Source organism: Oncorhynchus mykiss, chromosome 12, assembly GCF_013265735.2.
Source record: "Oncorhynchus mykiss isolate Arlee chromosome 12, USDA_OmykA_1.1, whole genome shotgun sequence".
Taxonomy (NCBI): domain Eukaryota; kingdom Metazoa; phylum Chordata; class Actinopteri; order Salmoniformes; family Salmonidae; genus Oncorhynchus; species Oncorhynchus mykiss.
Window position 1 is genome coordinate 54,301,917 of NC_048576.1, and position 72,089 is coordinate 54,374,005.

Sequence of the window (72,089 nt, forward strand, 5' to 3'; positions counted from 1 at the left end):
ATGCGTCAGTGTCAATCATACAATTAAACTAATAGCCTACACAAATAAAACAATTGAAGCAAATTGTGGTTTCTAAAAGTTTTTAAAATTATTTTTATATTAAAATCAATAGTATATTTAGACTATTATGGTTACAAGCAAAACTGGGTTGTGGCTAGATGGAATACAGCTACAGACCAAAAGTGACATGTTCGAGTCGCAATGGGGACAACTGTAGCATTTTCGCTAACCCTTACCGAATTCTCCTTACCTGCTACGTAACGTCACTTCTGTCCATAGCTGTACTCTAACATAAACCGCAAAACTGTGGTACAAACTCTGAGCAGAGTTGGTACCTGTGAGAAAAATGATTTTTTTTAAAGAGGCACAATTACACAAGCAGACCCATTATCCAATCAATTTTATTGTTTTTAAACTAGGCAAGTCAGTTAAAAACATTCTTATTTACAATGACGGCCTCCTGGGGATCACTGCCTTGTTCAGGGGCAGAACAGATTTTTTTACCTTGTCAGCTCTGCGATTCGATCCAGCAACCTTTCGGTTACTGGCAATCTTTCGGTTACTAGGCTACCCTGCCAGTCCACAACTGAACTTAGCCAAAATCACATCTGTACATTTTCAAGGCTTATTATCCATAACAGTTCTCCAACTATTTGTGCCTCCAAAAAAAATAAAAAAATAAGAGTACGACAAAAGTATAAACCCAGCACAACATTTAAACCATATATGACAACGGTCAAGATAATGTATTTGAACTACAAATATACATTGCTAATAGGATCAAGTTACTGTTAGTTTCAGCAAGATATACTTCTGCAGATTTTCTTATGAATCTTACCAAGAGATCTATTACAGAGAATTTAGCAATGACATACAGCCTTCCTACTGTGACAAATATTCTACACTTGGGGAGTACACACACTACTACATGCTAAATTATCAATTTAAATACCATACAACATCAGAAGCATTACATCAAGGGCAGGAATTGTGTCGTTTTTAGAAGGGTTTTAAATAGAACCCAGAGAGTTGTAAGGATTTTCAAAAATAATTTGGAGTTAACCTTACAAAAACCACAAATAAATGTTAGGTACATTTCCCTCTCACTCCATGCATTTGGCAAGTTTGGAAGGAAATGTATATCATTGCAGTGTGAATATGATGTGTTTATGGTGTTTGGAAAGAGGGTTATACCCATTTTCTCAGCGGCATTGGTAATCATTGAATTGGTCTGCATGCGTCACATGCAGGAGTACATACCTCAACACTTCAGTGCAGGGATGAGAGATCTCTGCCCAGCAGCCCTAGCGACTCTAACCGATCTCTATGCCTTTCCTGAAGTAAAAATAATCCTATTAAAAAGCACCACCACCGGCCAATCCACTTCAATCAAATTCAAACATGGTCGTCGGTGACCATTACTGAGGACAAGGCCTTATTGGCACTGATACCTCAGTGGCTAGTGCAGGTCTTAAAGCAAATCAGTCACTGTCCAGAGAAGTTCTCTGGGAACTGGTAAAGAGTTGCAACGCTCCCAAGCAGGCATGGCAACAGGAGCCGAGAGGCAGCTCTCGAGTGAGCTCAAGTACGTCTGAGATTCAGCACCATGGCTGGTGAGTGGTGACAACCTATCAGCTGTTTGCATTGTTTGTTTAAAACTCACTCTCCAATTAGTGCTCCCTTCAACCTTCGGTGATATAAAAGGGAACTGTGCGGTGGCACCACTTTGGAGAAATCAAGGAAACTGATTATGTGCAGAGGCCCACCACTTCAAGATTATCATCGCTTTAAGTGTTATACAGGGGTTGCCATGTTTAAAACCTTGCCTACCTTGGTCTCTAGTGAAAAATATTTATGCAGTTTCCTGGAGCTCCATGGTTAATATAGATCTAAAGTTGAACAATGCAAACCTCGGTGTGTCATTAAGAGTTATTTCAAACCGCATTTGTTCATTGAAGAACGGCTGCTAAAGGCCACCTGCTTGTATGCGCCACTGCTCCAGGTAAAGTGCAACCCAGCCGTTTGTGGAACAGTATAAAATTATGAACAAAGAGGCACAATTATCTTGATCATTTGTGGAGGGGACACAATAGGTTAGAAAAGGTTGGACATCGTCTTTGCAAAGCAGATCTACCGGTTCTATATAAAAAAATAAATTGTTGGTGGACACTCTGGGTCTGCTAAATGTATTTCAGCAAGAATGTATAGCTCGCTGCAGTATCATGAATATCTAAAATAATTTCTGTAGGTAAAGTAATTTCTTTAGGTTAAAAGTAAATATAATAAAATAAATGGTATGGCAAGTCGGAAAGTACAAAAGGCACCAAAAAAAAAAAAAAAGAATCTACAAATTCAAACATGTGCAACAACTTACAGATTTAAAGCATAAATACCAAAGAAATAATAAAAGGTTCACAGATATAAGGACTACAAAGTTCCTTCGACTCATGATTGCAGCACTCTTTGGATAGTCTCTCTCACCCAGTGTTACACTAGGATATTTTGGAGTATGAACACATCCGTATATTGAATTGAATCCCTCGAAGGAAGACTACATTCAACTTATAAGAAAACTGTCTGAGGCAAAGCAGCAACAATTTTCATAAGTACATGAGATCACCACTCTACACTGTTAAAACACCAGACAGCGTAAATGTCAGAATTCTTAGCATCGTGGGCAGAAAGATAGTAAATCTTGTATCCATACAAAACTTCCAAGACTTTGAAGGGTGTAGATCAAGTTTGGATTATTTTATTTTTTTGTAAGGCACCTGGTTTAGCAGGCATTGTATTAAAAATAATGTTTGACATTTTGTAAAACCAAGTGCAATGTGGGTATGCTTCTGTTTGTACTATTTGTTGTCATAACAGTGGGTAAGCAACGGAAAATAGTTTGGTCTAAATATATTGATCAACGTCCAAAACAAAATCTCTTTGCGCTCATTCTTTTATGTTGAAATATCTCCAATAAAGTCCTTGAGACATACAAAATCCTTAAACTCAGGGTGAAGATGCACCCATTGCTAATAAATTAGTAAATGTTTTACCAATAAACAAATACATTAGATGAGTGAGATTTTCATGCACGATGCTCATTCCCTATGAAATATTCGCTGCATGTATTTATCAAACAATATATTACACAAAAATGGTTATACTACATATAAAGCATAGAACCTTGGAGTATGAGGATTTCTACAAGCAATAGGGGAAGTTGAGCAAGTTATGACATGAAATGAGGCTTTTCAAAATGCTTCTGCAATGCTTAAGCATTGAAGAAAAATTCAAATACAGCCCACGACAATTTGCTAGATAAAAAAAAAGTGGTGCATTTCTATAGACACTGTGGGTGTAGGGGGAAAAGGTATATGTAATGGCAGAATGCATTTTACAGGGTCCTTTAAAATGACAGATTAAAACAAAAACACAAAAGCATTCCACTGGTTAGATAAGATGGAAAGAAGAACATGTCAATTTAGCAGTGTTCGACGAGACGGGACCGTTCTCCGTTACACACGTCTGGCTCCTCCATTTCAGAGGGAATACCTCCACTCAACCCCCCCCCCCACCACCTGCCTTTCACCACTAGGAACAACTCCATGGGGTTATGGAGACAGAGTAAATGTCTTTGTAGAACGTCAAATAAAATGCTCTGCTCAGACACGAGACAGCTGAAAACTAAAGAAACACCGTCTTACGAGTAAGACCTGCATAGTGCACCATTTTAAGAACATTGTCATCACACACACTTCAAACACCACTACATACAGAAAGCAAGCCAAAATCATATCAGGAATTTAACAACAAAAAAAAAGGAGAAAAAAAAAGGGGACAAGACACGCTTGCCGCCTCCTCTCTAGTCTACTGTAGCCATTTGGAACAAATTGAGTACGGTCACTTTCGCATTGTGATCTAACTGTTGGGTAACGCTGCCATTAGACATCTATAGACTTAGCAGAAGGTCTAAGACTATAGTATAAGGTTGACTCAAATGTGATCCTTTGTTAGCAAATAAAAATGTCTATGTAATGTATCATAAACGATAATATTTTTCATACATTAAACATTTAGGAATTACCAACCATAGATGACCAGCAGCATGGTAAAACCCAGGTTGGATCAAAACTATAAAGCAAAATGATTTCCCTTTTGAAAAATACATTTTTGTATGTTTACACATGTTAAGAGTATAAAGAAATGCAAATCTAGGAAAAATATTTCTACTTACAAGTCCATTGGCCGTTGACTATTCTTATCCATCGCACCATTTTGTTTTACACTGACTCTCCATTAACGCACACAATATTATTGAACTGCAGAAATAAATCGCAACAATTTGGATTACATAAATATATTTTCCTTTGATTGAATATTTCGTTACATATATTTCTGATAGAATGGTCGTTATCCTGATTCGCAGCAGAAAAGACCATAATGGATTCAATTATCAGACGAGAGTAGCACATAATTACACTATCTATTAGCTTAATATCTGTTTATTTATGTTTGATGTCAATAGAGCAGAAGGAATATTTACTGGCTTTGAATGACAACCACTTCCTTGACTGTTAAAATGCCACAGAGTCTCCTGGCTAGAATGTAAAGTTGCACAGCTTGCGCCCATCATGTTAAATGTGAAAACCTGCGTGGAAACACACCTGACGCTAGAATCAGCTACTCACAGCACTCTTTCTAGATAATATGTTTTACTAGCATCTTACATAACATCAATTCCCCTAGCTCAACCTCACTTGCCATCAATGATCCCAATGGAGAGGCCATTGTTGAGTTGAGCATATATCACCAGGTTGGAGTTCTTGGTTGTAGACTGTACAATATTGGCTGATATCGGTTTCCACAGCAACACTGCCGTGCAATTGAACCAACTATTGGCCATCTTACGTGAATGGATGGGTGTTTGAAAAGGCAAAAAGTATCCGGATTACATTTCCACCACAAATTACTTGCCATACAGTACATTGATAGTTTTCCTTCTGAGGCACTCACAAAAGGACATGGGCCTTTGTGAGTACCTCAGTCTCCCCCTCCCCATTAAGTTACAAGTACAAATTACTAAAAAAATTATAACAATATAACTGGCAAATGCCTAGAAGAAATGCGTCTACACTGTACATCAACCTGAAGAAAAACCCAAAGCAGAATTTGTTTTTCCATAGGAAATCTCTACTGAAGGCAAATTAATTCATGACGTTAGACTCAGTCATTCAAAACATAGGGGCCTTATAACCAAAATGTTGATTGCCCTCTTAAGACCTCCCCAACACACTGTCCTGATCAGGTTACAGAAGTCAAGCACACACTGCAGCATTCAAACAAGGTCGGTTTAGCAGCAAATGGAAGGAATTTTTTTAAACTTTGTTTGTATTTTCCTTTTTTTCTTTTAACAAAGTGCTTTCTTTTTCCATACACGCAATATATAATATACTATACAAATATAATATTTAGAAGATACATTTCAGCTTAATCTATTTACAAAATGAAACACTACAAAAACAAACCATGGATGGTATATAGAGAATCTTGACTACACTAACAAAGTAGAATAAGATATTTTATTAGAAACATAAAGTATCATTCTAGTTTCAGAGAAAGTATATTTTCTCCCCTTCTAATTAAAATCATGAGTTAATCAGTCTATGGCGTGCAGTGTGGGAGACCTGCTTTGCAGAACAATAACATTGTCCCTCTACAGCAAACGAAAGGCATGTTCAGATAATGTAAGAACTCAAATAAGATGCTCACTGGATAAAATAACATATTCAATTAAAACATGCCTTTTTTTCAGCATAGGGACAATGGTACTGTTCCGCAGGGAGGGTTTGCAGCTGTGCCAATTTGATTAAATTTAGCCTTAAATCACCACATTCTCTTGGAATTAGAAAACCTAGTCCTTCAAATTGAGAAGATCGACAAGTTGCAGCAGCAAAGAGAGATGCTCGAGCTAAAAGCATTCTCTCTAAAAGCTGCGCGTCTCATTTCGTCTGGGCTGAGATCGTAACAGGTTAAGACTACAATTGCAAGTACTCAATTGAGAATCCTCATCCATACATTTTCTACCAATCTTCCCCATGACAGTGCAATGGAGCAGCTTTGTGTCAAGAACTGAGGCTGAGGGCACAAAGAAACCATAACGATATCCATGATATTCAACCACTTACTTTCAGTACGCCTAAAAAACTCTACCGTCTTCACAAAAAACAGAGGAACCCTTCCTTATCTTATGCAGAGTCACACTCCAGAAATGTATCTCTCTCAAATGAAATACCTGCACACCAACAGAAAAAGGTCGAGGCAAATATTACAAAAATATTTTCTTTGTCACCCCCTCTCCAAAGTTTCTCTGAATGTGAGGATAGACCTTAGAAATGTGTCATGCTTATTAAAACGTATCAATTTGAAAAAGTGGCAATTCATAATAGATAGATATACGTGTACTGTATGCATGAATGGACAGTACTGTAAATACACAACATAAATCACGTCATGTCAATGATGTATGTGTATCCATCTCACCTACATAAATGATACAAGTTATATACCTTTTGGTTATTTGTGATTGACGTTTTGACAGGCAAAATAAAATAAAAAAAATCATCCAAATTGCGCTCCATCCCTTTTCTACTTTGTGCCAAAGCACAATAAAAAGAGCTGGGAGTAGTAACTTCAGGAATCTATCAAAATGTTTCCAAGTAATCTACTTGAGAAGCCAACTGACAGAGCAAGCCTTTTAGAAAATGTTAATGAATGCTTCTTTCAGGACATAATTGGACCCAAGCGAATTTCACAGTTCAATGAAAATCCCTGACCCTACCACATTTCCTACATTCAATACGGTGTCAGGTAAGCTGTGCAAAACCTTACTTTATCTGGCTAGTCACCGTTTTTGTTGCATGTGTCTTTGGTACAAAAAAAAAACGAATCAAAATATAGTGTGCAAATATTTTGAAATTCTAGACGAATTTTTTTTTTTTTTAAACCCTCCCATTCCCAAAGTCCAAGTACCGATAACCAAAGTAAATGTTTGTCAGAGCCATCTTATAATACAATGCACAGACTCTGTGGCATATATCTACATGTTCCATGTTCATATGTACATTCAGAATAATTTTAAAGAGCAGAAATACATTACAAACCCACACCGTGACGTTCCCTGCACCATGTTCTGCTCTCCCTCATTGTAAAATGGTCCACTACCCTTCAACCTCTGGGAGTTTTTGTAATCATCTCACTTTAAATACAAGGCACAATGAATAGTACTCTGATCAAATACAAATACGAACACCCCAAACTAAGGAATTCTGAACTTTTAGCGCTCTCATCCCTACTTCGCAAGAAGCCAATGGCATTTTCATTTGAAGACACGTCAAACAAAGTGTATATAGAAAGAGAAAATTGATTGTTGTAATCACGTCATCTAGCTTATAGTCGAGACGACTTAGGATCTTAGCCTTCTGCTCAAGTCCATTTGAAATATCTTCTCAACTGCAGAAACACAGGAACAGAAACAATCAGGCTAAATCGCAAACCAACCTTCCTCACTGCATTCATGTCCTAAATGTGTAACCCCCAAACATTTACTTTTTTTTTTTAAAGAATCATTCCCTCAAAATATACTATTTATTTTCTTAATATTAGTAGTATTTCAGGTGCTTCTGTGTTTTTGTTGCCTTATGATGTGGTTTGCAGGTTGACATGTATAGGGTTACATTTTCTCCTCCTATGTAAATACCGTGGTACAAGAATGGGAAAACAGACAACTGGCATCAATAGGTATTAGGGTGTTCCTAACAGTATACACTATGGAATACACAGTGGCTGTTCTTCACTGGGAACACAGTTCAGTAAGGTGGCATAATAACAAGGCAGCTGATTAAAAGGACATGGGCTTGACAGGAGAATATTTATATTGAATATCTCCTGTCGGCTCACTCTAAATAGAACTGCATCCTGTGTTGGCGTTCCCACTCTGGTACGCAGACATGAAACGGGTCGTTTGAACGCTACAGGAAATGGCTACAGCAAGAACTGATGATCATTCTGTTTTGCTTCACTTCTCAACATAAAACATTTCAGGAGTTATCGTTTCATATATTGGCTTTGAATTCGCAAACACTGTGGCTCGTGAAGGTCACTAGCCACTTGCAACAAATGGCAAGTAACAGACTACTAAGTGCAGAGATAGCTACTAGTTTCATTTCTGTACATGCGCATTGTGTGAATACATACATGTGAAGCTATGGTATATGTATGTCTTCCCACTCAGCATTGGGAATGTGTTTCCGGATGGAATGGACATGCAGAGGGTGTGCCCGTTACAGTGTGGGACAAGAATGGTGCGGGATGGCTTGGAGTGTGCCATCACCAGGCTTCTCTACAGGGCCTGTCTACACTCTAGATGTGGGTACACGCAGCCCGACCAGACCTCCGGTGGGATCCCCCTTGCCAGTGTTCTCCAGGATCTGGTTCACAAAGTCTGAAGTCTCCCCGGCAACTGGGGACTTCACTGCAGAAAGAAACGTTTATAGTGTGCTGGTTATTTAGCTGCTTTTAACAGCCATTGTTAAAACTGTGTTTGGGCTCAAAACTCTCTGCAATCTTGATCAAATGCTGACTCCCCAAAATATACTCAATAGGCTCAGGTTAGCTAAGGACGAGAGAGTGTCTGCCTCATTTCATGGCCATTTCCTGAAGACAACCTACTGCACACTATATTTCTGTTGCTACTTACGAAATACAAATCATCCTCATCTTACCAAGGGTTTCTTCGATGAGTTTGTCCAACGTTTCAGTCATGCTTGTTTCCTTGTCGCAGATATCCTGCACTCTGTTCACCATCTCTTCCTTTATGGTGTTGATGACAAACAGAAGCCGATCTGGAGACAAAAAAAAAAACAGCAATTACATTTTTCAGTTTTTAAAGAGAGGTTGGCAAAAAGCCTTCCTTCCCTAAACCTCAAGGACATATTCCAGCCTACCAATCACACAATGTACAAAACTGAAGAGGGAAATTGACAGTGAGTGTGTTATTCAACATAACTGGTAAACCTATAAGGCGTTCACTCACTGCTCTAGAATTGAGTGAAAAGCTGGTCAATTCAAGAGGGTGCGACTAAATTAAATGTCTAAACCTAATTTTCTTTAGCCTATATCATTGTGTCACACAATTAATCATTAGATATTTCCCTACAATATTACAACCTTAATAGGCTTGTACTTAACAGGGTTGATTAAACAAGAAAGTTTGTTCATTGTGACCATTGCTAATTTAGACGGCGCAGCTCTTGGTTTTATCTCCTCTATATTTTGGCGTTGGGCGGTGGTAAAATTAGGATGCGTTTCTGCGCTTTGGACCAATCAAAATCAACTTGATACTATAGTAGTTTCATCTCCAGATCCGTGGATTTCTATTCCTCTGACTCTGGTCAATCAATGTTGAGAGGGGTCGTTTTTATGGTAATTAACAAAGGGAAATTGTCAGAAATTCACAATGAACCTCAACTGGCCTGTACCCCCACACACTGACTCGGTACCAGTGCCCCCTGTATATAGCCTCGTTAATGTTATTCTTGTGTTACTTTTTATTTTAGTCTACTTGGTAAATCTTTTCTTCTTCTTGAACTGCACTGTTGGTTAAGGGCGTGTAAGTAAGCATTTCACAGTAAAGTCTACACATGTTGTATGTGACAAATAACGTTTGATTTGAAAATCTGGATCAGATTTTTTCACGAGGGTAGGTATTGAAATTCAGTCTGTTAGCTTTGTTTATTTGTAGATATATAATACCAGTCCAAAGTTTGGACACACCTACTCAATCAAGGGTTTTTATTATCTTTATTCTACATTGTAGAATAATAGTGAAGACATCAAAACTATGAAATAACATATGGAATCACGTAGTAACAAACAAAAAAAAGTGTTAAACAAATCAAAATATATTTAACATTTGACATTCTTCAAAGTAGATACCCTTTGCCTTAATGAAAGCTTTGCATTCTCTCAACCAGCTACATTAGATGGCCACCTGGAATTCATTTAAATTAACAGGTGTGCCTGGTTAAAAGTTAAGTTGTGGAATTTCTTTCCTTCTTGATGCGTTTGAGCCTATCAGTTGTGTTGTGAAAAGGTAGGGGTGGTATACAGAAGATATCCCTATTTGGTAAAAGACCAAGTCCATATTATGGCAAGAACAGCTCAAATAAACAAAGAGAAATGACAGTTCATCATTACTTTAAGACATGAAGGTCAGTCAATCCGGAAAATGTCAAGAACGTTGAAAGTTTCTTCAAGTGCAGTCGCAAAAACCATCAAGCGCTATGATGAAACAAACTGGCTCTCATGAGGACCGCCACAGGAAAGGAAGACCCAGAGTTACCTCTGCTGTACAGGATAAGCTCATTAGAGTTACCAGCCTCAGAAATTGCAGCCCAAAATAGACCTAAAATTGCAGCCCAAGAGTTCAAGTAACAGACATTTCAACATCAACAATTCAGACTGCGTGAATCAGGCCTTCATGGTCAAATTGCTGCAAAGAAACCACTACTAAATGACACCAATAAGAATAAGAGACTTCCTTGGGCCAAGAAACATGAACAATGGACAATAGACCAGTGGAAATCAGTCCTTTGGTCTGATGAGTCCAAATTTTAGATTTTTGGTTCCAACCATGTCTTTGTGAGACGCAGAGTAGGTGAATGGATGATCTCTGCATGTGTAGTTACCACTGTGAAGCATTGAGGTGGTGTGATAATATGGGGGTGCTTTGCTGGTGACACTGATTTATTTAGAATTAAAAAGGCACAGTTAACCAGCATGGCTATCACAGCATTCTTCAGCGAAACACCATCCCAACTGGTTTGTGCTTAATGAGATGATAATTTGTTTTTCAACTGACCCAACACACCTCCAGGCTGTGTAAGGGATATTTGACCGGGAAGGGAGAGTGCTGGAGTGTTGCATCAGATGACCTGGCATCCACAATCACCCGACCTCAACCCAATTGAGATGGTTTGGGAGGAGCTGGACCGCTGAGTAAAGGAAAAGCAGCTAACAAGTGCTCAGCATATGTGGGAACTCCTTCAAGACTGTTGGAAAAGCATTCCAGGTGAAGCTGGTTGAGAGAATGCCAAGAGTATGCAAAGCTGTCATCAAGGAAAAGAGTGGCTACATTTAGTTTTGTTTAACACATTTTTTGGTTACTACATGTTCCCATGTGTTTTTTCATAGTTTAAGTCTTCACTAGTATTCTACATTGTAGAAAATAGTAAAAATAAAGAAAAACCCATGAATGAGTGGGTGTGTCCAAACTTGACTGGTACTGTACACACACAGCAGTCAGAATGTATTCCGACCCCTTCCCTTTTTACACATTGCTACGTTACAGCCTAATCCTAAAATGGATGTAATAAAAAAAATGAAATCCTCAAATCTACACACAATACCCCATAATGAAAAATTGAAAACAAGTTTAGACATTTTAGCCATTTTATTCAAAATAAAACAGAAATCACTTATTTATACATGTAATCAGACCCTTTGCTATGAGACTCAAAATTGATTTCCAAGAATCATCCTTGAGATGTTTCTACAACTTGATTGGACATGATTTGGAAAGGCACACACCTGTCTATATTAAGGTCCCACAGTTGACAGTGCATGTCAGAGCAAAAACCAAGCACGAGGTCGAATTTCTGCAGCATTGAAGGTCCCCAAGAACACATCATTCTTAAATGGAAGAAGTTTGGAACCACCAAGACGCCTGGCCAAACTGAGCTATCAGGGGAGAAGTGCCTTGGTCAGGAAGGTGACCAAGAACCCGATTGGATCTCTGTCAGAGCTCCAGAGTTGCTCTGTGGAGATGGGAGAAACTTCCAGAAGGACAACCATCTCTGCAGCACTCCACCAATCAGGACTTTATGGTAGAGTGGTCCAGACAGAAGCCACTCCTCATAGAAAGGCACAGGACAGCCCGTTTGGAGTTTGCCAAAGGGTTTTAAAGGACTCTCAGACCATGAGAAATAAGATTCTCTGGTCTGATGAAACCAAGATTGAACTCTTTGGCCTGAACACCAAGCGTCACGTCTGGAAGAAACCTGGCACCATCCCTACGTGCGAAGCATGGTGGTGGCAGCATCATCATGCTGTGGGGAGGTTTTTCAGCGGCAGGGACTGGGAGAATAGTCAGAATAGTCCTTGATTAAATCCTGCTCCAGAGTGCTCAGGATCTCAGACTGGGGCGAAGGTTCACCTTCCAACAGGACAATGACCCTAAGCACAAGTCTCAATGTCCTGGAGTGGCCCAGCCAGAGCCCGGACTTGAACCCGATTGAACATCTCTGGAGAGACCGGAAAATAGCTGTGCAGCAACGCTCCCCATACAACCGGACAAAGTTTGAGAGGATCTGCAGAGACTGGGGGAAACTCCGCAAATACAAGTGTGCTACGCTTGTAGGGGCATACCCAAGATGACTCTAGGCTGTAATCACTGCATAAGACGCTTCAACAAAGTACTGAGTAAAGGGTCTAAATACTTATGAAAATGTGATACTTCAGTTTTTTTTATTCATATAAATTTGCAAACATTTTTAAAAACTATTTTTTTCCCTCCTTTGTGAGTATGGGGTAACTTTCCAAACACACTCACTATCTATCAGTGTAATTTTGTTTTGCATTTCAATTAGAAAAAGGCCATGTTATCACACACAAATCTGCAGCCACTAGATCGAATGTCAACTGACAAGCTAAATTAGCGCTGTTCTTCCCAAAAGCAGTGACCGAGTTCTATTTAGCAGTAACCACTTTTTGGCCGTAATTACATTCTATTCACTCTAATCGCGTTAAATTCTCTGAGTAAATAGTCCAAGTTTTGAGAAATATATAAGTCCAAACCTTGTGTCTCTACTATTTATATATAGTAGAGATACAGGGTTTGGACTATCGTTTTCTGATGCAATTCTTTACTGAATTGCATTTTCATAAACATTGAATTAAATAATAATTTTATGGACAAACACCCTAAAACATACCATATTCTGTGCCCAGACCCCACAGCTTGACTTTATTGGCCTCATACTGAGCCTTCTTCTTCAGCCGACAGGCCCTGAAAAGAGAGAAAAACAAGTGGTTTAAAGGCGTAGTAGCATTAGTGGTGGTGGTGGTGGTGGTGGTGGTAGTAGTGGTAGTGCTGGTAGTTGTGTGTAAAGTTAACAAAGCAGAAAGGGACGGTTCTTGAGAGGGACCATTGAACATATATAGTGGAGTCCGAAATTACTGATACCCTTGATAGAGATTAGCAAAAATGACTGTACATAAAAAAATATTAAAATACTGATATTGTATGTTAAAACAATTGGGAAATGATTTTATACTTAATAGAATTGCTCCAAAAAAATATATTTTTTAACAAGTAATAATTGACTTTCTCAAAGTTAGACACCCCTTAATTCAATACCTACACCTTATGAGAATAACGGCACTGAGCCTTTTAAATATATGTTTTATGAGTTGGAAAACACATTGGCAGTGATCTTAGACCATTCCTCCATACAGAATCTTTCCAGATCCTTGATGGCACATCATGTGTTCGCTAACATCTGACTTCCATCTGCTCAGAGATTGGACAATACAGATTCTTTGAAATGGAAACTGACAGTAAAAACACACATTTCTCAACACAGAGGCTGAAACATTCATAACCGATGAACACAACATACGAATTGATTTGCAATCTCGTTAGAAAATAGAACGTCTAGGTTGCACAGTAATATCGCTAATCGCTAATATTTGATATCACCACTGGGTTTCAAGGATTGAGAATCCACCTCAGGAAGCCCCTGTTGCAGCCCTATTGCAAAACGTTGATGTTATGGCAAATTAAACATTTCTTGATGTGCACTTGGGGTTATGGTCTTGCTGGACGATCCACTTGTGGCAAAGTTTCAGCCTCCTTTACCATGCACCAGGATATTTTAGCCGAAAACCTGCTTGCCTCTGCCAGGAGGCAAACACTTGGCCGCAATCGGTTCTTCCAGCAAGACAACTCCAAGCACAATCAAAATCCACAAAGAAATGGCTAATAGGTGACAAAAATCAACATTTTGCGATGGCCATCTCAGTCTCCGGAGTTGAACCCCATTGAAAACCTGTGGTTTGAATAGAAGAGGGAAGTCTATAAGCGCAAACAAAGCATATCAAGGATCTGGAAAGAATCTGTATGGAGCAATGGTCTAAGATCCCTCCCAATGTGTTCTCCAACTCATAAAACATTATGCTCGCGAGGTGAGGTATTGAAAACAGGTGTCAATTTTTACCCTTACCTTTGAGGAAAAAAAACTAATAGCGTACCTATTAAACTAATTCTCTTTGTCTAAGCAATTGTATTAGTATAAAATAATAGAATTTCCGCCCCAAAAATGTACATACAATATAGCTCGGTAGTTGAATGTTTTATTTTATACAGACATTTTTTGCTCATCTTCATCAAGGGTGTCAAAATGTCAGACCCAGCTGTAACTACTGAGTGTTGAACATATGGAGGTTGAAAAGGTGAGAATCCAGTACCTGGAGGCCAGTTTGTTCTTCTCCTTGCGGGAGCGAGGGCGGGCTGTGATGGGCAGCTCGCTGACCGGGGTCAGGTCACTGATCACCTTGTTGAGCTTACGCAACTCGTTACCGATCTGCAGCAGCTTCCGAGGGTTAGGGGTTAGGTCCTCCACGTCCGTCCGTCGAGACTTCTTCAGATTGTACTTCCCTGTTCACACAGCCAAATCACCGAGCCGGTTAACCACTGAGACGTTTCCCCTTTGTCAGCAGCGACAGTCAGATGCATTTGTATCCAAATGGATTCATCCAAAACCCATGAATGCACATCATGAATAACGGAACAGCCATGTTACATGTATAACCTGTGATCTACTGTAATTAATTAACTATGAAGCATGTGGCTTTGATCAGGTACAACTGTAAGTGTGAGAATTCATACTTCAATAGGTAGTTTGTGGTGTGTGCTTCTATACTGAACCAAAATATAAGCGCAACATGTAAAGTGTTTGGAGCGATGTTTCATGAACTGAAATAAACAGCATGATTATTACACAGGTGCACCTTGTGCTGTGGACAATAAAGGCCACTAAAATGTGCAGTTGTCACACAACACAATGCCACAGACATCTCAAGTTCTGAGGGAGCGTGAAATTGGCATACTGACTGCAGGAATGTCCACTAGAGCTGTTGCCAGATAATTGAATGTTCATTTCTCTGCCATAGGCTGCCTCCAACATTATTTTAGAGAATTTGGCAGTATGTCCAACTGGCCTCACAACTGCAGACCACTTGTAACCATGCCAGCCCAGGACCTCCACATCCGGCTTCTTCACCTGCGGGATGGTCTGAGACCAGCCACCCTGACAGCTGATGAAACTGTGGGTTTGCACAAGCAAAGAACTTCTGCACAAACGGTCAGTAACCGTCTCAGGGAAGCACATCTGCATGCTCGTCGTCCTCACCAGAGTCTTGACCCAACTGCAGTTCAGCGTCGTAACCAACTTCAGTGGGCAAATGCTCACCTTCGATGGCCACTGGCACACAGAAGTGCGCTTCATGCCAATAGGCTGAAAAAAGGCCTGAATTATATAAAAATCTGTGAAACTCAGCCTTCATTAAAGGAAGGAGTATTCATAACCATATACGATTAGTTTGAGATATTATAGATTACAGTGAGTTCATAGAAGATGATGGCTTTATATTGTATTTAGATTTTTTTTAAAGGCTTTTGACACTTTAGAGCACAACTTTGTATTTAGAACTCACTCTACTTTTGGGTTCAGGGAGAATTTCTGTAAAGTGATAAGGATGATTGATATATAATGACATTAGCAGTTCGCTAGCTATGAGTAATGGAACCTCCCCTCGTTTCTCTATTGCTAGAGGAATTAGACAGAGTTGTACAATATCCCCTCTTATTTATTTTAGCCAGATTTACTAGCCATATTTCTTAACAAATCTGAGAATTTAAAAGGGATCCGCAGTGTTTTTTTGAGGTGCAGAGTAGGTGAACGGATGATCTCCGCATGTGTGGTTCCCACCGTGAAACATGGAGAGGGTGGTGTGATGGTGCTTTGCTGGTGACACTCTCAGTGGTTTAGTTAGAATTCAAGGCACACTTAACCAGCATGGCTACCACAGCATTCTGCGGCTATACGCCAACCCATCTGGTTCTCTCTTAGTGGGAAAATAATTTCTTTAGGACAATGAGCCAACACACCTCCAGGCTGTGTAAGGGCTATTTGACCAAGAAAGAGTGATGGAGTGCTACATCAGATGACCTGGCATCCACAATCACCTGACCTCAACCCAATTAAGATGGTTTGGGATGAGTTGGACCACTGAGTGAAGGAAAAGCAGCCAACGAGTGCTCAACATATGTGGGAACTCCTTCAAGACTGTTGGAAAAGCATTCCAGGGTGTGCAAAGCTGTCATCAAGGCAAAGGGTGGCTACTTTGAAGAATCTTAAATATATTTTGATTTGTTTATTTGTTCAACACTTTTTTGGTTACTACATGATTCCATAGTTTAAGTTTTCACTATTATTCTACAATGTAGAAAATAGTAAAAATAAAGAAAAACCCCTTGAATGAGTGGGTGTGTCCAAACTTTTGACTGGTACTGTAAGTTTCACCAGCAAAATTTACTTTTCTGGAAAAACATTGATTTGGAATAATAGTTATTAAAATTAATAGGAAATCAATTTTCAAAGGCCTTTGGTTTGACAAGGGTTTTCATTTTGTATGTGATTTGTTAGACAACACTGGGGAGTTCCTGCCGTTTGAGGAGTTAATTGGTAAATTTCAGGTTAATATTACTCAGAGAGAATATATGGACTAGAGGTTTGCAAAGCAATTCCACTTCCTTTACTTGGACTTATTAAGAACACTTTGTTATATTAATGAGGTTGTTCCTACTTTTCCAAGTTTACAAATTCATGACTTGAACCTTTTGAAGAAAAAGAAACGTAAAGAATAAGTGGATACGATTGGCAGTTAAGTCATTTTTGGTGATTATAATTCAATATATTGCTATAGAAATTACCAACCCATGCTGTGGTCAAAAGTGACTACCTTTTACCTTAATTGACCAGTTATCCCAAAAGTTAGACACTCATTTTAAAATATAACGTTAATGATTTCTAGCCATAAGCTACGGACAACAAACACAATTTTATCAATGGCAATTTGAATGCACAAAGATACCATGACGAGATCCTGAGGTCCATTTTCGTGCCATTCGTCACCTCATGTTTCAGCATGATAATGCATGGCCCCATGTCGCAAGGATCTGTACAGAATTCCTAGAAGCTGAAAATGTCACAGCTCTTCCGTGGCCTGCATACTCACCAGACATGTCACCCATTGAGCATGTTTGGGATGCTCTGGTGTGAAGTGTACATCAGTGTGTTCCAGTTCCCAACAATATCCAGCAACTTCACACAGCCATTGAAGAGGAGTGGAACAACATTCCACAATCAACAGCCTGATCAACTCTACTCAAAAGAGGAGTGTTGCGCTGCATCTGGTCACACCAGATACTGACTGGTTTTCTGATTCACACCCCTTTCCTTATATGAACTGTAACTTTGTCAAATCTTTGAAATTGGTGCATGTTGCATTTATATATATTTTTTCAGTGCACACATAACCACTGACCAGTATGAGTGTGTGTGTTTGAGAGAGATAAAGTTGTGTGTCTCACCGTGGTGTGGGCCGTTCCTCTGGTAGAGGTTGCTGGGCAGGGTCTGTCTGTCCCACTCGGAGGGCTTGAGCATGCGCTCCTGCTTAGAGGGGGTGAGCTGCTCGCTGTACTCCCAGAAGTAGCGGCGTTTGCCCCTCTTCCTGGAGATCCCTGCTGTCAGGCCCTTCACGTCCCCCACCGTGTCATTGTCACATCCTGATCACAACAGACAGGACAGGGATGAGGGAGAGAGAGGCGAGGGAACAACAAGAAAGAAAGAAAAGATTAGAGGGAGATATGGGTGAGGAGAAGAGATGAGGATAGGGAGTGAGCATGAGAAAAGTGCATAGAGGTTCAGTTGATCAGAGACGACCCCCCACTTATAAAATAGTATAAATAAACCATTGAGCCTGATGATCATACTGTCCCAATCACATAGGCGGGAATTCCGACTCGAGCAAGCATGCACTTTTCTTTCTCTGCATATTCTGACCCTGAACTTAAGCAGGAGAATAGCATGATATTCACCTGCTATACGTTTTGGGGTGGAGATCAAAGAAATGAAGGTGTGTCTACAAATACACCGTATTCTGACCTCGACTTCATGCCTACATAATTCCACCACCTTTACGCACAATGAAATTATGAACTTGTAGGTTGTCTCTTCTCCCCCCCGATAGAAATAACTGTGATTTACAAATTGATAAGCACTTTTGCTAAGAGCTAGGTAAATGAGCAAGCCATTTGGATAATGGGATTGTGAATATACAGTAAATTACAATTGTTTTAGATCTAATTCACCTTATGGCACCAATGGAAGAAAACTGAAGCATATCAACATATTACCTTTTCCACAGTGAAGTTAATGAAATGCTGGCTTTATAATTTGCAGGGATGAAATTTGGAGACCCAAGCTATAGGCTTCTGTAGCCATACGCAAATGACAGTATAGCGGCAAGCATACCGAGTTGATTGCTAGAATGTTTTATTAAATGCCCGGACCTTTCACTATATTTTTTATAATTTGTATCATGTTAAATATCAGCCACTATCGGTAGCCACCGTCAGTTATACCCACATATATTTATAATTGGCACTTCATTGTTAGTTTCCTTACATTTAGTATCATTACATAGTTTACCTTTCTTTCCTGTCACGTTTGTGTGGTTGTTCCTGAGGATCGCTAGCAATGGTGGATCATATTAGGCTAACGTATTACAAGTTGTGCAATAATTTGGGACATGTAGCCTATTTGAATCGTTATGGAAGGCAGACCATACAGAGCCGTTTAAACCTGGAGAATGGCACACAGTTGACGAGGACTGGACCGTTGTCGTCGCAGTTCCATGATTAGTGAGGATTATTAGGGTTGATTTATAGACTACTATATAGACTACTGTTCAACCCCTATTGTACACTTTTTCACCGTACAATATTCCATGGATTGAACAATTGAATATGGGAACATTCAAGATGAATCAAACCGCTATTTTTGATTCACAAATATATTTAGTGTGTAAAGGCTCTCCAAACCTGTGTTTTTATTATTCACAAATACTTTCCTAACCCTAAATAATATTACAAGATCAGATTATTTTTTTTATCTGATGAAAAGGAGAGGAATATGAGTGTATTTACATGGCTTTCTTTCATTGATCCCTTATATTCTGAACCGTTCTCTCCATATATTCTAGGGAGTCTGTTGACAAAAGTCTAATTAAAGAAGGTGCACCAAATTTAAAGAGAACTGCTGGCAAGCTTCCTTGACTTGGACAATTTTGCCAACACATGGCTAACCTTTGTTTAACCAGCGAAATAGCAGCTCATACCGAAAATGTGTTTAAGTCACCCTTCTAGCTAAAAGGCTGTTAGATTTTACACTTCCTCTTCCAATTTTAATGTGGGGAGGTCAAAATAATGAAAAACTATCTGCCAAATCTATTCATTTAAAAATGTTGATTACTTCTCCTTGCCATTTTCATTCACAAGACATGTGAAGAAAGAAAAAAAATAAGTTTGCTAACGTACGATGGGGGTCCCTAGGTCGCCAGTTTGCCTGGGGGGGGTCCCTGGACAAGAAAAGGTTGAAATTCTTCCTTTACAATACAGAATGACTCACTGTAACACAATGGGCCCGATCAAGGATTTCCAACAGGGAACAAGTGAACCTATCACAAATGTTATTTTAATTAAATTTTTCCGTCCTTCAGCTACAAAGAGACTCCCATCTAGACATATAGGTGATGTTTTCTTTACAGGTACCAGACATTAGTAATATACCCGCCGTTCTGAAGTGGGCACCTTCAGCGACTAACTTTACTTCACATGAAAAACAAAAAATGGTTACTATAATTCAAGGTGCATGGACATTGAAATGACTACCTGATACATGGCTACCTGGCTCGGAGAAGGTGTCACTCATGTCGTCATCTTTATCGCCCTCATAATCATCATCCTCCTCCTCATCATCATCATCCTCCTCCTCCTCATCATCATCGTTCTCAGAGAGCTCATGCTCACTGCCGAAACCCTCATCATGATCTTCATCCAGCTCCACCCCCTCAGCATCTTCCTCATCCTCCATCTCCCCCACCTCTTCTTCTTCCTCCTCCTCCTCATCCATCTCAGTGAGGGTTTTCCCAGCCAGCCTGGCTCGGGTTAGGAACAGGGAGTAGTTGTGCTCCTCTTCCTTCTTTTTGTCAGAGACTGGGTCATGTCCCAGGACACTCCCACTGGCAGTCAGCAGAGTCTCGCTGGCCTTGGCCCCAGCCACAGGGTAGTGGAGGATGGGGGGCACAGCTCCAGATGTGCCCACTGAGGCGGGGGGCATCACCCGGCAAGGCAGCTCTTCTCTCTTCTCATACGCCAGGATGCTGGCAGATGCAGAGGCTGCAGTAGCAGGAGCAGCCACAGGGGCAGCACAGCCAGACGTGGTGGCCACCTCAGGGGGCTTGCTGGGGTACGGGGAGTGGTCTTCAGACTCAATCTGATGGGAGGCCATGGGCATGTCGACTAGGGGCCGGCGAGGCATGCTGACGCGAACCGTGGCCTTGCGCACATAGTCGTTGCAGTGGTGGCCCAGAGCAGCCATCTTGCTGGGACCCTGGGCCTTGGACATAGTCTCTGTGGTGGAGGGGACAGGCCAAGTGGCGCTCAGGGAACCCTCTGCAAAGTCACCCAGGGGGTCCCTGACCAGGTTGGAGCAGGAGGCGGAGAACGAGGGGCCCGGGCGGGCGGCCATCTTCTTGCCCAGGGAGAGTGGGGGGAGGGAGGTGTGCTGCTTCTGGCCCCCCATCAGCAGATCAGGGTGGTAAAGCGTGTCACACACAGGTGGTTGCGAGTCCTCGCTGTTGAGCTGGGCCAGGGTGGGGGTCTGGCCAATCACCTCCTCGTCCTGGTAGGGGCTGGAGAAGTCATCCAGGCCTCCCTCCTTGGTGCCCCAGATGTCACAGCTGGTAAAGCGGGTGTACTTGGTCATGTCCTCCCAGTACGTATCCCACTGCTCAAAGTTAGAGCTGTAGTCCGGGTCACTGTCCACCAGCTCCAAGAGGTACTCCCCACACTCCATCTCCTTGTAGTCCCCCACTGTGAAGTGATCACCTTTAGGGCTTTGGCGATTGGTCATATCTCTATCCTGGGGAGGAAAGTGAAGTATAAAGATTAAAAAAGGCTACATTAAATGCATGTTATTGTCTTATCCTTTGACAGATGTGTGATAAGGCTAAGTACGCAACCATATTCACTCAAAAATATTGTATGTGTAAATAAAGAGACGTTACAGCTTTATAATTCTATTGCCGTAGCGGGTTGTGTTCTCTACTAGGCCACCTGTCTATCCTGATTCTCTGTGAGCTCTGTAAACTGTGATCTTGCCCAGAGGCCACTTTGCATGGAGAACACTTACCAGTTCGTACATGAAGTCTGGGTCTGTGTTACTCGCCAACAGGTCTGTGCTGGTTAGTGCCTGGTCAGCAAAAGTATAAGTTTGAAAGAAATCCCCAAAGGGAGGATCCATTCCACTGATGCTGGGCTAAGGAGAAATAAACATTCCAAACTATTGAAACGGTGAACAGAGATGATTAGTCGTAGTTTAAAAGGGGCAATCTGTTTTTAGGCTTTACAAACAACGGAGTAACACAAGCTTATATTTTAGGTACTGATGGGGTATGACAGTTCATGAGGCATTTATAAATGTATATTCTTCAAGAATCAGTGGGCATGTACATAGTACCACTTTAAACATTTAGTTAAGCATGGAGAGTAACAATGAACATACAACATTTGTGGTGTTGTGTAAGCCAGGATGCATGTGGGAACGTTCCCATGTCCAACATGGGAACTCGCCATATACCATCCACGGTGTAATTGCAGGGCAACTAGTCGAAGGTCTGTCAATTTTAAGCTACAGACTCAGGAAAACAATGTGTGAAGATCTGAGATACATCGTTATGCATAATGGTAATCAACTATCCAGCAACCTAGTTGTTTTTGCTGAAGAGGTTGTTTGTGCTGAAAGATGGTCAATTGTAAGATAACAGCGAGACCATTGACTAAAGTTGGACCACTTCTAAAAGAACCCTCCCTTCCATTACCTGAGGCATCGCCGAGCACCGATCTCTGTTCCTTATTGTGAATTATTCTTCCACCTCGTGTCCCAGTCGTCTTTGGATGATATCAACCTCCAGTAGAAAATTAGATGGGTTAAGCAACAAAGTTTTCTTTATTGTGGAAAACTCAGTGACTCATGTAAGTCTCGCCACCTTCTCTTCTGATCCCTGGTGTCTGGAGCGAGATGAGAGAACACAGGGGGAATGGAAGGGTTAAATTGGTAAGATATGACATATGTTTGCACTACTAGTACTACTACTACATTTCACTACTTCACCTTCATACTAGGTAGACTTGACAGCATATGGCACTCCTACAATCTTATATGCAATAATGTAACTTTGCCTACAAGCTGAGATTCTGTGCAGATTGTCAAACACTGCTTCTGAAAGTGCCTGTCAAGACCGGCTGTTCATTTAAATCAGAACACAGCCTACTTCTATCAACTCTAGTGTGAGCGAGCTTAACTCACGACTGCGTTGGTGACGCTCAGTGCAAACTGGGGGCCCTTCCATGCTTGTCCATGTAAAAGAGACCCTGTTGAAGCCGAGTGAAGTTGCAGACATTGTCCGGTTGCAGCCTTTCAGATGCAGAAAATGAGTTTGATGCGAAACAGAATGAGCTTTGAACCAACACTGTGTCTAGGCTATTTTTAAATGATTCTAGCTAGCTACCTTTCCCCACTGCCTACTAAGAGTCACAAACGGAGGGAGCAGAGTCGCTTGGGTGCCGTTTGCATAACAAATCATGAGAAATATGCTGGGGAGAGCGGGCACTGTGCTGGCCAGCTGCAACACCAAGCAAAACAATCCAGCTCCTTAAAAAATGTTTTGATTCAAATTAAGCAAAACATTTTTTGCCAACATATCCAGGAGAAGATTGAATGTCTCTGCTGTAACCAAGAAGCTTGATCTTGACATCTAGCCACTCAACTAGCAAGTTAGCAAACCAAATGCATAGCTGAAGCCCTGAGCTGGATATAATTTATTTGACATACATCTTAGATTTCTTATAGTTACACTTAACTTATAATTAAGCACGCAGGTGCCCCAACCCCCAAAATACCCAGGTATAAACGGTATATCGTCCAAGCCTAGCGGATGACGTCATTTCCTCATCGGTCTGCTTTTGCATACATCTCAGCCCGCAAAAGAAGAAACCCCCCCCCCCCCAAGCCAGCTAGCACACTTTAGGAGTTAACAGTTGTGATACGCCACGCTAAGGAAAACTTTTGAGCCATCTGTACAAGTCCAGTCCTGGTCCTGCGAAGATCCACCCACCTGTTAGAACAACTAAAATGACGGTGATTGTGTTTTGGGAGGCACTGTGGGGAAGCCCTTGCTGCAATCGGCTGATGCCATGCAAAACTGCCTGCCTGGCTACTGCACTGAACTGCCATTTTAATATCTTTGTCCTCTCTACAAAAAGAAAGGGTGGAAATAATAGCAGAATTCAGACAAACTACTATGTGCCACACACCCTGTACTGACAGCAGTGTATTCCATTTAGATTAGGGTAGGCTACGTGTTTTAGCCTTTTGGGTGCATAAATTAACATTTTGAAACTAGATATCACCAGAGACTAAAGCGCAATGGCTTCTTCATTATGCTAAGCACACAGGCGGACAGGTTAAGTCAGTTTACTATGGGCACTAAACTGATATGGGTCACAATGGATGGCACCAGCTGTTCCTGATGAACACAACTTCACTCTGCATTGGCTGGCTTCAAAGGTCTCTCAACACAATTGGAAAGGCATTAAGCCCTTCAAGGCCTTAGGAAACATGAGCCCACCTTTACAATCTGATTGTGTGGGATAAAATACAGCCACACTCTCCTGTACCAACTACAAGGTGGGAGGATCTCACTCACAGGCATGCACACAAACATCAACAGCGTTTTCCCTATATTAATTTGGCAGAAGCAGGCAAAAAATAACATTGAGATTTTAAAATGGTTTTCAGAATAAAATGTAAATGACTAAAACCAGATAAAAATTATGTAGAAAATCTATTTAAACATGTATTTATTTGTTTAATTTTACCCCCTTTTCATAGTATCCAATTGTTAGTAGTTAATAATTGTTAGTAGTTACTATCTTGTCTCATCGCTACAACTCCCGTACGTACGGGGCTCGGGAGAGACGAAGGTCGAAAGCCATGCGTCCTCCGAAACACATCGCAACCAAGCCGCACTGCTTCTTAACACAGCGCGCATCCAACCCGGCAGCCAACCGCACCAATGTGTCGGAGGAAACACTGTGCACCTGGCAACCTGGATAGCGTGCACTGCGCCCGGCCCACCACAAGAGTCGCTAGTGCGCAATGAGACAAGGATATCCCTACCGGCCAAACCCTCCCTAACCCGGACGACGCTAGGCCAATTGTGCGTCGCCCCATAGACCTCCCGGTCGCGGCCGGCTGCGACAGTGCCTGGGCTCGAACCCAGAGTCTCCGGTGGCACAGCTAGCACTGGAAAATCGATTTTTAAATAAGATCATATTTGAGAACTACACTGAACAAAAATATAACGTAACTTGTAAAGTGTTGGTCCCATGTTTTACGAGCTGAAATAAAATATCCTTGAAATGTTCCATACGCACAAAAAGCTTCTCTCAAAAATGCTGTGTACACATTTGTTTACATCCCTATTTTTGAGCCTTTCTCCTTTGCCAAGACATTCCATCCACCTGACAGGTGTGGCATATCAAGAAGATGATTTAACAGCATGATCATTATACAGGTGCACCCTGTGCTGAGGACAATTAAATGCCGTTCTAAAATGTGAAGTTGTGTCACAACACAATACCACAGATGTCTCAAGTTTAGGGAGTGTGCGTTTGGCATGCTGACTGCAAGAAGCTGTTGCCAGAGAATGTAATGTCCATTTCTCTACCATAAGCCGCCTCAAATGTCATTTTAGAGAATTTGTCAGTACGTCCAACTGGCCTCACAACCGCAGACCATGTGTATAGTGTCGTGTGGGTGAGCAGTTTGCTGATGTCAAACGTTGTGAAAAGAGTGCCCCATGGTGGTGGTGGGGTTAAGGTATGGGAAGGCATAAGCTATGGAAAACAAACGCAATTGTATTTTATCTATGGTAATTTGAATGCACAGAGATATCTTGATGAGATCCTGAGGCCCATTGTTATGCCATTCATCTGCCATCATCACCTCATGTTACAGCATGATCATGGTTCAAGGACCTGTACACAAATCCTGGAAGCTGAAAATGTTCCAGTTCTTCCATGGCCTGCATTCTCACTAGACATGTCACCCATTCAGCATTTTTGGGATGCTCTGGATTGACAGCATGTTCCAGTTCCCGCCCATAACTAGCAACTTCGCACAGCCATTGAAGGGGAATGGGACAACATTCCACAATCAACAGCCTGATCAACTCTGCGCCAACGAGATATGTTACACTGCATGAGGCAAATGGTGGTGACACCAGATACTGACTGGTTCTGATCCACGCCCCTACCTTTAATTTTTTTTTAAGTATCTTAAAATCCATCCATTTGGGCCTAATTAATTTATTTCAATTGTCTGATTTCCTTATACGAACTGTAACTCAGTAAAATCATATACATTGGCATGTTGCAGTATATTTTTTTGCTCAGTATAACAACCAAAATAAAAACTAGACAGCAAGGGAAAATCTTAAATTCCCAAAATGTTATGGCATTGGGCCCCCAATGATTTTGTTATCATGTTCGAGTCACTAATTGCAAGAAATTTGCTTTAAAAACAGCAACATTTTGTTCAAGAAGAAGGCCTCTAAAATTGTAAGTGTTAGGCCACGCCATTGGCCACGTCCATTAACCCCTGCACGCTAACTTTGCCACCTATGTCGATAAAAGAAAATCTAGGGGAAACACTGAACATGACACCATTCTCAGAAAGGGCAAATCATAGAGCACGTCAAATCAAATCAAATGTTATTTGTCAAATGTAGAGGTCGACCGAGTAATCGGAATGGTCGATTAATTAGGGCCGATTTCAAGTTTTCATAACAATCGGAAATCGGTATTTTTGGACACCGATTTTTTTTAAACAAATTTATTTAAATCTTTATTTAACTAGGCAAGTCAGTTAAGAACACATTTACTTTCAATGATGGCCTAGGAACGGTGGGTTAACTGGCTCGTTCAGGGGCAGAACGACAGATTTTTACCTTGTCAGCTAGGGGGATTCAATCTTGCAACCTTACAGTTAACTAGTCCAACGTTCTAACTACCTGATTACATTTGCACTCCTTGAGGAGCCTGTCTGTTACGCGAATGTAGTAGAAGCCAAGGTAAGTTGCTAGCTATCATTAAAGGTATCTTATAAATAACAATCAATCATAAACACTAGTTAACTACACATGGTTGATGATATTACTAGTTTATCTAGCGTTGCATATAATCGATGCAGTGCGTACATAACCATAAACATCAATGCCTTTCTTAAAATCAATACACTGAAGTATATATTTTAAACCTGCATATTTAGCATATCCAGGTTAGCAGGTAAATATTAACCAGGTGAAATTGTGTCACTTCTCTTGCGTTCATTGCACGCAGAGTCAGTGTATAAGCAACAGTTTGGGCCGCCTAATTTGCCAGAGTTTTACGTAATTATGACATAACATTGAAGGTTGTGCAATCTAACAGGAATATTTAGATTTATGGCTGCCACCCGTTAGATAAAATACGGAACGGTTCCGTATTTCACTGAAATAATAAATGTATTGTTTTCGAGGTGATAGGTAATTTAATGTGGTCAAATCCGGAAACTAAGGCTCGTATTTCTGTGCGTTATGTTATAACTAAGTCTGACTGAGCGGTGGTAGGCAGCAGCAGGCTCGTAAGCTCTTCGCTGTGCTTCAAGCCAATCAACTCCCGAGATTAGGCTGGTGTAACCGATGTGAAATGGCTAGCTAGTTAGCAGGGTGCACGCTAATAGCGTTTTCAAACGTCACTCGCTCTGAGACTTGGAGTAGTTATTCCCCTTGCTCTGCATGGGTAACGCTGCATCGAGGGTGGCTGTTGTCGCTGTGTTCCTGGTTTGAGTCCAGGTAGGAGCGAGGAGAGGGATGGAAGTTATACTGTTACATTGGCAATACTAAAGTGCCTATAAGAACATCCAATAGTCAAAGGTTAATGAACTACAAATGGTATAGAGAGAAATAGTCCTATAATAACTACAACCTAAAACTTCTTACCTGGGAATATTGAAGACTCATGTTAAAAGGAAACACCAGCTTCATATGTTCTCATGTTCTGAGCAAGGAACTTAAACGTTAGCTTTCTTACATGGCACTTTTACTTTCTTCTCTAACACTTTGTTTTTTCATTATTTAAACCAAATTGAAAATGTTTCATTATTTATTTTAGTCTAAATTGATTTTATTGATGTATTATACTAAGTTGAAGTGTTCATTCAATATTGTTGAAATTGTCATTATTACAAATTTTAAAAATTTAAAAATAAATAAAATTGACCGATTAATCGGTATCTGCCTTTTTTGGTCCTCCAATAAATCGGTCGACCTCTAGTCAAATGCCCTGAATAAAACAGGTGTAGACCTTAGAGTGAAATGCATGTGATGTGATATCATATGAATGCGCTCTCATAGTTCACCCTGTTTTGGACTGATAGATACCACAGTGTGATACCTGCCTACAGGACCAACTCAGGTATGCTGCAATGTTTCATTGCCTGCTTTCATACCAGTATCCATTAATATGACACCACATAAAACAACCAATATGTACTATACTACCTAGACCATGTTAAGAATACCTCACATTCGGTTCTTGATGGCCACCACATTTTCATAGCTGAAATTGCACAGGATGAATCTAACTGTAAAGCAGACAGGCCGTTATCTCTGTGGCCTCAACGTGAAACCTGGTTGTACTCTGGGGCTTTGGTTGTCAACAGGAAGAACCGATCATAGACTATTTGCCTTGCACCTATGCATTTACACCTATGCTACTCTCTGTTGTTATCATCATCTATGCATCGTCACTTTAATAACTACGTACATGTACACATTACCTCAACTAACCAGTGCCCCCACACATTGATTCTGTACTGGTACACCCCCCCTCCCTGTATAGTCTTGCTATTGTTATTTTACTGCTGCTCTTTATTTCTTAGGCAATATTATTAATATATTATATTAATATATTTTTTAACCGCATTGTTGGTTAGGGGCTCGTAAGTAACCATTTCACTGTAAGGTCTACACTTGTTGTATTCAATGCATGTGACTAATAAAATTGTATTTGATATAAGCATATTGAAATAAGTTTTTTTTATTTTTATAAAAAATAATCCCAGGATAGGAGTATTCTAGAAACACAGGGTCCTCCCCTGTGCCCCTTTGCCGTGCACAAAAAAAAATATAGATCTAGCACTGCTAAGTATGTCCAAGTTCCATATTATTTAGCTAATATTGAAGGTGAGCAAAGATCCAAGGCAAAAATGTGTGTGGTATTCTCAGCACGCATCGCATTCTGCATCAAATTTGTAACGCTGGCCACCCCTAAGTTTATGGTGGCAAATCGATCACATACGCAGAAAAAGGTTAAAGGTATTCACATCTATCACCTATAAACTAGATTTAGGCCCCGATTGCTGTCTAGCGTTACAGGCGATGAGGACCTAGCTACATAGCATAATGAATACCTCGGAAAAATCTGACTTTCGGAGAGGCATATGGCCAAATAAATAAATAAATATATTATACAGGCTAGTAGATAAATAAACCGTAAAAACTACAATAACTAATCAACTGAATTAATATATATTTTTAGGCTGACCCACTAACACCCTACACCGACCCTGACACAAACAAATGCAACGTCAAACCAACGTCCTACTTGGGCCAACGCCCACGCAATCTTACAGTCCTATTGGTCAAAATGCAGTCATAGCCCGCCTTAAAATATGCGCGAATGGTCCACAATGATGTCAATCGTAGGAGATACTTCAGAGAAAAACACAGCCCATCTCAATATAACTAGGTTGAGACAGAAAACAAACAATTCAAAGCATCGTTTGTGTGGCCTAAATAACGAATTAAATACATGCAAAATGACCCCATGACACGTAGAATTCGCATAGGGGATAATTTTACAGAAGTCTATGTTATCCTCTTATTATAATCTTACAGAAGACACGCATGTCTAGCTTTGTCATATAGTCAACATAAACACACGACACGGAGAACTCGGTAATTGAACAAAAGTAGCTCGCTAAGCATTGAAGACTGTCCGGACTAGTTGACGCCTTCAAATCCCCGAAAAGCCAATCTGTCAACTGTTGTATTTTTTTCTCTACTCAGTTTACCTAGAATGTTCTCGATCTCTCTCAGCACACTGGCTGTGGTTGGGGGATGGGGGGGGGGGGGGGGGGGGGGGGGGATGTACCCTGAGAGGATTTGGATGTGTGTTGATTTTTGGTTGACCAATACATGTATTAATTGGGGAATGCCTGATTGGCAGCACCTGGCTTCAACATCGTCATGATTAATCAAGTTTACACTTTTAATCTTGTAAACACCCCAAAAAATATTTTGTAAAATAAAGCTCTTGTAACGAGCTACAATGCTCCTGCACATATAGTACCTATTCGTGATTCAAATTATTTTTTTACATAGGTAAGCGGTTTTAGTTCACCAGGATTTCACACGAAACAAGCTAAATCTAGTTCCCTACCAACTACAGTATGGCCTCCGTCCCGCCCCTCTCACAGCAGCACATACAACTAGCTAACGTTAGCTTACCAAGAGGTGAGAAGCATCCAGCGAAAAAACATGATGTACAAAGTTTTCAAATGGCTTGAAAAACGTTCAACTCACCGTTAGAAACCCCATGTGAAAGTTTGGTGTCGTGTTTCGCTTCGTGTTTAATCCTATCTGAGCAATAATAAAGCCATTTCAATGGAGTCCACGCTGCCTTCCTCTTGCATTTGTTTTGTTTATCTTCTTCCTGACGGGTTCCTGGAAAGCGCGTGACTTGCTAGTCATGTGGTCCTTCACGGACCAATCGCAGCAGGGCATTAGGATTGACCCAAAACATTGTACATACCTAACAGTATGCACACCATGGATGGCATAGCACACACTTCATATGCAAAATACAGTTATCCAGACATTTTTAATTATATATTTTTTTCCAAAAGCCCTAGGTTACAGTTATTTGGCAAGAAACCCAAGTCGTGTTTCCTAAGGGTTCACAAATGAAAGACTATAAATACCATCTTTGATTAGATCTGTCATTATACTATCTCTTATGTACTGTGATTTGACTATTGTTACCTCTTGGGGAAAATCACACAGACTAGGTTAACTTCACATAAAACATACAAATACATGACAAAGAAGTACAAAACAGTTATAAACCAGGAAAGTTATATATTGGAATTCTATTTACACACTATTCCTATGTGCATATTCATAGTATTATATACAGTTAAATATGATCTTAAGAGAGAGGCGCTGTGATACAATATGTTTTTTAAATCTGCTTTTTAAAGCTAAACTTTATTTTTGCCCGAGTGACCCAAGTAACCTCTGGTGGCAGAGTATTCCACTATGACATGGCTCGCTATATAACTGAGCGGCGCATTAAACCTGTTTTTGGTTTGGGTACAGTGACGAAACCCATAGTGGCGTGTCTGGTGGGGTATCTATGTCTGTTTGAAGTGTATGCAAATAGATTATACAAGTGGTTAGGCATTTTCAACACAGAAATGTTTCTGCAAGAGAAGTAGTCAATTTCTCATCAACCCTCAACCATGAAAGACTATTATGCATGTTTGTGATGTTAGGTCTGTGTGTGCAGTTAAGGGCAAAATGTGCTGCTTTGTTTTGATCAGGCTGCAACTTTGCCTTGGTCTTTCTTTGCTGCACCTCACCTATATTACCGGGTCAGTTGTAAAAGTTAAATAATTCAAATAAGAAACCACCTAGAAAGCTGTTATTCAATTTGCTAATGCTTGATTAGTGTCTCTACGTAGCTGAGAAGTTTTAGGAGTACCCATAAATACATTTTTAGGCCTAAAGTGAAGTATTAACATTTTCGCTACTCCGTTTTCGGTCAATGTGACATGCCTAAAAGATCAACATTTTTTGTCGTTATCAATTTTGTGTATTTTTATCCAAATAACAGTTTCAAATCATAACATTTTTCAATTACCCATCATTTTTTACCGTTGAAGATGGTATTACATTTAATATTGCAGCCTGTTACATTTAACAATAGTAACATTTCACTTCAGCCACTCTTGGTTGAATTCTAAAAAACTGGTATGTCATAGAAAAGTAGTTACAGTGTCTAATGGTCTAACATGTATGTTGTTTGTATGCACGGTTGAGGATTACATGTAAGGGATTACAAAAACGGCTACTGTAATACGTTACGTTACCAGAAAAAAAAACTAGATGATTACTTCGAGGATTACTTTGATATTGAGAAAGGAAGTTTGCGGAAAAAAATATTTGACACTTCTCTGTTTTCTCAATGACATTGAAAGCTGCATTAAAAAAGGTGCAAATGAGCGAGGCTGACCGCAAGTGAAAGACCACTATGATGACACACCAAATGTGTTTGATCGATCCCGGGAAAAGCGCATGAATAGGCTTTTGTAGTCTTCAGTCCAAGGTATGTCTTCCAATGGTGTGACTGCTGTCGGCATCCAAAGATTATCCAACTTGAACAAACGCTTGGAGGTAAGGATGACAGCAGTGGTGTAATCTACCGCGATACGGCTATCACTTATTATTGATGTCTAAATAGCGAGTTGATGCGAATCACACTGCTGCTCTCTCATTTAGCTATTTGCGCCTTACGGATTGTGGTTGTTGTGGATACAAATCCAAATGTGTATTTGAACCCAATAATGGTTGAATTCAAGAAGTTTAAGCTGCCTGTCAGTCATTGTCTTTTAAACCAGTGGACAGCCAGTGAAAAATGCGCTCTTGCAACAGTTGTAAAGTGCGGATCCTAGTTTATGGAATACAAATTGGGCTTTTATTGCTAAATCTAATTCATGCTGATAGACTTAAATGGCCGATCTGTAGTTGCTACATCCATTGACTTCTTTCCTTCTTATTGTGTTTGAGACAATCAGCTGTGTTGTGACAAGGTATGGGGTGGTATACAGAAGATAGCCCTATTTGGTAAAAGACCAAGTCCATATTATGGCAAGAACAGCTCAAATAAGCAAAGAGAAACGACAGTCCGTCATTACTTTAAGACTTGAAAGTCAGTCAATCCGGAAAATGTCAAGAACATTGATATTTTCTTCAAGTGCAGTCGCAAAAACCATCCAGCGCTATGATGAAACTGGCTCTCATGAGGACCGCCACATGAGAGGAAGACCCAGAGTTATCTCTGCTGCAGAGGATACGTTTGTTAGAGTTACCAGCCTCAGAAATTGCAGCCCAAGTAAATGCTTCACAGAGTTCAAGTAACAGACACATCTCAACATCAACTGTTCAGAGGAGACTGCGTGAATGAGGTCTACATGGTCGAATTGCGGCAAAGAAACCACTACTAAAGGACACCAATAAGAAGAAGAGAATTGCTTGGGCCAAGAAACATGAGCAATGGACATTAGACCGGTCCAAATTTGAGATGTTTGGTTCCAACTGTGTCTTTGTGAGACACAGAGCAGGTGAACGGATGATCTTCGCATGTGTGGTTCCCACCATGAAGCATGGAGGAGGAGTGTGACGGTGTGGAGGTGCTTTGCTGGTGACAATGTCAGTAATTTATTTAGAATTCAAGGCACACTTAACCAGCATGGCTACCACAGCATTCTGCAGCGATACGCCAACCCATCTGGTTTGCGCTTAGTGGAACTATCATTTGTTTTTCAACAGGACAATGACTCAACACACCTCCAGGCTGTGTAAGGGCTATATGACCAAGAAGGAGAGTGACGGAGTGTTGCATCAGATGACCTGGCATCCACAATCACCTGACCTCTACCCAATTGAGATGGTTTGGGATGAGTTGGACCACAGAGTGAAGGAAAAGCAGCCAACAAGTGCTCAGCATATGTGGGAACTCCTTCAAGACTGTTGGAAAAGCATTCCTCATGAAGCTGGTTGAGAGAATTCCAAGAGTGTGCAAAGCTGTCATCAGAGCAAAGGGTGGCTACTTTGAAAAATCTAAAATGTAAAATATATTTTAATTTGTTTAACACTTTTTTGCTTACTACGTGATTCTACATGTGCTATTTCATAGTGTTGATGTCTTCACTATTATTCTACAATGTAGAAAATAGTAAAATAAAGAAAAGCCCTTGAATGAGTAGGTGTGTCCAAACCTTTGACTGGTACTGTACATTTTTGACTTCTTCTAATGCTTCTTAAGGGGAAATTAATCTAAAAGTAACTGAATGTAATCAGTTTGGGTAATCCAAAAGTTAATTTACTGATTACAATTTTGGACAGGTAACTAGTAACTGTAACGGATTGCATTTAGAAAGTAACCTACCCAACCCTGTTTGTATGTATATTATTAATCTAACTCAAACAATCTTTTCATAAATAAGCAAAATGCAAAAAGTGTTACATTTTGCCCCTGTCTCCCATATTGCCTTACAGGAAGTGCTTGGGCACGTTGTGTTTCTACATAGGAGGTCCCCAAAAACCTACAGCACAAAAAACATCACAAAGTGGTTTTTGTGGCAACTACACATATTCATTGTAACAGACAAGTTTGGTCAAATAATTACACAATACAACATGAGTTCTGAGAAAAACTTAAATCTGATAGGATGAACAAGGTAATGTGTGTTCAACCATGACTAAAGGTCCTATATCATATATTCAAAAAGCATTTTCCCAAAAAGGGATAGTAACTATGTCGGTTATTAAAAATAAATATAAACTAAGCCAAGGATTCCATCTGTGGGAGGGTCTGAACTCAGGGCTAGTCTGGAGAACTCCATAGTGCACATCCTGCTTAGATCTGCCTGCGCTCCCAGGACACAAGCCAGCTCACTCTCTCACTCTCTCTGTAGAAGAGACTATATTACTCAGCAGCAAGAAATCAAATGAATACACTTTCACTTTGAATGACACTTTGTATCTCAACTACTTGCCTCCCGGTTTTCAGATTCCTACACACGAATAGATTCCAAAACAGCATCACTAGATGCTGCTGAGTGACTTACAGGCTGAGCAGAGTTCCATCTTGCAAGCCATTGCAGTACATTCATTACCTTATTATCTTAAGTAAACCAAGTGACAGGTTTAAAGTTTAGAAAAGCTAAATGGTTGACAGGTTTAGGATGCCTTTGTTCTTGATCCTCCTAGGCCTTTCTCAGTCATTGAGGGCAGAGTTGAGGGCAGAGTTGAGGACAGAGTCAGGGCCAGTGGAGTCACATGTACCAAATGGTGTCATTACTCAATGCAGGTTCAAACAGTGGATTCAGCTGGGAGAGAATAGCTGTCAACCAGCTGTGGAAGAACAGGGATGAGGAAAAACACATTATGATAACATTGAGTCAATTCAATTATCTTATTCATAATGTACTCTCCCGATCTGCTTCAAGCACTCTTATCCCCTTTGTATTGAATTCATCTTTAATATGACCAAAGCTAGAATGTGGATTGATTAAAAACAAATGATCAACATACTATAATAGTTTGTACTATGGCGTGATAAACAATTTGGGATCAAATAGGTTGTTCAGCAAACCAACCTCTCTTCATTATAATAGGGCAGCAGGTAGCCTAGTGGTTAGAGCATTGGACTAGTAACCAAAAGATTGCAAGATCAAATCCCTGAGCTGACAAGGTACAAATCTGTCATTCTGCCCCTGAACAAGGCAGTTAACCCACTGTTCCTAGGCTGTCATTGAATTAACTGACTTGCCTAGTTAAATAAACGTTACATTTTTTTATGAATTCCCCAAATGTTATTGAGGAGACAATGCACTGTGCTTGTTTTCTACATTTGCCTTCAATGTTGTGGTCAGCTGCTGTCGTCAGCTGGTTCATTAACACAATGCTCAGTAACACACAGACATAGGCAGGTCCACAAGCTCAACATTTATCAACGTTTTTCTATTTAAATAGATGCATCAGACAATCCAAAATGAAGAGAACTGGCTGCCGTTTGTTTCTTGTGTTTCCTGGGTCCACCTGCATGAATCTTACTGTACTCTAATCAGTCCAGCTGTCATAGTTGCCAGGGGAGAGAGAGAGAGCAACTAAAAGCCCACTCTCTGGCATTTGTTTCGGAAGCACAGAGACCCTTACTTATCCATCAAAACACTGATAACTGGCAAGAGTGGTTTCATTAGGCTACAAGGTTTAAGTGGTGATGTCTGTAAAATATGAATACAGGCCAAACAGGCACAGTGAACAGGTACTCATAAGTACTACCTTGTTGCGCAAGTTGAACAGACCCCCAAATAAAGAAGGGGATTTGTAACAAATATGTGGCTTACTGAGCTCATTGCATTTCCTCACAGTTTCAGGGCAAAGGTCCCCAGTTTGATCCTCTTGTGAATCACACTAGTTTCTCACACACACACTTGTATACAAAAGACTATTCTGTTTCTTTCGCATTCTTGGCAGAGCTATGGGTGACAAGTAGCCTAGTGGTTAAAGAGCGTTGGGCCAGTAACCAAAATGTTGCTGATTAAAATCTAGAGAAATCTGTGCCCTTGAGCAAGGCCCTTAAACCCAATTGCTCCTGTGGCTCTGGATAAGAGTGTCTGATAAATTACTAAAACGTGAACCAATGAACACACATGATATCTGGTATTTACTGCCTCTTAATGCATACAAGTGGAACAATATTGCACACCTTCAGAAAGTATTCATACCTCTTAACTTAGTCCACATTTAGTTGTGTATTCAACATTTATTAAATTGATTCCCCCCTTCACCCATCCGCACACAATACCCCATAATGAAAAAGTGAAAACATGTTTAGAAATGTTTTCAAATGTATTGAAAATGAAATACAGAAATAGTATTCACAGTAGTAGAAGCACCTTTGGTGGTGATTATGGCTTTGAGTCATCTTGGGTATGCACATCTGGATTTGGGGATTTACTCCCATTCTTCCTTGCGGATTTTCTCAAGCTCTTTTAAGTTAGATAGGGAGTGGCAGTGAACAGCATTCTTCAAGTCTTTCCACAGATTTTCAATGGGATTCAAGTATGGGCTTTGGCTGGGCCACTCAATGGCTTTTACATTCTTGTTCTGAAGCCATTGCAGTGATGCTTTGGCTGTATGCTTGGGGTCATTGTCCAGTTGGAACGTACATCAAATTACCACCCCAGTCTAAGGTCGTTTGCACTCTGAAGCAGGTTCTCATCAAGGATGTGCCTGTATTTGATTCCATTCATTGTTCCCTCTATCCTTACCAGTTTCCCCGTTCCTGCCGCCTAAAAATATCTCCATGGCATGATACTGCCACCACTTTGCTTCACGGTAAGGATGGTGTCAGACGGGTGATGAGCTGTGCCTGGTTTTCTCCAGACCAAAGAGTTACATTTTTGTCTCATCAGATCACAATCTTTTGCTTTATGCTTCGTCTTTCACGTGCATTTTTTCAAACTCCAGGCATGCCCTCATGTGCCTTTTTCTCATGAGTGGCTTCCGTCTGGCCACTCTCCCATAAAGCCCAGATTGGTGAAAAGCTGTAGAGACTGTTGTCCTTCTGGCAGGTTCTACCATTTCAGTGGTCATTGGGTTCTTGGTCAACTCCCTGACCAAGGTCCTTCTTGCTTGCTTGCATAGTTTCTGCTCTGACATGCACTTCTTATTGTTCTTTGGTTTTATGGCAGTCCAAAAACAAATATTATAGGTGCATGCCGCCACCTACCGTATTGGATGTGTTTCAGCCTACTATTCTGTAGTATGAAAACATGACACTTTCTGACATGCACTGTCAACTGTGGGACCTTACTGTATATAGACAGGTGTTTCTTTCTAAATCATGTCCAAACAATTGAATTGGCCCAAGGTGGACTCCAATCAAGTTGTAGCGACATCTCAAGGATGATCAAAGGAAATTGTATGCACCTGAGCTCAATTGGAGTGTCATAGCGAAGAGGTGTGAATGCAATTTGTAAATGATATATTTCTGTATTTAATTTTCAATAAATTTGCAAACCTTTCTAAAAACCTCTTTTCACTTTGTCAGTATAGGGTGTAGATGGGGTGGGATTTTTTTTTTTGTAATCTATTTTGAATTCAGGCTGTAACACAACAAAATGTGGAATCAAGGGGTAAGGGTTAAGAATACTTTCTGAAGGCACTGTGTGCTTGTCTGTCACTGCTCTTCAAAATATTTTTGTGTGTTGAAATATTTTAATATTTCAACACACAAGTTGATACACAGCAAAGCCTCCATGAATTGTGTCACATGGTTATACTTACAAGTATCAGCAAACTGTCCATACTAGCAAGACAATGATGACCCTTTGAAACACAGACATAGCCATTCAAACAGTAATGCAATGGAAGTGAAGATTAAAACCACATCATCAAAAAGTTGCCCTTAACAATAACTTTAAAAAATAACTTAAATATATATATATATATATTTTTTAAATAACTTAAAATAACTTTGCTCATTTCATGAACTTTTTGTGCTGTAATATCAATATTATGCAATAGAATCCTACAGTTAGCCAAGACTATTTGTCATTGTCAACTCATTTACATTTCCTGCAACCTAGAAAAGGAATTGTGCCATACTAGAGGCTAGGCATTCGGTTTGGTCCCTTGAGATTAAACCATTGTACCACCCCTTCAACAAATGACCAAAACAGTGTAAATACAGTACAACCATAGGAATGGCAAAAGCCATGTTGCGTCTTAAGATTTGTTTGTTAATTTAAGAATGTGGTTTTAAAACTACATTAGACTAACTTCACAAGAATTACAATATCTCCGTGAGAGCTGCAGACGAATCAGGAAGTCAAGTCACGTGATGAAAGTGCCTATGTCAAGAATCATAATGCATAATGTAGCCTATTGTTGATACATTGTAGTAATGTGTAAATAATGCAGTTAGGAGTATTATATTTGTCATTAGAGATAACAATGTTCCAATTTGTCACTATGCAGCAGAGATGCAACTATGTAACAACTATGCAACAGGCTTCAAGCGTTGATGACTGTAGCAACAGCAGAAGCTGCTTCCAGAGAGAAGTTCCAGTTTTAAACTCAGTTTAAAACTAGACTGCCATATGGTGCAATATGGTGCATCAGAAAGTGAATCGGGAAAAAAAACAGAAGAAAAGATGACACTGAGCATTTTTTAGCATGACAGAGCAAAAAAATGAAGAACAACCATTTTAATTTCTTATCAGGCAAACACATGTGTACAGTTTGTTATTACTTGAACTCATGAAGAAATAAAAGCAATTATTAAAACTGGCCTTTAATCAGTGCATTATTGACTGTAGTTTAGTTAAACAAATACAATATGGTTAATTGATTTACTTATCAGAATGCCTTATGACTACAAGCATTTAGTTTGAATAAAGTCCATATTATTTACATATTTAATTGTACCTTTATTTAACTAGGCAAGTCAGTTAAGAACAAATTCTTATTTTCAATGACGGTCTAGGAACAGTGCCTGTTCAGGGGCAGAACGGGGATTTGAACTTGCAACCTTCCGGTTACTAGTCCAACGCTCTAACCACTAGGCTACCCTGCCGCCCCACGAAATATCAAGTCAAACAGCTGAGAATGAGCCACTTTCCATGGAATGCAACGTGGCATTAAATTAAAACATGTTTTTATTTTGCATTGCAGCCAGCAGCAGTAACTTAATAAAACACAACTCCTTAGGGTTAGGCATCATGCTACAACATCTTTCAGCAAGGTTCCATAGAAACAATCCCCGCAGCTAGCCAGCGGAGCCTGAGTCTGCGGAGTTGGCGTGTCACAGCTCAGTCTTGATCTTGTGCATCAGGTCTTTCTGGTCGACCATCTCCAGCTGCCTGCTCCAGCGGTGGTAGGCCAGCAGAGCAATGTTTTTGGCTGCCACTGAGCTCATTTCCATGGCGCTGCCGGCCCACTCGATGCCATTGAGGTAGTACAGGCTCTCATGAAGGACAACTGGCGGCAGGTCCTGGGTGCTCCCATAACGTGGGTAAGCCTGCCAGTCTGTCACCTGCACAGAGTAGTAGGACCTGAACAGTGTCTTCAGCGCTGGCTTATCTAAGGGTTGAGGAGAGAATACCTTGTAAACACCAGCCTCCTGGGGCTGCTTGCGGCGGAATCCAGTGCTGATGTTGACGGGACAGATGCTAGCAGCACTGTTGAAGAAGAGTCCCGGTGAGTCTGTGGTGAGAACACTGGCAAAGGGGAAGAGCTTGGGGTCTGGGAAGCCAAAGTAGGAGCAGTTGAGGTAGCCGTGAACGATGGAGGCCACTGTGTGGTGGTAGGAACCAGCAATATCAGGCAGCTGAGGCTCAAAGCCCTGGAAGGAGATACCTGAGCCCACACTGGACTGCAGGGGAGTCGCCACCACCACAATGTCATAGAACTCAGATCCTTTCTCAGTCAGAGTGGCATAGTTGAGCTGGTACTGGGTAGACTCTCCTTCAATTCAGGTAAAGAAATAATGGGATTGGAGCAAGTAAATTAATATGTGCTAAAACGCAGTTTTGCAAAACATGCCAGTTCACCTTGGTTAATGCTATGTTATAAACATAATTCTATGTTTAGTCACTTACCAGCTGCATGGGGGGAGATGGTTGTGACCTGGGCCTGGATAAGGTTGGCCTTAGCCAGTTTTAACAGCCCAGAGCAAACCAGCTTGTTCCCTCCCTCCACTGCCCACAGGTTGGCCTGTGCACCTGCCAATGACACAGCACCTATAACACAGATTAAAACATGTGAACATGATTGATCATGATGAGCAACTGCAGTGGTAGACTGGCAGAACGTTATGACCTGAACGGCACACAACAACTACAAATGTTCTTCGAGTTCCTACGAAGGCTGCGACGACACCATTATCGCTATATTTTTTCCCATGGCAAAAATGAAAACACAAAGCAGACCTTACTCTTCGGTCCTTTAAAAACCTGCTGTATGTAGAATATTGTGCGGTATAGCTTGGATGTTTGTTTTCAACATTCCAACATTAGGGCTGTTTTCTTAAAGAAGTTAAATCCACTTTGTGTTTTGTTTCCTTGCCACAATACTAATGAGTATCGCAATACTGGTATCCTCATGGCCTTAGTTCCTACCGACAAAAGCTGGGATGCTGATATTCTGTCCATAATTGACCCTCATGACAGGGGCGATGACTTCGTCAATGAAGCGTTGTGACACCCCCAGCTCCAGCAGAGACTCAGAGAGAGAGCAGCGAGTCATATTCAGGAACCCTGACCCGCCCAGAGAGTGCAGCAGCTCCTCCACTGAACTGAAGGCATAGCCATGGGCCTGGTACTTATAAATCCTGAACACATAGACACAGAAAGGAGAGAGACAGATTGTATAGGGGATGTAAGGCATGATGAATAGCTTGACAGCGCTCTGAAATCAAGAGTAAACAAATTTACAGCGAGAAGGATTTCCCCTGTCTGTCTCGTCTGAGCTCTCTTCCCCTGCTGCCGCTCACCTCATGAACTTCTCCATGATCTCCTCCACCCACATCTGCAGGCGGATGAAGCTGATGCCATAGCGCCACCACAGGCGGAACAGATCCAGCAGGTACCAGTCAGTCTCCTCCAGGATGAACTCTTCCCCGTTAAACACAGCCGTCTTCCCTGCCACATTCTTACGATACTTAAGACCTGCAACAAAAATAGAATAGTGTGATGGGTGGAACAGCATCCTGTAGTTACCAGCAAAGCAGTAAGCCTAAGGGTATGGAAGATTATCCTACAACCATCAGTTCCTCCTCTGCTTTGGTGTGCATGTAATGGCAATGAACAGAACACCTTTTTGTCTTTGTGGTCTTCACTTGTACTTTCTCAGAGGGATCTGGACAGATAAAAGCGGTGGTACTAAAATGTACCATCTATGAACGGGACAGCGATGGACCCACCCAGTTGCTTGACAAAGTCCTGCATGTGCAGGTTTAGGGAGTGGATAATGGAGCCCCCGGACTCATAGTCCTGATGGTTCACGGTGACTGTGGCCAGGCGCCCTCCGACTGTTCCCTTCTCGAACACATCAATGTGCACTTCTGGCCCGAAGTGCTGCCTTAGAAAATGCGCTGTGGCGGTCCCGCCTATCCCAGCGCCTACAATGGCTGCGGACATCAGAAGAAACACATCATCAGTATGCTACAATTTAATGATCTGTCAAAAAAAACAAGTCATCCCCAACCAGGGAATTTACATGGCAGTTTTGGTAGCTACTCCATTTCTCTGTGGCTGAATAGCCCCCTGAAAGCTACTAGGCTAACTTACGTTAGCAGCACACATGTCCGCAAAACTATAGCTAACTTACGTTAGCTAGACAAAATAGAGCTAGCTACTTTACCTATTTTTGAAGGTGGAGTACCATCAAGTTGTGCAAATCCAGAGTCTCCTAGTGCCAAGATTGACGATAGTAATGTTAGAAGAAATCGGAAAGGAAGACACCAGTGCATGATGCAGGAATGGATGCTAGAACTGTGATGCGACAGCCAAGCGAGTCACTGCATGTGTTGTCTGTCGCCCAAATCCGCCAATTGCGAATGAAATTAGGTATCAATCGTAAACGAATGAGGCACTATATGATTATCCCCGTAATAGAATAACACATTTAGAATATGTGAAATTTGGAGATTAATAAAAAAAACGACTATGAATGGTTTTACCGTTGGCAAGATGTGGATCAATATCCGGCAACATTACCACGTGATCTGGAAAAGGCTGTTAGCTCGACAAATGGCATTGCACGAGAGCATCATTGGCATCCCCACCCTCTTCTTCAGCATCGTGAAGAAAATTGAACTGAATGAGTATAATCTAATCCGAGTTTTCCTTTGTGCTCATTGGAATAAAAGGATTGATCAAATGCTGGGATTTGAACCAGGATACCATTGTTATGAGATAAATACATAATATACATATAGCTTACATAATATAATTTAAAAGTATGCATTAAGATGACTGTAACAGAATAAATGTAACAAAACGAATGTTGACATTAATGAATTCATTTCTATAGCTTCCAAAATATTTTTACAACGTGGGGAGTGCCAACCTGGAGATGCGGTGGCTTCAATACAGCACCCCTTAACAGTCATCTAGTGTACATATAAATAATTTCTAGTAACCTTAGTTTTGGGCAGTGTTTCCTGTGTAAATAGTGGTGAACCGGTAGAATGTATAAATCCCAGAACAGGCGAAAGCTTTCAGGGAAGGTTCTGTGTTTATAGGCTGTGCGGGGTCGTTGCTTTTACTAGTCTTTTGTGTGAGAGCAACCATTTTGTGACCATGCTGTTTTGAAGAAGTGTTTGGGGATGTGGTCCATATTTTTGGGGGGAGAAGGTATGTTTGTTTATTTGCTTGTTATTTGTATCGAGGTTTATTAAATGATAAAGGTTTGCTTGTTCAAACAGGTTTACAGTAAAACACATACAACTACACAAAAGGCTTCTTAGTTCTTTCACTTCCACTGCATATAAATTACATCTTTAATTTAAAAAATGGCCATTGAACAAATGTAAATATTGCAGATTTTAAGCATACCTTTCAAAAACATTCAGTTCAATATCTAGACATTTCAATGTTATTTTCCTATGAAATGTAGGGTGCAAAAGGGATAAGAACTACCAATCAGCCATTTGGGGTAAAGAGGGTGTGTGCCTCTCCTGTTTGAAATACGCCTGTGAGGTAAAAGTGGGCCCTTGGCAGAGTAGCATGCTCTCTGATCACGTTGTCTGTCTGTGTGGGAGGAGATGGCAGCTGTGTGATCTTATGTAGTACCTCACATTGCAAGACATGCATGATTCTCCCCGTCACACACGTCTTGATATCACAAGGTCAACAGGACTCAATCTCAATGGTTTCAGGGAGGGATATTCACAGGTACTGTGCAAGGACATTTTGCACCATATGTTGTTTTCCACTAAACACTTATTAACGGCAAGGTCTTTTGGACATATTTTTTGTTGGTGCAGTCCGGACCGGCCTTGATTTCAATGTCCCACACAGACAGACTGGCCTTGATTTCTACATCCAAGGACATTGATTTTTGGTCTGGACCAAATCCGAGGTGTAGGGTTGAGTGTAGGGTTTGAGCATAGCCTGAAGGTAGGGAGGGGCAGTTCCTCTTGCTGTTCCGTAGGTAAGCACCATGGTCTTGTAGTGGATGTGAGCTTCGACTGGAAGCCAGTGTGCGGAGGATCGGGGTGACATGAAAGAACTTGGGAAGGTTGAAAACCAGGCTGAAAACCAGGCGGGCTAAAGCTTTCTGGATTCATTGCAGGGTTTTGATGGCACAAGGGGCAAGCCCAGCCAACAGTGAGTTGCAGTAGTCCAGACAGAAGAGGACAAGTGCCTTGATTAGGACCTGTTCCGCTTCCTGTGTGAGGTAGGGTCGTACTCTATGGATGTTGTAGAGCATGAACCTGCAAGAGCGGATCACTGCTTTGATGTTTGCAGAGAACGACAGGGTGTTGTCCAAGGTCACGCCAAGGTTCTTTGCACTCAGGGAGGGTGACACTGTGGAGTTGTCAACCATGATGGAGAGGTCTTTGAGCGGGCAGGCCTTCCCCAGGAGGAAGAGCAGGTCCGTCTTGTTGAGCTTAAGGTGGTGGGCCGACATCCAAGTTGAGATATCTACCAGTCATGCAGATATGCGTGTCGCCACCTGGGTGTCAGGAGGGTGGGGTGCGGGGGGGAGAGAAGTAGTTTGGTGTCATCCGCATGGCAATGATAGGACAGCCCATGTGAGGATATGATGGAGCTGAGTGACTTGGTGTATGGAGAGAAGAGGAGAGGGCCTAGAACCGAACCCTGGGGGACACCAGTGAGAGTACGTGGGGCAGACACAGATCCTCTCCAAGTCACCTGGTCGGAGCGGCCTGCCATGTAGGATGCAATCCAAGAGTGTGCAGAGCCTGAGACACCCATCCCTGGGAGGCAGCGGATAGATCTAGGAGGATGAGAACAGAGGAGAGAGTCAGCTTTGGCAGTGCGGAGAGCCTCCGTGACATAGAAGAGTAGTCTTGGTTGAGTGACCCGTCATGAAGCCTGACTGGTTAGGGATCAAGAAGATTGTTCTGAGGGAGATAATGGGAAAGTTGATCAGAGGCAGCATGCTCAAGTGTTTTAGAAAGAAAAGAACGAAGGGATACAGGTATATAGTTTTTGACGTCAGATGAGTCAAGTGATGGTTTCTTAAGGAGGAGAGCAACTCGGTCCATTTTTAAGTCAGATGTGGTCCACGCAGCCAGTGGTCAGGGATGAGTTGATGAGGGAAGTGAGGAATGGGAAAAGGTCTCCAGAGATGGTCTGGAGAAGGGAGGAGGGGATGGAGTCGAGCGGGCAGGTTGTCAGGTGGCCAGACCTCTCTATTCGCAGGATGTCATCTGGAGAGAGAGGGGAAAAAGAGGTCAAGGCGTAGGGTAGTTCTGTGTGAGTGAGACCAGTGGACTCAATAGGCTGAGTGAATGAGTAGCGGATGTCGTCAACCTTTTTTTCAAAGTCGTCTGCAGAGAGGGAGGGATTAAGGAGGGAAGAGATGGTGGAAAATAGTTTCCTAGGGTTAGAGGCAGAAGCTTTAGCAGCGGAGACAGAGGAAGAGAAGGTAGAGCGGAGAGAGTGAAAGGATAATAGGTCCTCTGGAAGTTTAATTTTCCTCAATTTTCGCTCAGCTGCCCGCAGCCCTGTCTGTAAGATCGCAATGAGTCAGCCACGTAGCAGGAGGGGAGGGCTCAGCGGAAAAGGGGCAGTGCGAGTCATAGGATGCGGAAAGGGAGGAGAGTAGGGTTGAAGAGGCAGAATCAGAAGACGGGAGGAGGATTTACCAGAAATGAGGATTTAATAGAAGAGAGAGTAGTTGGAGTGAGAGAGCAAACATTGCAACCTCGCATGACCATCTGGTTAGGGGCTGAGTGGTTGGGGTTGGAGGAAAGGGAGACAGAAAAGGAAACAAAGTAGTGATCAAAGACCTGGAGGGGGTTGCAGTGAGATTAGTAGGCGAGCAGCCTCTAGTAAAGATGATGTCAAGTGTATTGCCTGCCTTGTGAGTTGGAGGGGATTGGGAAAGGGTTAGGGGAAAGAAAGTTGGAAATAAATTAATTGAAGGCAGACGTCATGAGGTTGATGTTGCCAAGTATTAAGAACGCCTAGCCATCGTCAGAAAATTAGCTTATCAATGTGTCAAGCTCATTGAGCAACTCTCCAAGGGCACCTGGTTGGTGATAGATGACAATTTTAAGCTTGAGTGGACAAATGACAGTGACAGTATGGAATTCAAATGAAGAGATGGACAGGTAAGAGAGGGAGAGTAGACTCATGCCACCACTGCAACGATCAGATGCTCTCGGACTATGAGAGAAAACCTAGTCAGATGAAGAAAGAGCAGCTGGAGTAGCAGTGTTCTCTGGGGTGATCCATGTCTCCGTCAGGGCCAAAAAGTTGGAAGAACTTTACCGAAATTATTACGAGGTTGTTTGGCGGAAATACAGGTTTTGGCTTTGATACAAAGATATAAAGAAAAACATTGATAAATATGAAAGGGATGCACACATACTGACATGCAGCCACATGCACACATGTGCACACACACACACACACACACACACACACACACACACACACACACACACACACACACACACACACACACACACACACACACACACACACACACACACACACACACACACACACAGAGAGACACAGATACTAGTGGTGGAAAAAGTACCCAATTTTCATACTAAAAGTGAAGATACCTTAAAAGAAAATGACTCAAGTAAAAGTGAAAGTCACCCAGTAAAATACTACTTGAGTAAAAGTTTTTGGTTTCAAATGTATTTAAGTATTAAAAGTAAAAGTATAAATCACTTACAATGTATTATATTCAGCAAACCAGACAACACGATTTTCTTGTTTTTTAAATTTACTGATAGCCAGGGGCACAGTTCAACACTCAGATATAGTTTACAAATGAATAATTTGTGTTTATTGAGTCTACCAGATGATCAGGGATTTTCTCTTGATAAGTTTGTGAATTAGAAACTTTTCCTGTCCTGTTAAGCATTCAAAATGTAGTGAGTACCTTTGGGTGTCAGGGAAAATGTAGGGAGTAAAAAGTTATGGGATGTAGTGGTGTAAAAGTTGTGTAAAGTACAGCTATCCCAAAAAACTACTTATGTAGTACTTTAAAGTAGTTTTACTTAAGTACTTTACACCGCTCACAGATACACACCCACACCTCCACGTGCATACACACACAAAACCAATAATTATTGTTGTCGAGCTAAATTAAGTAACTTGTTTGGAAATATGTTGATCAATACTAGAAGTTTCACACAATAAAGCAATCATTGCTGTTGTTGTGCTAAATGTATATATTTGGTTGGAAATATGTTGATCAAGACTAACCTTGATTTAAAAGTGATAAACTCTAATGGACAACAACATCCGTGAAGACGAGATCTAAATAGATGATGGTTTATGGTGGCTGGTATGCCTACCAGGTTTTAGGATTTCCCCGTCGCAACCCACGGAGTTTACAGAGCGGAAACGCTGTATCTGCTCTGGTTTGGGGTTTTCCTAAACAGATATCGGTTGTAACCAATGCGTCATTGGTTGAAACCCACGGTCCTGTATGTCTGCATGAACATGAAAATAAAAAAGAAACATTGCTATTTGTCCGATGTTGCAAATTATTGAGAATGCTTGCAATTAACCAACACATGGTGTTCTATTTGGATATGCCCCATGCATGCGTCATGATGCATTGTCACAGAGTTTTGCAATCTCTCTGTGTACAATGGGATACAAAAAAAGGGGAGTTTCCGTGACTATATGTGTACGCTGCCTGTTAAATGGAATATACGCCTATGCAAATGAGCAGCCATGCTTCCCTTATATACCGCTATTTGAGGCCCATCGTGAAAGCTGGTTTAGGCAGCTAATGTTCTCCTAGTGCCCCTCTTTACCCAAACAGCACCGCGGAATGATTCAGCAGTGGCACGGTCGTGATGCTGACAGCACTGGAACAAAAAATGATTCGTACTAATGATGATGAAGCCAGAGAAAGAAAAACCCATGGTAAGTACAAAAGGAAAGTGACTAACTAATGAGAAAGCCCTGGGCTACAGACAAACATTAGAATGGTTTAAGTTGGCACATTTGTAACTGTAATGATTCAAATGTATGGTTATTTTATTCTTATGGGCCTCTATTTAAATCAACAGATTAATTTGTGCAGAATGCATTAAGAGGTGACTTTACAGCATTTAATAGTTTAGACTATTCTAACATTAGGACCCATCTCCCTAAAATGTTGAAGTGCAATACGTGATACCTTATAATATGCATAGACTACAATAATGTAAGAAAGGATAATCAGGGGAGTTTCTGTGACCAGTTTTCAGTGACCAGTTTATTAGGTACGCACATCTAGTACCGGGTCGGGACCCCCCTTTGCTTCCAAAACAGCCTGAATTCTTCAGGGCATGGATTCTACAAGGTGTGTAGTTCAAACGTTGCTCAATTGGTATCAAAGGACCTAATGTGTGCCAGGAAAACATTCCCCACACCATTACACCACCGCCACCAGCCTGTACTGTTGCCACCAGGCAGGATGGTGCCATGGACTCATGCTGCTTACTCCAAATCCTGACTCTGCCATCAGTATGATGCAACAGGAACCAGGATTCGTCGGACCAGGCAATGTTTATCCACTCCTCAATTGTCCAGTGTTGGTGATCGCATGTCCACTGAAGCTGCTTCTTCTTGTTTTTAGCTGATGGGAGTGGGACCCGCTGTGGCTGCAATAGCCCCTCTGTGACTAGGACTGACAAGTTATGCATTCCGTTCTGCACACCAATGTTGTACTGCGCCGTTATTTGCTTGTTTGTGGCCTGCCTGTTGGCTTGCACGATTCTTGCTAATTATACGGCTATTATTGTAACCAGACCCCCCCCCCAAACATCTTCCCGCAGCTATGCCTGTATGGAGATTGCTCACGTCCAGTATCCAAAGATACTGATTCCTTGAGATGCGGTCACCGGTCGAGTGTGTGTGTGTAGCAAGCTACCTAGTTTAAATATCAACAGTCCTGCCAGAGCAGCATAACATTTGATTAACACTTGATAACACTTGATTTACATCATAATCAACATTTGGTAAGGTTGGCTGATAGCCTATGTGCTGCAGAGAGAGGCACAAAGACACATAAATTCTTCTGTTGTGCAAACCCAGTTTCATCAGCTGTCTGGGTGGCTGGTCTCACGGATGTGGAGGTCCTGGGCTGGTGAAGTTACACATGGTCTGTGGTTGTGAGGCCAGTTGGACATACTGCCAAATTCTCTAAAACGATGTTGGAGGTGGCTTATGGTAGAGAAATGAACATTAATTTATCTGGCAACAGCTCTGGTGGACATTCCTGCAGTAAGCGTGCCAAATGCATGCTCCCTCAAAACTTGAGGCATCTGTGGCATTGTGTTGTGTGACAAAACTGTACATTTTAGAGAGGCCTTTTATTGTCCCCAGCACAAGGTGCACCTGGGTAATGATCATGCTGTTTAATCAGCTTCTTGATATGCCACAATGGTGGATGGATTATCTTGGCAGAGGAGAAATTCTCACTAACAGGGATGTAAACAAATTTGTGCACAACATTTTACAAATAAGCTTTATTTCAGCTCATGAAACATGGGACCAACACTTTACATGTAACGTTTACATTTTTGTTCAGTGTAGATTATCCACACAAGTCACTAGCCAGCCAGCCATATATTATGAGTTTGAAGATTATAAATATTATACTATGAAGTTACTACTTAAGAGCATTGAAGATAAATCGCAATCAGTAAAAAAACAAAAACAATTTGCTACCTAACTAGCAGATTTACAGTACATCAATCATCAACATCAATAATCAGCCTACCCTCTTTTCCCGATGTCAGTCATGTCTTTAGGAGGCACTGTAACTAGCCTTCTTAAATATTATGATGAGTGGTCTGTGCACGGCCCTGCTACAACTAAGGTCTCCTTTTTCATTTAAAACTGTTTGAGTTCTCGCCCCATAGCGCTCACATCTGTAGCCATGAAATGCTTTGAAAGGCTGGTCACGGCTCACATCAACACCATTATCCCAGACAACCTGGACCCACTCCAATTCCCATACCGCCCCAGCAGATCCACAGACGTCGCCATCTCTCTGTCACTTTATTCCGACTTTATTCCACGTGTGTGAGGTGTATACTTTTATTTCAAAGTATAGATTTGTTTAAGTCTACCAAGTAACATCCCTGATTTAGTAAAATGTTTGCTTTTATCACTTCACAGGCAGGATGAGCTGTGCATCCATCTGTAAAACAGCGCATTGAACACACCCTGAGTTCTTGACTTTGAGAACTGAATTCCAAGGGTTGTATTTCTGAAGTCAGCCCATGGGGCTCAGTTCTTTAACTTGGATGCTCCCTACTCTTGCAGAGACAGATATAAAGTGGGGTCTGAAATGATTGACACCCTTGACAAGGATGAGCAATAATGACTGTATCATATAAATCATTCAAATCCTGAGCTATTTTGTGTGGAAATTTATATTATTTAATTCTAATACCATTGCTCAGAGAAAGATATTTTGTTTAACAAGTGATACTTTTTTTCCTCAAAAAGCTTTAGGTCAAAATGTTGAGTTTAGTCCCATATTCTTAGCACGCAATGAATACATCAAGCTTGTGACTCTACCAACTTGTTGGATGCAATTGCAATTCATTTTGGTTGTGTATTTTGTGCCCAATAAAAATGAATGGTAAATAATGTAATTCTGGAGTCACTTTTGTAAATAAGAATAGAATATGTTTCTAAACCCTTCCACATTAATGCGGTGGTTTACAATACTGAAGTAAAAATACTTTAAGGTACTACTTAAGTCGTTTTTTGGGGTGTATATACTTTACTATTTATATTTTTGACAACTTTTACTACTTTACTATTTATATTGTTTGACAACTTTTACTCCACTACATTCCTAAAGAAAATAATGTACTTTTTACTCCTTACATTTCCCTGACACCCAAAAGTACTCATTACATTTTGAATGCTTAGCAGGACAGGAAAATTGTCTAATTAACACACTTATCAAGAGAACATCCCTGGTCATCCCTACTGCCTCTGATCTGGCAGACTCACTAAACACACATGCTTCATTTGTAAATGATGTCTGACTGTTGAAGTGTGCCCCTGGCTCTCCATAAATAAATAAAAAACAAGAAAATTGTGCTGTCTGGGTTGCTTAATATAATACATTTGAAATGATTCATACTTTTACTTAAAATGTTGATATATAAGTATATTTTAGCGATTTACATTTACTTTTGATACATACTTAAAACCAAATACTTTTAGTCTTTTACTCAAGTAGTATTTTACTGGGTGACTTTCACTTTTACTTCCGTCATTTTCTTTTAATGCATCTTTACTTTTATTCAAGTATGACCATTGGGTACTTTTTCCACCACTGCATTAACGTGGATGCTACCATGATTCCTGAATGAAAGGTGAATATGTTTTACTCGCAAGGGGGGCAACAAAATTTTGCTTAGGACTCCCAAAAGGCATGTGTTTGTATGGATGTGGGTATGCAGACCCGCAAGCCACTGCGGCCCATCATGACGAGTTCAGAGTTCAGCCCCCACCCCCATCAAAGTTGCCCATCCTGGTGCTAGACTAGTCTCTGTATGAATTTCTTGGCTCCCTCTAGAGGGTATAGTATATATTGCAGATGAAACATAAATATAGTCTAAATAGACAGACTGCAATTTTAGCCAAACCTGTCTTATCTTTGGTTTCATCAGCGCTTAAGACCATTGCGGTTAATTCTGCTCAGTGTCAGCTTTTTTTTTTTCCATAGAGAGCTAATATGAGAATGTACAAATTAACAAAGAAATAGTAAGTGTAAAACTAATTTTCATATTATCAATGATTTTTTAAAATTGTTGCACAGCTGAAGAGGAAAGGACAACTCATTGCGCAACTTCCTCACCATACTTTTATGAAGCATGTAAAAGTATCCGTTAATTAACCACTACTCACCCAGCACAAAGAAACAAACGTCATAACTGCTGCCCCAACTATCGACTGCATGCACTGTAAAGCAGAGCATGGTCCACATGGGCAGCCACAATGTATCTCCCTTCTAGTTTGGCTTCTAAGCTGACACCCTGTAGATTACTTAACCAAAGAATGCAAGTAATTTATTACACACACACACACACACACACACACACACACACACACACACACACACACACACACACATACACACACACACACACACACACATATTTTAAGAGCTTCCCCATTTTTTATTATGTTGACAGAGGCAGAGAGCGGGAGCGGATGTTAATGATGATAATGATATACAGTAGCAGTCAAACGCTTTAGAACACCTACTCATTCCAGGGTTTTTCTTTATTTGTACTATTTTCTACATTGTAGAATAATAGTGAAGACATCACAACTATGAAATAACACATATGGAATCATGTAGTAAGCAAAAAAGTGTTAAACAAATCAAAATATATTTTAAATAAGTAGCCACCCTTTGCCTTGATGACAGCTTTGCACACGCTTGGCATTCTCTCAACCAGCTTCATGAGGTAGTCACCTGGAATAGTATTTCAATTAACAGGTGTGCCTTGTTAAAAGTTAAGTTGTGGAATTTCTTTCCTTCTTAATGCATTTGAGCCAATCAGTTGTGTTGTGACATGGTAGGGGTGGTATACAGAAGATAGTCCTATTTGGTAAAAGACCAATTCCATATTATGGCAAGAACAGCTCAAATAAGCAAAGAGAAATTACAGACCATCATTACTTTAAGACATGAAGGTCAGTGAATACGGAACATTTCAAGAACTTTAAAAGGTTCTTCAAGTGCAGTCGCAAAAACCATCAAGTGCTATGATGAAACTGGCTCTCATGAAGACCCAGAGTTGCCTCTGCTGCAGAGGATAAGTTCATTAAAGTTACCAGCCTCAGAAATTGCAGCCCAAATAAATGCTTCACAGAGTTCAAGTTACAGACACATTTCAACATCAGCTGTTCAGAGGAGACTGCGTGAATCATGCCTTCATGGTCAAATTGCTGCAAAGAAACCACTACTAAAGGACACCAAAATGAAGAAGGCCAAGAAACATGAGCAATGGTCATTAGACCGGTGGAAATCTGTCATTTCGTCTGATGAGTCCAAATTTGATTTTTTTTGTTCCAACCTCTGTGTCTTCCTGAGACGCAGAGTAGGTGAACGGTTGATCTCTGCATGTGTAGTTCCCACTGTGAAGCATGGAGGTGGAGGTGTTATGGTGTGGGGGTGCTTTGCTGGTGACACTGTAAGTGATTTATTTAGAATTCAAGGCACACTTAACCAGCATGGCTACCACAGCATTCTGCAGCGATACATCATCCCATCTGATTTGCACTTAGTGGGGCTATCATTTGTTTTTCAACAGAGCAATGACCCAACACACCTCCAGGCTGTGTAAGGGCTATATGACCAAGAAGGAGAGTGATAGAGTGCTGCATCAGATGTCCTGACCTCCACAATCACCCGAACTCAACCCAATTGAGATGGTTTGGGATGAGTTGGACCACAGAGTGAAGGAAAAGCAGCCAAGAAGTGCTCAGCATTTGTAGGAACTCCTTCAAAACTGTTGGAAAAGCATTCCAGGTGAAGCTGGTTGAGAGAATTCCAAGAGTGTGCAAAGCTGTCAAGGCAAAGGGTGGCTACTTTGAAGAATCTAAAATATATAATATATTTGGATTTGTTTAACACTTTTTTGGTTACTACATGATTCCATATGTGTTATTTCATAGTTTGTTTTTAATAAAGAAAAACCCTTGAATGAGTAGGTGTGTCAAAACGTTTGACTGGTGCTGTACATGAGCAACAGACAGATTCTGTCTGAATAGAAAAACAAACAGTTATATTAGTAATGATGGGAACGGGATCAGTAGGGGAAACCCAGTCATGAGAGCCTAGTAGATGGATCCCCACCAGGGTGTTTGTGGTGGTGTCAAGCTGCTAATGATGGTGATGACTATTCCTCTCTGAGGAGAGAGTTAATCACCTTATCATATGCTTCGTTGGATTCGATCATTCTCTGTGACAGACAAGATTCTTTGTGTTATGTACACTGGGTGTACCACAGTTATAAGTGGATGCAGTTCCCTATGGCGTAATGTTTCAAACAATGATATAGAAGCCTTTCGGAGAATAAAACGTTGCTCGTTGCATGGTCATTGTTTGTAGAATGTCATTATTCAATACTGCACTCCAATAAATGACACATCTGCCACACACTACACACCTTTAATGACTCAGGAGAGATGCACCCCTGCCACTCTAATGCCTCCAGTAGACAGCCTGCTTGTATAACATCATCAGTAGCTGGCCATATGCTGTGTTTTCAGAGGAGTCCCACGAGGGAGCCGGTCCATCTCCCTTATTGCTAAATTCTCCTGAGAGTGCAGTCTTTTGAGCTTAAAAACAGGATTGTTGGAACGAAATAAACTAAATTGCGTCCACAACAGGACCACAACAACATTTAGTCATTTAAAAAAAAAGGGTTCTTCAAAGAATGCCTTTTTTAATGGATCCTCGAAGAACCTTTTGGGGTACATTTTTTTAACTACACCCCCTCCCCTATTATTATTATTGTTAATAATAATACACTTAACAATAAAAACAATAACAACAATAGCACAATGTTTTAGTTGTCAGTGTTTCTTATGATTTTAGTGGCAAAGCAGAATTATAAAATCCAAATATGAGGTAAACTCCCAGCAGAGACCCAAGTCCAATGGGTATATATCCTCTGGTATGTTGATGTTAAATGTGTTGATGTTCTCTGTATCCATAGCCAGAATGATTTTGCAGTGCATGTGATCGAACAGGTTTCCTGTTATATTCATCAGAGGTGTAGGGAGGGTGAAGTCTGTAAATCCCAAAAATTAGTAATTATACAGATGATTAACAAAACATGCACACGACAGTATTCATACCTTGGTTTCTGTGGTAAAATGTGACTGAAAAAAAATGGTATACCTTGTCCATAATGTAGAGGCCTATGGGATATTCATTGAAGAGGTAAGGGAGGAGGATGGTAAATGTGATCCGCATATTAATACCAATACCAATTGACATACCTTTGTATGCCTCCTCGTCTGTATACCTGCAGACACAAAAGTGAGCAGTTCAGTAGCTACACGCTATACAGCTAGACTTCAACATATTCTTATAGCCTACAGTACATATTCTTACATCTGTGTTGATTGATATCCATTGAATTGTGTCCGTTTTGTGTTTTTAGAAAGATTTGCACAAATATGAAAAGATGGTTTTCTGATGACACCATCTATAAATGTAGATCTTAAATTGGGGAGATCTTTACATATTTCAGTTAAGTGCCTGCACCTGCTGTCCTTTCATATTCATATCAAAATGTTTCAGTTGGGCAGTTAGATTCCTGCAAGAACCCACACCAACTAAGGAGGTTCCTCGATGAACCCCACCTCCTATGGGGTTCATGGAAGAACCTTTTGGGGGCAATTTTCAGTGCCAAGATCCTTAAGGTTCTTTGAAGAACTTTGAGGATCTTAGAAGAACCCTTGTTGAACCCACCATTTTTAGAGTGTACCTTAACCTTATCTGGCAAAGACTACATCAAAACTCAACAGGACAGACAACGTCTTCTCTGTTTCCCCACTCTCTCCACCGGATCTGCGTCGCACCAAACGGCGAGCGTCACAGACACCAGGAATCTTCACTTTTCTGATCTTCCTCGACATTTAAGGCCACCTCCGTTATCACTCCTTTCAACGGTGCCCTGCTCCGGAGAGGAAAGCAAGTCCCATTTATTGTCCCTAATCGAGTGATTCGGAGTGCCCGCTCCCTTTGGGCTGAAGAAACACAATAAATCATCACTCCTAGTTACTTTCACCAACTCAGTAGTCCCCAACCTCTCCTCTACCCAACCTACCACCACATATGGATCAGTAAAAATGCAAGGATCCATTCTCTCCACAAATCTTACTCCCACTGGACCAGAATCATCCTTTACATCCACAAACCGAGGCCGACCTCAGCGGTCCTTACTGCAGGAACTTCATCGACACTCTCGTCAGATTACATCTGAGAGCTACTGGAACACGTATCCCTGTTTTTGCACTTGACGCCAAACTTCCTCGCCACCCTGCTTCCCTCTACACTCAACTTCTTCTCAACAGTTATCACTGCACCTGCCACCACATCTAATTTATCCTCACTCTCGTCACTCTCAATGTCCTCAAGTTCCTCCAAAGGTTCTGTGAAATCATCCCACATTCCCTTATATCCATTTCCACTGTTCTCTCTTCTTTTTCTTGTCCATCATCTTCTCCTTCACCAGACCTTTCAGAAGGCCTGTGTAATCTCCTTCACCAGACCTTTCAGAAGGCCTGTGTAATCTCCTTCACCAGACCTTTCAGAAGGCCTGTGTAATCTCCTTCACCAGACCTTTCAGAAGGCCTGTGTAATCTCCTTCACCAGACCTTTCAGAAGGCCTGTGTGATATCCTTCACCAGACCTTTCAGAAGGCCTGTGTAATCTCCTTCATCAGACCTTTCAGAAGGCCTGTGTAATCTCCTTCACCAGACCTTTCAGAAGGCCTGTGTAATCTCCTTCACCAGACCTTTCAGAAGGCCTGTGTAATCTCCTTCACCAGACCTTTCAGAAGGCCTGTGTAATCTCCTTCACCAGACCTTTCAGAAGGCCTGTGTAATCTCCTTCACCAGACCTTTCAGAAGGCCTGTGTAATATCCTTCACCAGACCTTTCAGAAGGCCTGTGTAATCTCCTTCACCAGACCTTTCAGAAGGCCTGTGTAATCTCCTTCACCAGACCTTTCAGAAGGCCTGTGTAATCTCCTTCACCAGACCTTTCAGAAGGCCTGTGTAATCCCCCACTCCATGTTTCTTCATAATATGCTCCACTGTCTTCCTTATTTATTTTTCTGCCATCTTCTCAAATCGCTCCCATTCTCCAAACACTACTCCCTGTGCAACCCACTATCACCCGTTGTGCTCTAACGACATCTTAATCTAGGTCGGTGGTTCCCAATCGCTTTGGGTTATTGTACCACCAACTGATTTTTTTCTCTGTCCGGAGTACCCCTGAAGTACCACCTTGTGCATTTTATCAGTAGGCCTATGGTCTCATGAGTCTTCTCAAGTACCCCATGTGGATAGGTCAAGTACCCCCAGGGCTCCTAGTACCCCTGGTTGGGAACCACTAGTCCAGGTCTTAATTGTAAGGGGGAAAAATTACAACCCGCAGACACTCGGCCCTCCTTGGAATGAGTTTGACACCCCTGAGTTAAGTGAACTGAATGACTGTTATATGGCCTTGGCAGTCCTGATGCTCTGTGACCCAGTTCATTAGCCTACAGAATGGAGATGTCACCAGAGTTATCCAGGGATTCCCAAGAGCACAGACCCAGACACTTCAAGTGCCCTAATGACCCACATAGCGTGGCTTTTACATGGAGAATATGCTTGAAGTAAAAGCAACACAGGCAAATTATTCTATAAACCCATCATCAACAGTATCATTAAATGTCGCCTCGTCTCAATAAGGAGTGATAACTGATATGGTTATGATAAATAGTCTACATTTATTTATCAGACGCACGTAGGCTATATTCTCTCTTCAAAATGGGCTTTGAAACTTTCCTGCGGATACCAATAGAGACACTCACAGGCATAACAGTCAATTCTCGAGCGACCAACAGAGGCAGCATGCGGCTATCGACAGACAGAGCAGGTGCTCCCCAGCCTCCCCTGAAATAACCCTGATGCTTCGGTCCTCCTCCCTCCGTCAACACCCTCCCTCCCTCGCATCCGACTCCAGCAAAAAAATAACATATTCTCGTGTCCTGCTGGCGACTAGGGGAAGAACAATGTTTTACGAGAGTAGCATCGCGCGTGGAGACCTCTCTTCTCTTCCTGCTACTATAGCCCCGAAGGAAGGATTCCCGTTGATCTAAACCGAGTAAAAGTGATGCCGAAGACTATGGGCTCTGTCTCCAGCGCTCGGTTTCTTTCCGCTCTGTCAGTGCAGTGGGTGTAGACGATGTGGACTTGATAGTGATGCGCAGCCAACAACAACAAAAAATATGAAATGCTTCTCCCGGTACCTTCCTTACCTCTTCAGACCCTCAAGCACCATCCTCTCCTCCAGCTGTCACACGGAAGGTAGGCTACGGACTTGTGATGTTATTGCGCGCGCGCCTATGTGTGTGTGTGTGTGTGTGTGTGTGTGTGCGTGCGTGCGCGCGTGTCTGTGTGTGGGCACTGGGCAGCCAGCAGCAGGTTAGGTCGGGTCGGGAGACATCTCTTTATATAGAGAGAGAGAGGAGTCTGGAGATTGAATGGGACGGAGCAGAACCGCGGACTGGCTTGTCTCACTCATATCACCCTGCTCTCCTCCCGTTTCTCAGGCGAAACAGCCAGTCAGGTTTGAACATTTCAGACCGTGTCGGGAGGACCACTCTGGAGTTGGCTCAACTTGGCTGGGTTTCCTTTGTAGGCCATGTTTGCATAATTCATGACTGCACCTGTCGATGTAAATTGTAGGAACTTTCAAGACAGGACGTACAACCGTGTCCCTCAGCCGAAGCTGAATAGAGTAGACTACTCTGGTGGCAATGATAAACTGCTTGCAACACCGGATGCTGTTCAAAAAGAAACGAGAGAAATGTGTCAGCCTTTCTGTCAGTCCAACCACGGTGGTCAATTGTTTATATTTATTTTACCAGGTAAATTGACTGAGAACACGTTCTCATTTACAGCAACGACCTGGGGAATAGTTAAGGAGGACAAATGAGCCAATTGGAAGCTGGGGATGATTAGGTGGACATGATGGTATGAGGGGTAGATTGGGAATTTAGCCAGGACACCGGGGTTAACACCCCTACTCTTACGATAAGTGCCATGGAATCTTTTAGTGACCACAAAGACTCAAGACCCGTTTAACATCCCATCTTAAAGATAGCACTCTACACAGGGCAATGTGCCCAATCACTGTCCTGCGACATTGGGATCTTTTTTTAGACCAGAGGAAAGAGTGCCTCTTACTGGCCCTCCAACACCACTTCCAGCAGCATATGGTCTCCCATCCAGGGACTGACCCTGCTTAGCTTCAGTGATAAGCCAGCAGTGGGATGCAGGGTGGTATGCTGCTGGCCAAGGACATGTCATCTGACCATGACAACCAAAACAACGTTATGTAAGGCGTCATAAGAGCCCATTAGGTTAAGTTTATGATGAACTTAATGTATTATTATTAAGTTGTTATTATTAAGTTATTACACTTATTGACATTTAACATATAAACAATAACATCCCACTGGGAACAAAATGGCTGAACTCATCAACTCAAACTGTTGTTTTGAGTGCAATTTCACAGGATTATGTCATCATTGTAATCAACTTTCATCATAGACAAACCTTGTATAAGATACAGTATGTTGAATTTGTACCTTTTGAAACGGCATTGGATCTTCAGGTTTAACAAACAATAGCCTGGGCAGCACTTCCTACTGGAGAGTTGATCTACACCTATTTATTTATTAGGTCTCTTGTCCAGGGTTTTGACCAAGCCCTGCTTCACTTTTACATTTGTCACTGAATACCACACATGTGCTATCGTGATAATTATTATTAAGAGATGTCTTAATAACTAAATATATTCACTGTTGTAGCGAAGTCATTCCAAAGGGGAGGTTTAACAATGCAAATGAAATGTAACCATACTTTATAAGTCATATATCATCAATTGTGTTGTTTAGGCCTACATAGCGTTTGCAAAGTCATCCCAGGGTTCAGCAAAACATAGAGAGTACATAAAGGCCTAGGACTTCAAGCTTTGGTTGATTTCAAATGTAATCTTCAAGTTAATCATTAACACTGTATGTTGGATTCACGTCTCCATCTCAACCAAAAATCTCAGTTCAAGAATAGGACTAAATCAAAGTAAACTTTATTTAAAGTTTGATGAGATTAGATTTAGTCCTATTCTTGAACCTTTTGGTTGAGATGGAGACGTGAATCCAACATATCAACTATGAATTTGTAGACAAACTGGATATTGAATTGTGTTTGGTTGTCAACGCAACATTTTAAGGAGATCTTCTGCTTGGATAGTTCCATCTGTGCCACTGACTTAGGCGGGCTTTAATTCCAGCGCCAATATTGCAAATAGCTTATTGAAGGGGTGCTTCAGAATGGCAGATGTGCTGTGGTTGGTAACCATGGCTGGGGGCTGGAGGTAGACTAGTAGTCTTGCAGTTGTTGTTGATCAATTGAGGGGATCTTTTCATGTGACAAAGAAATGTGCTCAGACTCATTATAAACCAGCTCACCACATGTATATCAGGCACCCTACAGGACTATGGGCCATTTGCATTTAATCATTCACCAAATCCTTCAGAATAAGCCTCGTTCAAAGGCTCTCAACAAAGGCTGTCCTGGAAGTATTCTCAGTTTTAATTTCAGAAAGGAGTTTGTTGTGATTTCCATGGGCATATTGTGTAATGGTGTGGGTCTGGCCTGCCTCTCCCAGGGGGCTGACGTGATCACATCTAGCTTTTGTGGAACCAGGTGGTGATATCAGTTGTATAACCCCCCCCCCCCCCCCCCCCCCCCATAGAGAGGAGTGCAGCTGGGTCATTTTGCCCATTTCAGCCTGGCTGGGAGGGAGAAGTGCAGCCCTTGAGAATTACAAGCAACACACATGCACGCACACACACACACACATACACACACACACACACACACACACACACACACACACACACACACACACACACACACACACACACACACACACACACACACACACACACACACACACAGAGAGACACAAATACACACAGACACAATGTACCCCCAGGTCTCCATCAGCAGGCAATGAGAAAAGGAGATCACTCTTGCTAAGCTCCAGTTTGCCACATCACACTGTAACTGGACCCTATAGCTTTGAGGGAGGGAAGATTTCTCTTGTGGCCATCACAGCGCATCTGGGGGACGGGGGTAATGGACACATATACCCCTCTAGGGTCAGTCATCAATAGGGCCTGAATTACTGCCAAGGTGGGAGGAATGATCTCTCTCTCTCTCTCTCTCTCTGCCTCTCTCTGTCTCTCTCTGTCTCTAGGATTGATGTGGTCTGATAAAGGGGGATGGGGTGAATATTTCAGGACCTTTGTCAATTCAGATTGCCTCAGCAGGGTGCCATCTCTCATCCTTGTTTCTAAACCCCATCTGTAGGCCTCCTCTCCCTCTCTGCCTCTCTCTCCCTCACCACCTCTCTTTCCCCCTCTGCCTTTCTGTCTCTCTTTGCCTCATCTCCCTCTATTGACCTCTACCAGTCCCTCTGTTGTCAGCCTGTGTGTTGCGGCCTGCTTCTATGAGCCACGATGAGCCACTCTTCAACCTCTGGCTATTGGGTGACGGTGATATTGGCAGCCCCTCTGCCCCCTGGGTCCAACGGCCCAGTCACCTCAGTTGGACATACTGTAATAGAGGGGTGAACGCCACGTAGGAGAGCTCTGCGTCACAGATTGATCTTTCGATTGGGATTTGGCCGAAGGAGACAGGGACAGGGAGGACTAGTGCCTGGTGTTGACTGTCCCACCGAGATGAGCTGTGTGGGGCAGCATGAGGAGAGACTGCGTGTACATCCCGTATTCCCTAAATAATGCACTATTTTTGAGCAGGGCCCATATGGACTCACCCAGTAGAGGACAAACTGAGCTGTCAGGAGGGATTTGATACACAGTATATGGATGGATGTATGATCGTATATATGGATGATACACAGTATATGGATGTATGATCGTATATATGGTTGATACACAGTATATGGATGTATGATCGTATATATGGTTGATACACAGTATAGTGTATGTATGATCGTATATATGGTTGATACACAGTATACTGTGTGTATGATCGTAAATATGGTTGATACACAGGATGTATGTGCTCTACTGTGTACTGTACTGAATTCTACTCCTCTATTCTAGTCTACAGTACATTACATGACTGTACTGAACTATACTTTTCTTTACTGAACTATACTTCACTTTTCTTTAATATTCTGTACTGTACTTTACTGTGCTCTAAATGACTGTAATGTACTATACTGTACTGAAATATACTCTACTTTTATTTACTGTACTATGCTGGACGTCCTGTGGCGGTCTGTGCTCAGTTGCTGAGGATGTTGGTTACAGTAAATGGAAAGAGAAGGGCTTATGGGTAGGTGTCACTAAGAGCTGTGAGTGGTGGCATTAATGAGAGAGACAGAGAGTTACAACATTTGAAATGTCTTTATTCTTTAGGAACTTGTGTGAGTGTAATATTTACTGTTAACTTTGTTTTATTTGTTTATCCATTTCACTTGATTTGGCATTGTTGCCATTTTAATGCAAGTTTGCTCTAATTCTCCACATTTTGGCATGGGGTGGAGAGAAGGTTTGGCAATTTTATAACTCATTTCATGCAATTCTACTAATTTTGGCATGGTGCAGAGAGGAAAATAAACTTTTCTACAGCTAATTTTCTGCAATTTAAAAAAAAAATCATAGGGGGAGAGACATTTTTGCATTAATATGATATCTGAACGAGACTAAGTAACAAAATCAATGGGGGCCCCCATGGTAATTTGACCATGATAACAAGTTTAGATAGCTGACCGCTAAACTAACTTAGTAATCAATGTTAGCTGACATGAGCTGATTGACTGACTATTACTGTAACGGTATTCGTCGTCGGAAGAAAAGGAATCATCGGACCAAAGAGCAGCGTGGTAAGTGTTCATACTTTTATTTCAACTGAACACTAAATAACAAATATCACAAAGAGATTGAACGAAAACCAAAACAGTCCTGTACGGTGCAGAAACACAAAACAGAAAATAACTGCCCACAAAAACCCTGTGGGAAAAAGCTACCTAAGTAAGGTTCCTGATCAGAGACAACGATAGACAGCTGTCCCTGATTGAGAACCATACCCGGCCAAAACAAAGAAATACAAAAACATAGAAAAAGAAACATAGAATGCCCACCCAAATCACACCCTGACCAAACTAAAAAATAGACATAAAAAGCTCTAAGGTCAGGGCGTGACAATTACTGACTGACAAAAACTGCTGATGCAAATCAAATCAAATCAAATTTATTTATATAGCCCTTCTTACATCAGCTGATATCTCAAAGTGCTGTACAGAAACCCAGCCTAAAACCCCAAACAGCAAGCAATGCAGATTGTAGAAGCACGGTGGCTAGGGAAAACTCCCTAGAGAGGCCAAGACCTAGGAAGAAACCAGAGAGGAACCAGGCTATGAGGGGTGGCCAGTCCTCTTCTGACTGTGCTGGTTGGAGATTATAACAGAACAAGGCCAACATGTTCAAATGTTCATAAATGACCAGCATGGTCAAATAATAATAATCACAGTAGTTGTCGAGGGTGCAACAAGTCATCACATCAGGAGTAAATGTCAGTTGGCTTTTCATAGCCTATCATTAAGAGTATCTCTACCGCTCCTGCTGTCTCTAGAGAGTTGAAAACAGCAGGTAGGACAGGTAGCACGTCCAGTGAACAGGTCAGGGTTCCATAAACGCAGGCAGAACAGCTGAAACTGGAGCAGCAGCATGGCCAGGTGGACAGGGGACAGCAAGGAGTCATCATGCCAGGTAGTCCTGAGGCATGGTCCTAAGGCTCAGGTCCTCCGACACTGTGGCCCCATCCGATGATACCCCCGGACAGGGCCAAACAGGCAGGATATAACTCCACCCACTTTGCCAAAGCACAGCCCCCACACCACTAGAGGGATATCTTCAACCACCAACTTACCATCCTGAGACAAGGCCGAGTATAGCACACAAAGATCTCCGCCATGGCACAACCCAAGGGTGGGGCGCCAACCCAGACAGGAAGATCACGTCAGTGACTCAACCCACTCAAGTGATGCACCCCTCCTAGGGACGGCATGGAAGAGCATCAGTAAGCCAGTGACTCAGCCCCTGTAATATAGTTAGAGGCAGAGAATCCCAGTGGAGAGAGGGGAACCGGCCAGGCAGAGACAGCAAGGGTGGTTCGTTGCTCCATAGCCTTTCCGTTCACCTTCACACTCCTGGGCCAGATAGGTAGGTGCAAGCCCTTGTAATGCTTTGTAGGTTAGCAGTAAAACCTTGAAATCAGCCCTTGCCTTAACAGGAAGCCAGTGTAGGGAGGCTAGCACTGGAGTAATATGATCAATTTTTTTGGTTCTAGTCAGGATTCTAGCAGCCGTATTTAGCACTAACTGAAGTTTATTTAGTGCTTTATCCGGGTAGCCGGAAAGTAGAGCATTGCAGTAGTCTAACCTAGAAGTAACAAAAGCATGGATACATTTTTCTGCATCATTTTTGGACTGAAAGTTTCTGATTTTTACAATGTTACGTAGATGGAAAAAAGCTGTCCTTGAAACAGTCTAGATATGTTCGTCAAAAGAGAGATCAGGGTTCAGAGCAACGCCGAGGTCCTTCACAGTTTTATTTGAGACGACTGTACAACCATCAAGATTAATTCTCAGATTCAACAGAAGATCTCTTTGTTTCTTGGGACCTAGAACAAGCATTTCTGTTTAGTCCGAGTTTAAAAGTAGAAAGTTTACAGCCATCCACTTCCTTATGTCTGAAACACAAGCTTCTAGCGAGGGCAATTTTGGGGCTTCACCATGTTTCATTGAAATGTACAGCTGTGTGTCATCCGCATAGCAGTGAAAGTTAACATTATGTTTTCGAATGACATCCCCAAGAGGTAAAATATATAGTAAAAACAATAGTGGTCCTAAAACGGAACCTTGAGAAACACTGAAATTTACAGTTGATTTGTCAGAGGACAAACCATTCACAGAGACAAACTGATATCTTTCCGACAGATTAGATCTAAACCAGGCCAGAACTTGTCTGTGTAGACCAATTTGGGTTTCCAATCTCTCCAAAAGAATGTGGTGATCGAAAGCAGCACTAAGGTCTTGGAGCACGAGGACAGATGCAGAGCCTCGGTCTGACGCCTTTAATTGGTAATTTACCATCTTCACAAGTGCCGTCTCAGTGCTATGATGGGGTCTAAAACCAGACTGAAGCATTTCGTATACATTGTTTGTCTTCAGGAAGGCAGTGAGTTGCTGCGCGACAGTATTCTAACCTTTTTGAGAGGAATGGAAGATTTTATATAGGCCGATATTTTTTTATATTTTCTGGGTCAAGGTTTGGCTTTTTCAAGAGAGGCTTTATTATTGCCACTTTTAGTGAGTTTGGTACACATCCGGTGGATATAGAGTCGTTTATTATGTTCAACATAGGAGGGCCAAGCACAGGAAGCAGCTCTTTCAGTAGTTTAGTTGGAATAGATTCCAGTATGCAGCTTGAAGGTTTAGAGGCCATGATGAATTTCATCATTGTGTCAAGAGATATAGTACTAAAACACTTGAGTGTCTCTCTTGATCCTAGGTCCTGGCAGAGTTGTGCAGATCCAGGACAACTGAGCTTTGGAGGAATACGCAGATTTATAGAGGAGTCCGTAATTTGCTTTCTAATGATCATCATCTTTTCCTCAAAGAAGTTAATGAATTTATTACTGCTGAAGTGAAAGCCATCCTCTCTTGGGGAATGCTGCTTTTTAGTTAGCTTTGCGACTGTCATGTATTGTCATGTTGTGTCTTTCTGTCCTTTCCTTTCACCCTGTCTCCCTCTGCTGGTCGTACTAGGTTACCGTTTCTGTCCCTCTTTCCCCCAGCTGTTCCTTGTCTTCTCTGACTACCTCATTCACCCCTTTTCCCACCTGTTCCCTTTTTCCCTCTGATTAGGTCCCTATATCTCTCTCTGTTTCTGCTCCTGTCTTTGTCGGATTCTTGTTTGTGTGTCTCATGCCTGAACCAGACTATCATCGTGTTTGCTGCAACCTTGTCCTGTCCTGTCGGAATCTACCTGTCCATCTGAGCCCACGTGTGTTCATCATTAAAGAAACTCTGTTTGTTAATTCGCTTTTGGGTCCTCATTCACGCACCTGACAGAAGAATCCGACCAAGAATGGACCCAGCGACTTCGGATCCTCTCCACTCAGCCGTCGAGATCCAGGGAGCGATGCTAGGCAGACACGAGCAGGAATTGTCTGCTGCTCGACATGCCGTTGAGACCCTGGCCACCCAAGTCTCCAACCTCACAGAACAGGTTCACCATCTCCGCCTCGATCCACCGGCCACTTCCAGGGCTTTCGAATCTCCGGAGCCCAGAATCAATAACCCGCCGTGTTACTCTGGGGAGCCCACTGAATGCCGCTCGTTCCTCACCCAGTGTGATATTGTGTTTTCTCTCCAGCCCAACACTTACGCCAGGAGCACTGCTCGTGTCGCCTACGTCATATCTCTCCTTACTGGACGGGCTCGTGAGTGGGGCACGGCAATCTGGGAGGCAAGGGCTGAGTGTACTAACCAGTATCAGGACTTTAAGGAGGAGATGATACGGGTTTTTGATCGATCTGTTTTTGGGGAGGAGGCTTCCAGGGCCCTGTCTTCCCTATGTCAAGGCAATCGATCCATAACAGACTACTCTATTGAGTTTCGCACTCTTGCTGCCTCCAGTGGCTGGAACGAGCCGGCTTTGCTCGCTCGTCTTCTGGAGGGTCTCCGCGCAGAGGTAAAGGATGAGATTCTCTCCCGGGAGGTTCCTTCCAGCGTGGATTCCTTGATTGAACTCGCTATTCGCATTGAGCGACGGGTTGATCTTCGTCACCGAGCTCGTGGAAAGGAGCTCGCGTTCTCCGTTGCCCCCCTCTCCGCATCACTACCATCTTCCTCTGCCGGCTCGGGAGCTGAGCCTATGCAGCTGGGAGGTATCCGCATCTCGACTAAGGAGAGGGAACGGAGAATCACCAACCGCCTCTGTCTCTATTGCGGTTCTGCTGGTCATTTTGTCACTTCATGTCCAGTAAAAGCCAGAGCTCATCAGTAAGCGGAGGGCTACTGGTGAGCGCTACTACTCCTGTCTCTCCTTCAAGATCCTGCACTACCTTGTCGGTCCATCTACGCTGGACCGGTTCGTCAGCTTCCTGCAGTGCCTTAATAGACTCTGGGGCGGAGGGCTGTTTTATGGACGAGACCTGGGCTCGGGAACATGACATTCCTCTCAGACAGTTAAGGGAGTCCACGGCCTTGTTCGCCCTGGATGGTAGTCCTCTCCCCAGGATTCAGCGTGAGACGCTACCTTTAACCCTCACTGTTTCTGGTAATCATAGCGAAACCATTTCTTTTTTAATTTTTCGTTCACCTTTTACACCTGTTGTTTTGGGCCATCCCTGGCTAGTTTGTCATAATCCTTCCATTAATTGGTCTAGTAATTCTATCCTCTCCTGGAACGTCTCTTGTCATGTGAAATGTTTAATGTCTGCTATCCCTCCTGTTTCCTCTGTCTCTTCTTCACAGGAGGAGCCTGGTGATTTGACAGGGGTGCCGGAGGAATATCACGATCTGCGCACGGTGTTCAGTCGGTCCAGGGCCACCTCTCTTCCTCCACACCGGTCGTATGATTGTAGTATTGATCTCCTTCCGGGAACCACTCCCCCCCGGGGTAGACTATACTCTCTGTCGGCTCCCGAACGTAAGGCTCTCGAGGATTATTTGTCTGTAGCTCTTGACGCCGGTACCATAGTCCCCTCCTCCTCTCCCGCCGGAGCGGGGTTTTTTTTTGTCAAGAAGAAGGACGGGTCTCTGCGCCCCTGCATAGATTATCGAGGGCTGAATGACATAACAGTGAAGAATCGTTATCCGCTTCCTCTTATGTCTTCAGCCTTCGAGATCCTGCAGGGAGCCAGGTTTTTCACTAAGTTGGACCTTCGTAACGCTTACCATCTCGTGCGCATCAGGGAGGGGGACGAGTGGAAGACGGCGTTTAACACTCCGTTAGGGCACTTTGAATACCGGGTTCTTCCTTTCGGCCTCGCTAACGCTCCAGCTGTCTTTCAGGCATTAGTCAATGATGTCCTGAGAGACATGCTGAACATCTTTGTTTTCGTTTACCTTGACGATATCCTGATTTTTTCACCGTCACTCCAGATTCATGTTCAGCACGTTCGACGTGTCCTCCAGCGCCTTTTAGAGAATTGTCTTTTTGTGAAGGCTGAGAAGTGCACTTTTCATGCCTCCTCCGTCACATTTCTCGGTTCTGTTATTTCCGCTGAAGGCATTAAGATGGATCCCGCTAAGGTCCAAGCTGTCATTGATTGGCCCGCCCCTAAGTCACGCGTCGAGCTGCAGCGCTTTCTCGGCTTCGCGAACTTCTATCGTCGTTTCATCCGTAATTTCGGTCAGGTGGCAGCTCCTCTCACAGCCCTTACTTCTGTCAAGACGTGCTTTAAGTGGTCCGTTTCCGCCCAGGGAGCTTTTGATCTCCTCAAGAATCGTTTTACATCCGCTCCAATCCTTGTTACACCTGACGTCTCTAGACAGTTCGTTGTCGAGGTTGACGCGTCAGAGGTGGGCGTGGGAGCCATTCTTTCTCAGCGCTCCCTCTCTGACGACAAGGTCCACCCATGCGCGTATTTTTCTCATCGCCTGTCGCCGTCGGAACGTAACTATGATGTGGGAAACCGCGAACTGCTCGCCATCCGGTTAGCCCTAGGCGAATGGCGACAGTGGTTGGAGGGGGCGACCGTTCCTTTTGTCGTTTGGACTGACCATAGGAACCTTGAGTACATCCGTTCTGCCAAACGACTTAATGCGCGTCAGGCGCGTTGGGCGCTGTTTTTCGCTCGTTTCGAGTTCGTGATTTCTTATCGTCCGGGCTCTAAGAACACCAAGCCTGATGCTTTATCTCGTCTCTTCAGTTCTTCAGTAGCCTCCACTGACCCCGAGGGGATTCTCCCTGAGGGGCGTGTTGTCGGGTTGACTGTCTGGGGAATTGAGAGGCAGGTAAAGCAAGCGCTCACTCACACTCCGTCGCCGCGCGCTTGTCCTAGGAACCTTCTTTTCGTTCCCGTTCCTACTCGTCTGGCCGTTCTTCAGTGGGCTCACTCTGCCAAGTTAGCCGGCCACCCTGGCGTTCGGGGTACGCTTGCTTCCATTCGCCAGCGTTTTTGGTGGCCCACCCGGGAGCATGACACGCGTCGTTTCGTGGCTGCTTGTTCGGTCTGCGCGCAGACTAAGTCCGGTAACTCCCCTCCTGCCGGCCGTCTCAGGCCGCTTCCCATTCCCTCTCGACCGTGGTCTCACATCGCCTTAGATTTTGTCACCGGACTGCCTTCGTCAGCGGGGAAGACTGTTATTCTTACGGTTGTCGATAGGTTCTCTAAGGCGGCTCATTTCATTCCCCTTGCTAAGCTTCCTTCTGCTAAAGAGACGGCACAAATCATCATCGAGAATGTTTTCAGAATTCATGGCCTTCCGTCAGACGTCGTTTCGGACAGAGGTCCGCAATTCACGTCTCAATTTTGGAGGGAGTTTTGCCGTTTGATTGGGGCTTCCGTCAGTCTCTCTTCCGGCTTTCACCCCCAGTCTAACGGTCAAGCAGAACGGGCCAATCAGACTATTGGTCGCATCTTACGCAGTCTTTCTTTTCGCAACCCTGCGTCTTGGTCAGAACAGCTCCCCTGGGCAGAATACGCCCACAACTCGCTTCCTTCGTCTGCGACCGGGCTATCTCCTTTTCAGAGTAGCCTCGGGTACCAGCCTCCGCTGTTCTCATCTCAGTTCGCCGAGTCCAGCGTCCCCTCCGCTCAGGCTTTTGTCCAACGTTGCGAGCGCACCTGGAAGAGGGTCAGGTCTGCACTTTGCCGTTATAGGACGCAGACTGTGAGGGCTGCTAATAAGCGTAGAACTAAGAGTCCTAGATATTGTCGCGGTCAGAGAGTTTGGCTCTCCACTCAGAACCTTCCCCTTAAGACGGCTTCTCGCAAGTTGACCCCGCGGTTCATTGGTCCGTTCCGTATTTCTCGGGTCATTAATCCTGTCGCAGTTCGACTTCTTCTTCCGCGATACCTTCGTCGCGTCCACCCGGTCTTCCATGTCTCCTGTATCAAGCCCGTTCTTCGCGCCCCCGCTCGTCTTCCCCCCCCCCCCCCCCATCCTTGTCGAGGGCGCACCCATCTACAGGGTCCGTAGGATTTTGGACATGCGTCCTCGGGGCCGTGGTCACCAGTACCTCGTAGATTGGGAGGGGTACGGTCCTGAGGAGAGGAGTTGGGTTCCCTCTCGGGACGTGCTGGACCGTGCGCTGATCGAGGATTTCCTCCGTTGCCGCCAGGTTTCCTCCTCGAGTGCGCCAGGAGGCGCTCGGTGAGTGGGGGGGTACTGTCATGTATTGTCATGTTGTGTCTTTCTGTCCTTTCCTTTCACCCTGTCTCCCTCTGCTGGTCGTACTAGGTTACCGTTTCTGTCCCTCTTTCCCCCAGCTGTTCCTTGTCTTCTCTGACTACCTCATTCACCCCTTTTCCCACCTGTTCCCTTTTTCCCTCTGATTAGGTCCCTATATCTCTCTCTGTTTCTGCTCCTGTCTTTGTCGGATTCTTGTTTGTGTGTCTCATGCCTGAACCAGACTATCATCGTGTTTGCTGCAACCTTGTCCTGTCCTGTCGGAATCTACCTGTCCATCTGAGCCCACGTGTGTTCATCATTAAAGAAACTCTGTTTGTTAATTCGCTTTTGGGTCCTCATTCACGCACCTGACAGCGACAGTATCAAAAATACATTTAGGAGTGTTCTTATTTTCCTCAATTCATTTGGAAAAATAGGATGATCGAGCAGCAGTGAGGGCTCTTCGATACTTCACGGTACTGTCTTTCCAAGCTAGTCGGAAGACTTCCAGTTTGGTGTGGCGCCAAACTGGTATTTTCCATATACCAGGGAGCTAGTTTCTTATGACAAATGTTTTTAGTTTTTAGGAGTGCAACTGCGTGGTTAACTGATTTTTGTCCTCTGACTTCTTTGAGTAGACAAAGGGAGTCTGGAAGGGCATCAAGGAATCTGGGTTGTCTGAGAATTTATTGCATGACTTTTGATGCTCCTTGGTTGGGGTCTGAGCAGATTATTTGTTGCGATTGCAAACGTAATAAAATGGTGGTCCGATAGTCCAGGATTATGAGGAAAAACATTAAGATCCACAACATTTATTCCATGGGACAAAACTAGGTCTAGAGTACGACTGGGACAGTGAGTAGGTCCAGAGACATGTTGGACAAAACCCACTGAGTCGAGGATGGCTCCGAAAGCCTTTTGGAGTGAGTCTGTGGACTTTTCCATGTGAATATTAAAATCACCAAAAATTAGAATATTATCTGCTATGACTACAAGGTCCGAGAAGAATTCAGGGAACACAGTGAGGAGCGCTGTATATGGCCCAGGAGGCCTGTAAACAGTAGCTATAAAAAGTGATTGAGTAGGCTGCATAGATTTCATGACGAGAAGCTCAAAAGATGTAAATTGAAATTTGCTATCGTAAATGTTAGCAACACCTCCGACTTTACGGGATGCAGGGGGAATATGGTCACTAGTGAGGCCTCATTTAACACAGTAAATTCATCAGGCTTAAGCCATGTTTCAGTCAGGCCAATCACATCAAGATTATGATCAGTGATTAGTTCATTGACTATAACTGCCTTTAAAGTGAGGGATCTAATATTTTGAGATGTGAGGTATCACAATCTCTTTCAATAATGTCAGGAATGGAGGAGGTCTTTATTCTAGTGAGATTGCTAAGGCGAACACCACCATGTTTAGCTTTGCCCAACCTAGGTCGAGGCACAGACACGGTCTCAATGGGGATAGCTGAGCTGACTACACTGACTGTGCTAGTGGCAGACTCCACTAAGCTGGCAGGCTGGCTAACAGCCTGCTGCCTGGCCTGCACCCTATTTCATTGTGGAGCTAGAGGAGTTAGAGCCCTGTCTATGTTGGTAGATAAGATGAGAGCACCCCTCCAGCTAGGATGGAGTCTGTCACTCCTCAGCAGGCCAGGCTTGGTCTTGTTTGTGGGTGAGTCCCAGAAAGAGGGCCAATTATCTACAAATTCTATCTTTTGGGAGGGGCAGAAAACAGTTTTCAACTAGCGATTGAGTTGTGAGACTCAGTTGTGAGACCCTAACTGGGAGGAGGCCAGAGACAATTACTCGATACCGACACATGTTTCTAGCTGATTTACATGCTGAAGCTATGTTGTGCTTGGTGACCTCTGACTGTTTCATCCTAACATCGTTGGTGCCGACGTGGATAACAATATCTCAATACTCTCTACACTCGCCAGTCTAATATTGTCCATATTATTTATTATATTTTTCTATTCACTGTTTTACTATCCACTGTTGCCATTCTATTGCTGTTATTTATATTATATATTTATTTTTATGATAGACTTTTTATCACTTTTATTTATTATTTTATTACAATGTATATTGTAAACATTGTACTTTGGCAATCTTTAAGCAATGATTTTCAGGCCAATGAAACAATTTGATTTTGAATTTGAAGAGGTAGAAGTAGAGACAGCAC

The 72,089-nt window shown here is 42.3% G+C and overlaps 3 protein-coding genes across 7 annotated transcripts in view; 1 reads left to right on the plus strand and 2 right to left on the minus strand.

The window, feature by feature from the left end:
* Positions 1-384: 384 nt before the first annotated feature.
* On the minus strand, positions 385-30,350 carry LOC110537781 (CREB3 regulatory factor). 3 transcript variants are annotated; one of them, XM_021624166.2, is made up of 9 exons: positions 30,205-30,350; positions 22,336-22,525; positions 21,648-21,707; positions 20,126-21,377; positions 17,765-17,959; positions 14,578-14,767; positions 13,044-13,117; positions 8,775-8,894; positions 385-8,524 (listed from the first exon to the last, which is right to left on the minus strand). In XM_021624166.2, exons 2-9 carry the CDS (start codon positions 22,342-22,344, stop codon positions 8,406-8,408), a joined length of 2,019 nt encoding a protein of 672 aa, XP_021479841.2. In that variant the 5' UTR covers positions 22,345-22,525; positions 30,205-30,350; the 3' UTR covers positions 385-8,405. The 3 variants fall into 3 exon arrangements, with proteins under 3 accessions (XP_021479841.2, XP_021479840.2, XP_021479837.2); XM_021624165.2 differs by having other exon boundaries at positions 20,141-21,377; positions 21,648-21,773; XM_021624162.2 differs by having other exon boundaries at positions 21,648-21,773.
* Positions 30,351-38,668: 8,318 nt separating this feature from the next.
* LOC110537783 (prenylcysteine oxidase-like) lies at positions 38,669-42,256 on the minus strand. Of its 3 annotated transcripts, XM_036937797.1 has the most exons (7): positions 42,155-42,256; positions 41,836-41,883; positions 41,396-41,602; positions 40,967-41,141; positions 40,593-40,804; positions 40,074-40,214; positions 38,669-39,939 (listed from the first exon to the last, which is right to left on the minus strand). In XM_036937797.1, the coding sequence occupies exons 1-7, from the start codon at positions 42,186-42,188 to the stop codon at positions 39,278-39,280; spliced, it is 1,479 nt and encodes a 492-aa protein (XP_036793692.1). In that variant the 5' UTR covers positions 42,189-42,256; the 3' UTR covers positions 38,669-39,277. The 3 variants fall into 3 exon arrangements, with proteins under 3 accessions (XP_036793692.1, XP_021479842.1, XP_036793693.1); XM_021624167.2 differs by having other exon boundaries at positions 41,836-42,220; XM_036937798.1 differs by lacking the exon at positions 41,836-41,883 and having other exon boundaries at positions 42,155-42,203.
* A 15,100-nt stretch (positions 42,257-57,356) lies between these two features.
* The window catches only part of ppp2r2bb (protein phosphatase 2, regulatory subunit B, beta b), a 101,330-nt gene continuing 86,597 nt past the window's right edge, over positions 57,357-72,089 (plus strand). The window contains exon 1 of the mRNA XM_036937799.1: positions 57,357-57,757. Coding sequence (XP_036793694.1) covers positions 57,679-57,757 — 79 coding nt within the window. The 5' untranslated portion in view covers positions 57,357-57,678. The remainder of the gene's footprint in view (positions 57,758-72,089) is intronic.

Coding starts and splice junctions, on each gene's coding strand:
- LOC110537781 (XM_021624162.2), bottom strand. Junction 14,768..17,764: donor GAGGAACGGCCCACACCACG/GTGAGACACACA, acceptor CTGTGTGAACAG/GGAAGTACAATCTGAAGAAG. Junction 8,895..13,043: donor GGGTCTGGGCACAGAATATG/GTATGTTTTAGG, acceptor TTTTGTCTCCAG/ATCGGCTTCTGTTTGTCATC.
- LOC110537783 (XM_021624167.2), bottom strand. CDS start 41,944: ATGCACTGGTGTCTTCCTTTCCGATTTCTTCTAACATTACTATCGTCA. Junction 41,142..41,395: donor GGACTTTGTCAAGCAACTGG/GTGGGTCCATCG, acceptor TTTTTGTTGCAG/GTCTTAAGTATCGTAAGAAT. Junction 40,805..40,966: donor ATCATGGAGAAGTTCATGAG/GTGAGCGGCAGC, acceptor CTATGTGTTCAG/GATTTATAAGTACCAGGCCC.